Consider the following 69,899-nt stretch of genomic DNA (forward strand, 5'->3'; position numbering starts at 1 on the left):
AGCGGTTGTATTCTCTTCCCTTGTTATTTCCCTTATCATTATTATTATTGGTGGTAGCAGCAGTGGTTTCTGTTATACCTTAGTTACCGGACTGCTCTTATCTCAGACCGTGGGAGTTACACTCTTTTGATTCTCCTCCCCATCCCTCTGGGAGTGGGGGGCGAGGAAGGGGGGGGGGGAACGAATGAGCGAGCTGCGTGGCTGACTGATCTTAAACCATGACGGTCAGTTTGAGCATTTCATGCCCTCTTTAGTACCTTTCCTTAGGAAGATATGAATCCAGCTTACAAACACTGCCCTAGGTGAGCTTCATCCAGGATTTGGGTGAGCACAGAGGATGCATAACCTCTTGAGAGCCCTTACCATCCTTTGCTGGAGTTTGTGTAGTGCGCCATATTTGCTGGACCAGATAGGAGGGAATAGAAGGGGGAAAGCAGCTGATGTGCTATGGCAATAAACTAGCTGACCTGCTGGGGATTTTTCCTCCCTTTTTGTTCTTCTCCACTGTTGCTTAAATACATTAGCAGAGAGTCTGAGTTGGAGATGAAGAACAAATAGCTTTCCCCTTCCCTACCTCCTGTGTTCCATCACATGTTGTGAAGCAGCAGCCTTTGTGTCCAGGATCCTCCAGTGTGCTCATGGTTGGGCGCAGTCCTCTATCCACAGGCAGCTGGCACAGGGGATAGATATAGCCTTTGGTAGGAGCACAGCTGCGGTTTCCCTCCTCCTTGTTGTCCTTGGCTACTGTGAAGGAGCTATTGGCAACTTGCATAACTTGCAGCAGCTTTCCTAATAGCTCTGGTGATGTTGTTTTAGAGTAGTCTCCAAGATAACAGGCAGATTTTGTCCAGAGCAGCAGGATCAGCTGGAGATGGATGGAGGGAGTCTCTGCAAACAGAAGCTGCATCACAGCTTGGGACACAAACCAGCATCCTGCATGTTTTCTGCTTTGAGAGAGGAGCCATTTTCATGGGAGAGGGGAGGAAAAAAGTTTTTTTTTCCAAACTTTTGAAAACTTCATCTCTGCACTGACTTAGCCACATTGTGCCCTTGTCACTGCTTCCTCAGCAAGATGCTTCCCTGTCCTCTCTCTCTCATAAGGTGTTTTCAGAGCAACCTTCTGAATTAAGCTGTGCCAGTGTTGGAACAGGGTCCCTGAGCTGGACCCTCCTGGGGGAAAGAAGAGCCTGGGGCAGGTAACCGGGGCATGGCCCTGAGCCCATCCCTTGCTCTCTTAGGGAGTTGTGTGGTGGTTGTGTTAGGAAAGGGATTAGTGCTGGAGACTTCTTCTTCCAGCAGCTGGTTTCTTCATGCTGGGAATCCAGACTAGGGGCTAGATTTACTTGGGATTTAATTATGCATTTAATGGCAAAGCTGCCAAGAGCTGTCAGGTGGTTCTCCTTTTTTGTGTTTTTTTTTTCTTTATTATATTTCTCATGAATCTGAATAATATTTGCAAGAAATACTTCCAGAGTAATTTTATCAAACAACTTCATTATTGCCATAGGAATTTCAATGCAATTTGAATCTGGGACCAGTTCCACTTTGCAGTCTAGCTAGACAATGAGTTTTAGAGGTAGACACTGTATATCGTGTCCATGGCATGTATGTTGTGATGGTCTACTGAGCCTACTACTGTGACTCTGCCCATACTACCCAAGTGCCTATGCCGATGTCTTGTGTTTGCAGTTAATTAGGTAAGAGTTGATGATAATGAATAAAATCCCCTCTTTGCTGTGCTACACTATTAAAAGCGAGGCAGGCAGCGCATGCAGGTGAGCAACACAATGACAGCAGCTGATGTGGATGAGCTACATGAGAGCTGCAGCTATGTCAACCCCCCCTTATGAAATGAACTTCAGTGTTTATTTTAGCAGTGAGTTGCTCACCACTCAGCATCCTGAGAGAGCAAATGAAGTGTGCACGTAGCAGGCCTGCGTGGCAGTCCTTGAAGCCCATTGTCAGATTGATTACTTGAAGTGCCTTTGAAATCAAGTGCTGTGCAGTCAGCTCTAGATCATCTCACAATCATTTTTCATCTGCCAGTAAGTAAAACCATGGTCAATAATACAACTGGTTGAAAATGGGGAATCTATTCCGTTTTGTAAATCTAAACAGACCCCACCACCATCTTTTCCCTCTGCCCTGGAGTGCAATGCAGTCCTCATGGCATAAATAACAACTGCACCGATCTAATGGAATTGTACAAGAGCTGCTGTTGTGAATGCTGTAGAAACAAGGCTGGTGATACGTGGAGGAGCTAAGATCAGGAATAGAGCACAGGTTGAACCGACTGCCTTTTCTTTATCTGTCAGTGAAAATAATGCCCCACTATGTTTGTGGAAGCTTCCAGAAGTTTGTGACTGTTTGCACAGTGCTGAAGTGGCAGGTATCCACCTCTGGGCTTCTTCTGAGGCTTTTGCTTCCATCCCTTCCCAAGGCAGCTGTGGTGCTTGGTGAGCAATATGCTGGTGGCTAGGAGGTCTGCATGACCTGCGGCAGTCAGCTCTTGAGGGCACCCAGGGCATGCACTCAGCCACCCTTACTGTGGGATGGGACAGTGGCATGAGATCATGGAATCATACAATCTGGTTTGGGTTGGAAGGGACCTTAAAGCTCATCCAGCTCCAGCCCCTGCCACGGGCAGGGACCCCTTCCACTGGAGCAGCTTGCTCCAAGCCCCTGTGTCCAACCTGGCCTTGAACACTGCCAGGGATGGGGCAGCCACAGCTTCTCTGGGCACCCTGTGCCAGCGCCTCGGCACCCTCACAGGGAAGAGCTTCTGCCTAAGAGCTCATCTCAGTCTCCCCTCCGGCAGGTTAAAGCCATTCCCCCGTGTCCATTTTGCTTTCTGAAGTTTTCTCTATTGTTACGAATTGCTGGATAGCAGCACAAGGACAGGAGACCCAGAGAAGGAAGTTGCTTTGTGTTATCCCTTCTACAATCAGAATGGTTTCACATACTCCTGCAACACCTTATCTTTCTGCAGAGGACCTTGGGGTGTTATTTCCTCAAGGAAAGCTTACCAGGAGGGTGCGCTTCTGTGTGGGGCTCAACGAAGAACATGGGAGTCAAAAGCCCTTTCCAGAACTCTTGTAGGCTTGGAGAAATGGAGGCATCAAATGGCTCTCCCAGCACTGGGCTGTTCAGGTCAATGAGCAGCTTTCAATTCTCCACTTACGTTTCTCATGGTGGACATTTCAGATTTGCTTTACGTTATCTCTGCTTGATTGCTTTGGCTGGAAATCCACCTGGGCATGGCTCGGTTTAGGAAAAACCTGGGACCAAGGTAGTGACCTTGTCTTTAACCAGCACATGCTGTGGTGGCTGGTGTTGGATGCACACCAGACTTTCTGAGGCTGACATAGCAATAAACATTTGGGAAGTCCCTTTCATCTTCTTCCCAGCTGCAGCCTCTTGGGCCATCTCCCACTGCAGCAGAGCATGAGCTCAAGGATCATCTCGGGGGTTTTGGACAGGATTTAGGAAGGAAATTGGTTTGAGTCTCACTCCTCTGGCTTTGCACAGGGTGGCAAACCTGCTCAGGAGAAAATTGTCCGCTGTTGGATGAGTGTCTTGGGTCAGCCTGAGTGGGCAGAGCTCCCCTTACAGTTTGCATACAGCAGCCTGGGAGTTCTGCTCTAGGACAGTATCAGATTGGTGGGGTTGGGATTAGCAAATGCAGAATAATAAGGAATGCCATCCAGAGGGACTTCGACACGCTTGTGAGGTGGGCTGATGCCAACCTCATGGAGTTTAACCATGCCAAGTGCAAGGTCCTACACCTGGGTCAGAGCAATCCCAGGCACAGCTACAGGTTGGGCAGAGAAGAGATTCAGAGCAGCCCTGTGGAGAAGGACTTGGGGGTGTTGGTCGATGAGAAAATGAACATGAGCCGGCTTCAGTGTGCGCTCACAGCCCAGAAAGCAACCATATCCTGGGCTGCATCAAAAAGAGCGTGACCAGCAGGTCGAAGGAGGTGATCCTGCCCCTCCACTCTGCTCTTGTGAGACCTCACCTGGAGTACTGTGTGCAGTTCTGGTGTCCTCAACATAAAAAGGACATGGAACTGTTGGAACAAGTCCAGAGGAGGCCTCGAGGATGATCAGGGGACTGGAGCACCTCCCGTATGAAGACAGGCTGAGGAAGTTGGGGCTGTTCAGCCTGGAGAAGAGAAGGCTGCGTGGAGACCTCATAGCAGCCTTCCAGTGTCCCCCAGGGATGCTGGGGAGGGACTCTTCATTAGAGACTGTAGTGACAGGACAAGGGGTAACAGGTTAAAACTTAAACAGGGGAAGTTTAGATTGGATATAAGGAGGAAATTCTTTCCTGTGAGGGTGGTGAGGCACTGGAATGGGTTGCCCAGGGAGGTTGTGAATGCTCCATCCCTGGTGATGTTCAAGGCCAGGTTGGACAGAGCCTTGGGTGAGATGGTTTAGTGTGAGGTGTCCCTGCCCATGGCAGGGGGGGTGGAACTGGATGATCTTAAGGTCCTTTCCAACCCTAACTATTCTATGATTCTATAATAGCACTTGTCCCATATGCCGGGACATGTGGCTGGATGCTGCCCAGAGATAAAGACCACAGCAATTCCATTCCGCTCTGTCGTGGTTTAAAACCAGTCAGACAGCTTGTTCACTCACTCCCCCCCCCTTCTTGCCCTCCCCCCACTCCCGGAGGGACAGAGAGGAGAGTCAAAAAGAATGCAGCTCCCAGGGGTTGAGATAAGAACAGTTTAGTAACTAAGGTATAACACAAATCACTACTGCTACCACCAATAATAATAATGATAAAGGAAATAACAAGGGAAGAGAATACAACACCTCAGCACCAGCTGACCAATAACTCGCACCCCCCCACCCCGACCAAGCTCTGACCGATACCTCCTCCAACCCCGCAGTCTCCCCAGCCCTTCCGGCTAACTCCCAGTTACATCCTGGGCATGACGTGCTGTGGGATGGAATACCTCTTTGGTCAGTTTGGGTCAGGTGTCCTGTCTCTGCTTCCTCCCGGCTTCCCCTCCTCCCTGGCAGACCATGAGGCTCACAAAGTCCTTGGCCAAACCAAAACATCATTGTTATTAGCTCTGTTCCCAGGCCAAAAGTCAAAACACTGCACTGCACCAGTTACCAAGAAGGAGAAAAATGACTGCTACTGCTGAACCCAGGACACGCTCCAACAGATCTTACTTCAAAATAACATCAGGTGTTACAGATGTATCTTCAGACACAGAGAATAAAAATCTTAGATAATGTAGCTCAGGGTGAAATTCAGATTTTTTCCAGTGATTTGCAGTCAGTTCTCTGCCGTCTAAATATGGAAATGCTTTAGGATTGCTACAAAAAAAAATAAATGCTGAAGCTGTATCAGTTCTGCTGTGGTGCATTTTGGTGCTTCCTGCCCATAAACTACTGTGTTTTAATGATGCTTAGCAGTCAGGGTGGGAAAATATTCCTCAAATTCCTTATACTTTACTTTTTTAAAGCAATAAACTTGGGCCAAAAAGCACGGATGGAACTATGGAGCTGAAGCTGATTGTAATTCTTCCAAGTCAGCGTTACTTCCCCACTGCACCCTCCTCTTGTGCCACAGCAAAGTCTTTTTCCATGGCACTTGTGGAGCTTTCTTCGCACCAAAGCAGTGGGAAGCATTGACCCCTCTCCCCAGGCACCAGTGGCAGCGGGTTCTGCCTTCCTCCCTTGCCTCGCAGCTCCTCGTGCTTTCCTGACAAGGTCTGAGCAGGGCAGAGACCCCCTGGGACCTGCCCGTCCTGCGCATCCTGACCTCGCTATGCATGCGGCCAAGACGGGGATGGCGGCAGCGGCCGCTGTGCAGCTGCCCCTGGAAAGCCGGGCAGCAGCGAAGCTCCGCTGGATGAAATGGGTCCTCCTGATGGAGGCTCCGGCCACAAGCCCCGGGCCGCGGGCTCCTCCGCACGCAGCGCGGAAAGCGCCCCGGCCGCGGTGGCGGCGAGCGCGGCGGCTCCTCCCGCGCCAACCGGTCCCGAGCGGAACATCCGCGCCGCTGCTCCCCTCCCTGCTCCGAGGTGCCCGCTGCGCGCCGCGGGGCGGTGCGTGCCTCAGCGCGGGGTCAGCTGCTCGGCCTGCCGGGCCGTTCCCTGGGCCTTGGTTTGGGTTTCCTGGCTGATGCGCTTCACAGCGCACGGTGCCGCCGCCTTAACCAGTCTCTGGACAGCTCATAGGAACTTTAAGACTTCTTGTTTGTGTTTAATACTTGCTCCCTGGAAGAGCAAGAATCCCCTTTCCTTCCAGAGGGCTCCATGAACAACTACCACGCATGTTTTGAATTAGTCCAAATAGCCACTTTCTTTGCTTCACTCAGTTCTAATGCTCTCAATCAAGGCCATCAGTTCTGCCTTTCGAGCTGAAGTGGTGCAAGGTAAAGAATTTGCTTCTGTAATAGAATCCTCAGTAGGCACCGCATATCCTGCATATCGAATTCCATCTTCCACAAAACTGCTGCCATCCGTGTATAATTCCCAATCAGAATCATCTGGTGGTCTATCCTTTAAGTCTTCTCGACTGGAATAGACATGTTCAGGGGTCACCGAACAGCCACGTTCTAATTGTCCTTCTTCCTGCATGGAGTTCAAAAAGACTGCAGGCTTACTCAAGGTAGTTGTTTTCAAAATGACATCATCTTGTTCTGTCACAATCACTTGGTATTTCATCATGCTGCTAGGGGGTAACCAGTGACCCCCCTTTTGTTCTAAACCAGTAATTACCACGTGTGGAACATACACTGTTATTGCCATTCCCAAAGTTAATTTCGAGCTTCTTGCGTTAGCATCACTGTAGCAGCAACTGCTCGGAGACAAGTAGGCCATCCTCTGCTCACAGTGCCACAGTGCCTCGTTGTGTGGAGAACTACCCAACCGGTCTTTTCCAACTTCCTATTTTCTGAGTCAGCACCACTGATGCAAGATGTTGTCTTTCATGAACCAATAACTGAAAATCTTTGGTTACATCTGGACGTCCCAGTGCTGGTGCAGTCATTAAAGCCTGTTATTAAGTACAGAAATGCTTTCTGCTGTTCTGGGCCACACACAAAACCTTTTGGGCTCCATAGGGCAGCTTTGCTATCAGACAGTAAGTAATACACTATCCAGAGGCGACACCATCCGGCCATTCCCAGAAATGCTTGTAATTCACGGACATTTCCAGGCTCGGGAATGCTGCAGATCGCCTCTTCACGGTCTGTTCCCAGTTGTCGCTGCCCGTTTGAAATCTCAAAGCCCAGCTATATTGCAGTTTGGCTTGCTGTCTGAGCCTTGTTTCTAGACGCTTTGTAGCCATTTAGTCCAAGAAAGTTTGAAAGGTCTACTGTTACCTTGATACACGTTGGTCCCTCTTCTGCAGCAATCAAGATACCATCCATGTACTGTAGAAGCAGATGTCCAAGTTTAGGTTTTGTATCACTTTGCTTGCACTGTTCCAGCTGTTTTGCCAGCTGGTTACCGAAGATGATCGGACTATTCATGAACCCTGATGGCAATGCTGTCCATGGTAACTGTGGGTTTCGTCCTGTTTGCGGATTCTCCCACTTGAAAGCAAATAGTTTTCAGCTTTCCTCCTCTGCAGTGTACAAAAGAAAGCACCCTTTAAATCAAGCACTGTAAAGCACTGATGGTCCTCTCTTGATGCTGTGGAAAGCGTGTATGGATTTGCAGCTACAGGGTGTATGTCTAACTATTTGATATATAGCCCATAAATCTATATTTACCTGAAGGTTTCCTTACTGGTAAAACCAGAGTATTATATTCTGACCCACACTCTTCTAGAATCCCAACCTTTAAGAATTTACCAGTCAATTTCCCGATTCCTGGTCTAACCTCTGGCTTGATTGGATATCACTTGATCCTGTTTTTTCCCTGTTCTTTCAACTCTATTTTCACAGGTTGGGCTGTCTTTGGCTGACCAGGTGTGTCTGTACTTGACCATTGGTATAACAGCCTGATCTACTTCCTGTGGTATCTGTTCCTTAACTTTCTTCTGTTTCATCAGTATTTCCCCTGCCTTTGATTCTGGTACTTTTAAAAGAATCTCTCCTTTTTCGAACACTATTTGCACCTTTAATTTGGACAATAAATATCGCCCCAACAAAGGTATTGCAGTCTGGCTCATATAAAAATTAGTGTGCAAGTACCTTATTTCCAAATGTCAAGTCTAGGCTTGGCCTATTTTCTTGCTTCCCAATCGCTCCAATTGTACCGGCCATTTTATTTCCAGATTTCCCTTTGCAGGTGTTCAGAACAGAATATGTTGCACCTGTATCTACTAAAACTTCAACCTTATCATCTCCAGGCTTAATTATAACCAGAGGCTCAGCTGGGTTCCCCTCTGGGCTCTTCAGATGTCTGGCGTCATCATCTTTGCACCTTCTTGCCGACTTGTCTGTAGTTTAGGGCAGTCATTTTTCCAATGTCCCTTTTCCCTGCAACATCCATCCCTAGGGATGCATTAGGTTCTTGGTTCCAAAGTTTCTAAACCCTCCTGTTCCTCTAGCTCGCTCTCTTCCCTTTCCTACATTCCCTGTTAAAAGAGCTGTTAGTCTGCTCTCTCTACCTTTTCTTTTCTTTCTTTGCTCTTCTTCCTTTTCTTGATCATCCTAGAAGGCCACCAAGTTGGTCAGGCAGGATTTGCCCATAGTGAAGTCATGCTGGCTGTCACCAACCACCTCGTTTTTCACGTGCGTGCTTTCCAGGAGAATCTGCTCCAAGATTTTGCCAGGCACAGAGGTGAGACTGACTCGTCTGTAATTCCCCTTCTTGAAAATGGGGGTTATATTTCCCTTTTTCCAGTCATCGGGAACTTCTCCTGACTGCCATGATTTCTCAAATACGATGGCCAGCGGCTTCGCAACTTCATTCACCAGCTCCTTCATGACCCGCGGGTGGATCTCATCAGGACCCATGGACTTGTGCACATTCAGATTTTTAAGATGGTCTCGAACCAGATCCTCTCCTACAGTGGGCACAAGGTCTTCAGTCTCACAGTCCCTGCATCTGCCTTCCAAGACGTGGGTGGTTTGGTCATAGCCTTTGCCAGGGAAGACCGAGGCAAAGAAGTCATTCAGAACCTCAGCCTTCTCCAAATCCTGTGTAGCCAGTTCTTCTGAGAGCTTCTGGAGAGGGCCCACATTGTCCTTTGTCTGTCTTTTGTTAGCTACGTACCTATAGAAGCCTTTCCTGTTATCTTTCACATCCCTTGCCAGATTTAATTCTAACTGGGCCTTAGCTTTCCTGATCTGGTCCCTAGCTTCCTGGGCAACATCCCTGTATTCTTCCCAGGCTGCCTGTCCTCACTTCCATCTTTTCTAAGGTTTTTATATCATATATAAGGATTTTTTATAATCAGTGAGCTGCAGTCCCTGGGATCTCTCTTTTGGCAGCCTGGCCCCAGTCCCATCTGCTGCACTGCAGTGAGGAGCAGCCCTGTGGCTGCTAGAGCCGCCACTGCCCTGTGCAGGTCCTGGGCAGCCAGGGGCTCTGTGCCTCCCTCTCCTACCCCTGCCCTGGCAGTGGGGCTCAGTGGCACCTTGCTGAGTGCCACCTCCCCTCAGGTCCTGTCCTTCCCTGGGGTCACCCTGCTGAGTGGAGAGGGCTGCAGCCAAACCGGCAGCGCCGGGGCCGTGCTGCCGGCAGTGTGCTGGGCAGCAGCAGGTCGTGCGGAGCTCTCTGCACAAGGCTGGCTGCAGCGTACCTGAATGACACACTGCAGGAGATCAGTGACGGTGAGTAGGGGCAGTGCTGTGTGTGCTGGGGCTGGTGGGGCAGGGGACAGAGCCTGGGCAGCGTGCTGCCGTGCCCTGTCCTGCTCCAGGGAATATCTCAGGGGCATTTGTTGTAATCCTGAGCGGCAGCTTCCAGGTGATCTGTTTGTCCCACCTGGCCAGGGGAAGGGATGGCTGGGGCTGGCATGGTCTGGAAGGGATGCCTGCAGGTCTCTGCACATCAGCAGGTTCCAGCTCTTCTCTCTTTCCTTCTGTTGCAGACCAACAGCTTTTGGAAGAAGACAACAAACTCCAGGTCTTGCCCCTGGCAGTTCAGACCATGCACATCCTGAGCTGTACAATGGTGTGGCCAAGATGGGCATCGTGGTTACGGGCGCTGTGCAGCTGGCTCTGGAAAGCCAGGCAGCAGCGAAGCTCTGCTTAAGAAAATGGCTGGTGGAAAATGTTGCCTAAATGCTTTCTTAGGTCCCCAGTAGGACAGATGCATTAAAGCATTGTTACTGTCCCCTGTTCCTCCAAACAAAGTCAACCTGAACAAGAGCAAGCAGGGAGATCCTCACCAACACTCTGAAACACTCTGTCCTCAATACCATCATGAGTGCGGTTCTCAGCCCCTTGCAAGGCAGTCCTCCCAGCAGGAGTTGAGAAGCTGCTCAGTGCTTCTCAGCAGAGGCTGCCAAGGGCTGCAGCAGCAAACATACCCTAGTAGAATGATAACACATCCTCAAGGGGTCTGGGAAGCAGCAGTGTCATGGCGTGACATGACCCAGTTCCTCATCTCTGGCATCTGCAACAAGGACAGAGACACCACAGCAATACTTCCTTGTTAGTAACCCAGGAGCAATGATTGAGATGCTTCTGTGTCAAATGAACATGGCCCAAGCCTTTATTCACACAACCAATTTAACATTTCCTTGTTTGTCAAGTTCCGCAATAGCCAGTTCTTTCAAGATTTGTATTCTTGAGTCATTGGCTTTCATATTCATCTTGTTCATCTCCAAAACACTCAGTGCTCCTCTATAAGAGAAAAGCAATTATTTAGCAATACAGGGTATCAAACATCAGCTCTGGCAGAAAAAGGCTGAAAAGAGCATTCTATTTCCTGAACTACTTTTGCAAGTACTCTGTAAATCTCAGTTTATTCACATTTTCTGTCCTACATCAAACTGAGAAGTCATTTGCTAATCCAACCCCTGGGCTAAAGACACAATTCCTGAGTTTAAATTTCCTTCATTTTAACATCACCCTGCAAGAAACCTGCAGCGCACATGCCAGAGAGGACTCGGGCTCAGAAGGTGGGAGGGGAAGTGCACAGGTGACTTAAATCAAATTATGAAGTTATAATATAGCCATGAGGGGTTAACTTAGCTGCTTTTGTTTAATTTGAAAGGGCTGAATTTCTTTACAGCTTATGAAATTCTTACTAATGGCTTTAAGTCTTATCTGTTCTTGTTTACAATGAAGTGGTTCAATAACTCCCTGTACAAAAATAACTCCCTGTACAAATTGTTCAAGTCTGATAGTTTAACAGTACTTCTGATAGTTCTTGGTACAGTCAGAAGTATTTCCTCAATGGTTTGAATTGTGATTCTAAAAATAGGGTTTCTTCAGAAATCAGACTTTCGTTGCTTTTTAAGAAACCCCTAAAATGAGTCTAAGGGCAGATTATTCAGCAAAAGGAAGGAGAAAAGGATGATACTCCCCCCAAACCATCACTGTACCTGCAGACTCAACAAAAAATCATATATTTTGAGATTTGATGTGGAGTAACAAATTTGGTTTGTCAATGACTAGTTGGTTGTTCTGTTTTTTTTTTTTCATTTGTTCCTTTTTAAAGCATTAGGAAAATTCAATTCTATAGGAAGGGATGAGCTATCTCTGTAGTAACTGCTATTTCTGCAGTAAGACTGGTACACCCTTTCTTCCAGACCATAAACACAACAGTAACTACTTCAATCCCATCAAAAGCAAGGAAAACTCCCAGAGACATGGGAACTGTATGTGGAATGTAACTAAGGGGTCAGTTTTTTTATATTAAAGTCTAAATTCTTCATGTAAAAGCAGTAGCTACTAGTGCTTGAGAGTGAAAATGTTCAGTGAATTTACTGAACATCACAGGCTGTATGTTTCATAAATAACAGAGAAACTGTATGGAGGTCTCAACCTGTTCCTCCTTACTATGAGATTTGCCCCTCTGGTACTCAGGGTTAATACAGCTTTTATTTGTCAGCTGAAGTTATTTACAGTATCTGCCTTTTCCAAAGGTAAAACAGTTGAATTCATTACTCCCTGATTCTAGATGGTAACTTGGTATGTTTAAATAGTACAGAACTATAGGAGTTCAATATTAGAGATGGAGGTCTTTAGAGAGTGATATTATCATAAAGCTTACCTCCTGGGGCTGGGGTGTGGGGAGATTAGTAAAGGGGGGGAAAAAACAACAGGAAGATTATTCCTTCAGCACTTACCTTCAGTTGAGGCAGTGCTTGTAGATCTTGAATAAGATGGCTAAAACCAAACAAGATAATATCATGATTGTTGGAATTTTGTTTAGAGATTATTTTTTACAAGTTCATTTCTGCAGAAGTAATTACATTTTACCACTGGATAAACAAGGATCTTGCAGCCACTGAAGTCAGCAGTAAAATCTCAGGCATTAAAGAAACCCTGCCTTCAAATAAAAGGTAAGCTTAAACTGGATACAGAAGGATTTATATGCAAGTCAGATGAGCCTCTTCAGCTTTCTCCTTTGCATTCCAGTATGGATCTAGCTGAAAGCCCGGCACATGCAGCAAAGGAAAAAGATGGCTTTCCTATTCTCAAGCAGCCTTCAGAGGCTGACAGCTCTGATGAGCTGAAGGTAGCTGTATCTAACTCCCCATAGCCAGAAATACAACACAGATGAAAAAATACCAGAGTCCCTTTGCGACATTTTGCCATTCTTTCTGCCTTTCAGAGAGCATCTTCAAAACATAATGATGACATAGGGACTGACATCAATTAAACAGGCCTCAATAGATGCAGAATACAGCTACATTTTGCACTGGTTTAAGACATCTGTATGTGTGCGTGAGCATTAAGTAAAAGACAGACATTGAGAGATTGTATCAACATAAGAGAAGATATTTACAAACAGATAGTGAATGAAGTTGTGAGATGCTGGACAGCTTTCCTGTCAGCCAACTGTGGCAATAAAGAGACAGAAAGCAAGGAATCCTGTGACAGAGGAGTAGTGGGCAGTGAAAAGACATGTAGAAAAAGCTAAGGTCGATAATTATACTCTATTAACCTTCTTAAAATTTTGCTTTTAATAGGAGTCACAGACCAAACCTTTGCAGATAATTATATCAGAAGTTTGTGCTTTGAGTAGCTTTGGGAGAATATCTGACATTTTAACAAGCATTATTTTCTATGTTCTGCTTCATTACAGTTAGAATATATTTATTGTTCCTCATATTCCAAAATGTATTTAGTATTTTACATGAAATTAGATTTCTCTACATTTTGATATATGTTGGTTTGAATTAATTAAATTCTTTACTCCCACCCAAAGGCTTCTTATATAACGCATTAACAGAACAATAGGATCAAGAAGAGCAATCAACTACCTCTCTGAAAAGAAATGTAAACGTATCCCAGTTAAAAGGTAAGGGGAACAAAGCCTTCCATCAAAGCCAATTTTTTCTTTGTGGATAATTTAATTGTAACAAATAATAAAATTAATCAACATCGAATAAAAATGAAAAGGTTTGTTAGAAACTTTAGTCCCATTTCTGGAAAAGAAAAAAAAAGTCCATTCATTGGAGAGGTATTAATACAATACCCTTCCAACTTCAGATGGGCTACACTCAGGTTTAATGGTTTCTGGAATATAGACATGCTTGGCCTCATTACCTCTTCCACTAGCAATTCAACAGTTTGGGAGGTTAACTGCAGTGCTGCAGCCTGTTCTTCTGCTGACAGGGGTAAGCACTAGGAAAAACAAACAAACAAACACAGAGAACTCTGAAACTTTCAGTTCCTAGGGTGATAATATTTACAGAAGAACTCAATGTTTGTGTAGCCCTTTCCTTAAGGAAACTAACAGTAGATTCCTACTTGCCTTCAAATGAAACAAAATCTACAAGCAAAGTATTTCTGAAAAATCCAACCATAATATTCCTTTAACATCAGTACTATACATGATTCAACAGAAAGAAGAAAAATTATTCAGTAAGAACTAGTATTTCACTTAAAGACCTGAGTTTCTCCATCACAGTTTAATCCATCTTTGGTTTAGGATATATACAAAGTTCACGAAAATCTTTATCTAAAAAGTCTAAATAAAACTCAAGAGACAAAAAGTCTTCCACTTTAACAAAGTCCAAATATGAAATTATTCTTGGCAGCGTAACCTTGGAACCCAGGCAGAGAAAATATCTTTCCTTTCTGTGGCATAACTACTGTCTTTTAAATCATTATAGAGTACATTTTATCTATAGAATTTACCAGTAACCTCTTGAGCTTTTGGCAGATTAAACACAACCTTGAGGTACTGTCATTAGAACATTTTAGCGAGAGCTGAGATCTGGGAATACATTTCAGTCACACCAGTTTTGTCTTTGCCACTAGACTATCAATTAGCTTTTTTGATCTAAATCCCCATATTTGTAAAGGGATGGAATTAATGCTTTCACAACCTCTTCGAACCTGTGATGAACCAGTGCCTGGAGACCACTTACACAAATGTTCTGTTTGTTATTGCCTTTTTTTTAATAGGCATTATACTGAGAAAAACATACTTTGTACTAGAAGCAGTTCCACTGCAAATGTTACAGTGTGTTGCCTTTAACTTACTTTAGACAGCACAAATGCATTTGCCACTTAAAAGCTTCTTTGCCTTTTGAAATTGTTTTCTCTGTCCAATTTCTTTAAGGTGGCTACTTAAAACTATGTCAGTATAGAACGGGGACGCAGATGTGCACAGAGGCATGAGTTGCTTTGAAACTAATTCAAACGTGTGTCACACCATTATCATGGAATCATTCTGGTTGGAGAAGACCGTTAAGGTCATCAAGTCCCAGCGTTAACCCAGCACTGCTAAATCCACCACAATATAAGCCAATGCCTTAACTGCAAAAGGTATTATAACAAAAAGTCTGAAGAATGATGGTATTACTTCACCTCCAAACTGCATACCACTAGCTTAACTGTCGAGTGATGAATCAGGCTTGTGTTTTATCAAAAAAAAGCTCCAGTCTTGCAAACATTTCTTCTGGTAAGCTTACTTTCTAAAAGCCTTCTAAGAGTCTTCACATGTAACAGTTTCCAATGCAACTACTTAGGTCTATGTAAGGGTTACACAGACACATGTTCATTTACATGAGTGAGACACAAGGGATTAAAATGAAAATACTACCTCAAGACCAGCATGTTGCTTTAACACCCGAACTATCTTCATTGTGTTCACTAGAGCAGCACAGATGCTCCTGATGGATTCTCTCTGCTCTGTGAAAACTTTTTTCATCTGCATAGACAACGTTTTGTAACGAGATTTCACCACGGCAATTTCTTCCAAGAGAGCAACTGGATTTTCCTATGTAGAAATTAAAAGTATATTTAAACTATGTAAGAAGAGAAAATTAAGGTGGCCCATACAAATTAAAAATGTAGGCATTAGGCCACTAAAATATAACATTAAATGACCCTTTACAATAAAAAGTGTAGCTGAGAGGATGTTTCATCTATACATTTAATCTTTCATAAGGAGAAATGACAGTGTTAATAAAACAGGATAAGTCTGTGGTTCCACAACAAATACAGGAGGATGAGTTTACTGTGTTGGTGAATTTTAATGGTTTGTCTGGAATAAATCTGGGACTTCTAACTAAAAAGATTATTTTCCACTACATGTAACAATATACACTGATACAAGGACTTACTTATAAAATCCTTTATAGGATGCCACTTATTTTCTTCCTATCATCTCTCCCTCAAATCTGAATTTAGTCATTGCTCATAAGGAAGATTATCTTTGATCTCAAAGCAAGGGTGTGTTTTAGCTCAGACTGGAATCTGTCTCTCAAATTTAGGTGTTAACTCTGCTACTCATTTCTCAAAGCAGAACATGGGAGAATTTCATGATACCAAGAAATCAAAGGGGTTTTGTTGGTTTCTGCACTGAATTCATATTGTCAGTTATCTTGATATACAAAACAGGAAAGATCTTATAACAAGAGCCTAACAACTAGATAAAAGAACAGCCATGTATATTTTAGGATTAAAGAAAATTACCCATTTATTACCAACTTCATACAAAATGCAATAAAATCTATAAATTTAGTCTGAAAATACTACCTCTGGTGCCAGATCATCAGGAAGACCTTTCAATATTTCAAACTCCAGTCTGTGTCGAATATAATCCAGGTCAGATTCTGCCTTCTGGAACTAAAATATTTCAGATCAGCCACAGTATGTTAAAAAACAAAAATTGCAGACAACCCCCAAATGTTTGCCTTTCCAGTATTTCAGGAAAGCAGAAGCCAGATGCCTCTGTTTTAAAGGCTTGTGCACTATACAAGTAAGTTTCTATTCCTCCAATCCATTCCATTAGCTAATGTCTGCCAATTATACTGACACACTTCTAGCTTAAAAAATAGAAAGCAATAAACTTTCAGGCTTGACAAAACCTCTCACATGTAAGAATTACATGTGCACACACGCACTTCTATGAATTTTACCCTCTTTCTAACCTAAATGTCCCAATTGTTCTCTTTGCATCAGTACCTTTTTTCTGCAGCTCCCCAAAACACATGAAAACATTTCCACCTCCTCCTAATTTACATGCCTTTGTAATGCCAAATGTCTCAGGATGAAGTTTTTAGGTACTAGACCAAAGGGCCAAGTTCTATCAATAGAAAGAATTTGATCTTCATTGAATGCAGGAGGTGTTTGATTTTTTTTTTTCCCTCCTGAGATATTAACATATTTTCCATCCTTTTTTAGAGCTTTGTCTTGGCTAGTTGCTTTTCTTTCCAAACCCTAAAAGTCCTGTTAGCAAAACTTCAATACTCAGTTACTTAGCAGAGATTATGTACATGTGTTCAGGATCCAAGCATATCAACAGAGATATTATTAATTATACCAGGAATGCATTCTCTCAGATGATTATAATACATTTCATTATTCCCCAATAAATTAGATTGACAAATAGATAATAAAATTGGTAACATCACATTTCTTTCCATGGGATAAACAAGCCACCAGAGAATTATCTAGTTGCCTTGTAAAACAGTCTGCTGATAGCATTATTGCTTAATTAATTTTAGTCTGCAGTTTTAATATTAAGGACTTCTGCTTTAAAGAAAGGCAGTTTTCCCAGTTCACAAACAACTCATGAATTTTTTAGCATCACAATTTAGTGATTGTACAATCACAGAAGAGACACTGATGAAAGCAAGTTAAAAACAGTTGTAATTTACTTCACTTAGTTTTCACTAGTTATCTTGCGGTTAACCCTGAAGTCATCATTACAACTCTCTTAAGGATCACAGTAGGGCTGTATTTATTGAGTGTATCCCAAAGTACTGACTGGCAGAGCTGTAGAGGCAGCTAAAGTGCCAAGTTTCAGTAGTGTTTGGATGTAGCCTCTAGTCAGACCAAAAGGATGTTTATGTTTTAAACATCAGCCTTTGGATCCACCTTCAGGAACTGCCACTAATACCTTTGAGAATCTGGAACTTGAGATAGCCTGAAGGAATAGTGCTCGATCCAAGGTACTGTACAAGTAAAACCCCCTTTCTGATGTAGTGAAAAATGTATGATTTTCCCTAAACATATGCACCTTCAGTACATTGTCAAATAATAGTTTAAGAAAAGGCAAATAAATCTAGTAAAGACCCTGAGTACCTCTAACTGAAAGGGAAAGCTGTCCCTGCTATGCCCATAACTTACCATCTGCCTAACAGAATTCCTTCCCATCTATGCCCCCAAACCCAGTTATGATAAAATGCAAGAATAAAACACTTTTTATTACACTATGTATTTTTAAAGAGTCATGAGGGATTTTTTTCCTAACTGCTCAATCATTTATGTTCTCCTCCACTAGCAAACATTTTTAGGTTTTCATTTCTAGAGGCAGGTACCCCCAAAAGATATTTTGCTTTTCTCCAACTTCTCCATTTGATTACTCTTTGGAAAAGCAGTTAATTATTTTAGGCGAAAGCAGACAATGAAGATGGGCGCCTTTCAAATTTATCCATAAGATTCTATTCCTGAAATGCTCAGTGTTGGTAATTTGAGATTTACAGAAAGACAGTAAGGCACTAATATCCTGCTACTACAATTCAAGGCACTGAAAATGGAATGTGAAGCTGAATGCTTATCCACCACATGGCTGTAATTTTAACATTTGTGCTTAATGGAAACACTAACACAGTTCAGTATCACTGCTTTCTCCCAAAAGTATATTCTAAAAGAAACAATATTTATTAACAGCAATTTCAAAACATGCTTAAAAGGACTACCACATGCAGTTTTAGGGAACATACCCCTGCAAAAACATCACCTTAATGTTGTAGGGTAGGACCATTCCTATGATGAGTACTGTACAGCAATCACACAGAAAAAGCAGGTTTTGAAATGTAAATTTGTAATTTACTCACAGGCTTAGGAAAAAAAGTGTCAGAAACCGTGAGGTGAGACTCTGCTTTCAGATGCTTTGACAATACTATTGCACTGCTAGCTGTGAAGTACAGTAGTGCAATAAAGTCAGAGCATTCGTTAGCAGCAAGAATTCTGTACGAGTCATCAGTAGACTCAAAATATGTACCTGAAAAAACAGGTTGAGTCAGATAGTGGTTTCTGTGGATCAGGGAGAATTGGATAAGGTTAATGTTCACCAAATACTAAGACACACAAAAACTCACATATTTCAGGGCATTATTATTATTCATAATCCCCCTCATGCCACTGACCAACAGGAGGGGAAAACTACCCAACAGATCTATCAAAAACTCCATTTCAAACCATCTGGTGCTCTTTTAACTGGAAACTACAATTCTGAGTTTATTTATTAAATCTGTCTCACAGAAAACAAAGATTCTAAACTGCTCTCAGACAGATGTTATTAAACTGCATTAGAGGGAACACTTTCTGGATACCAGAGTTTATTCTTTGCATTTGCAAGTGTTGAATCACTTTAAAATGCACAGACACACACTCATTTCCCAACACTGTGGATGTACTTTACCACTGAGGCTACCAGATGGATGTCAGAGCACCATGGGGGGGGGGGGGGGGGGGGGGGGGGGGGGGGTGTGTGTGTTTCATAAATCTCAATAAAGGTGTTTCTTTTTAACCAAACAGTAACTTTACATAAAAAGTTGGAGAACTCTTAGGGTTTCGAGGTGCAAAGACTGTTAACAACAAAATGCAAAAAAGCAGTGGGATGGAGCGGAGAGAGATGGATGGTTGCTGATGCACATAGAGCAACAACTTGTGCCAACTCCACACCTGCAACATTTCTCCAGAAACCACCACAGGAAATAAGAATGCTACACAGTGTTCTTTCCTCTTTGTAGGGCACTTACTTCCAAGGAAAAACACACACAGGAATGATGGTATTTGTAATTAAAAGACCAGTTAATGCTTCCCCTTGGCAAATAACTAGAAGACAATGAGTGCAAAAACAAAACAAAAGAAAACAAAACAAAAACCTGGCAATCCCATTCTACAGTTGTTTTGAGCACCACCTTCTGGACTCAGACAGTGGCTTCTGACTTCTAACTATAATAACAGTAATAATGAGTAACGTAGATAGCATTGCTGGCCAATGCCCTTTTAACATTGCACTGCTTTTTGTGCATGATCACTAGTAGTACAACATAAAAAGGGCACTGGACAGACACCACTCGAAGAAAAAAGTAGGTCCACTATACCAAAACCACAGGGACAGAAAGTAACTGAGTTGCTCTGAATGAAGCACTCCCAGCTCATCTGACGCTTTATCCATTTGCTGTCACGTTTTACTAAATGGGTGTCCACAAAATTTCTCTCAGTGCAGACTGCCAAAGTGCATACTGGAAGTCACCAGCTCAGGGTATGAAGTCCTGAGCATTAAAGGTTAATGGAATGCTTGTACACAAGGATACATTTGTCAGCAGTAACTACCATCTACTGTATTTTCAGGGGAGGCCTGACTGTGTCTGTTGAAGCTGTTGGAAAGGTCTCCAATCTCAGCTGCCTTCAAGGAACACTTGTGCAGCACAGTCTCCGGTGCCTAAGTCCCAGTATTCTTAGTTAAAGTGTTAATAAGTCAGCTTTACAATATTTTGCATAATGAAACTCTGTAGACGTCATGGTTCATTCCACTCTGGTTATTGTACTTTGAGGAACAGTCTCAAATAACCATTGATTACCTAGTGTTTTCATATACATTGTCCTTTATAAGCTCCTACACATTATTTTATCCCTAAACTGAACAAAAAGACTAAACCAAAGACTAAAAGAAAGCTTCCCATGACATGCATGTCAAAACCTCCAGGGAAATAAGAAGTGCTATTTTATCACACTTCTGTGGAGATAGCTGACTTTCACAGGAAATCCAGGAAGAGGAAACAATAAGCAGAAGGAAAAGCAAGCGACACAAAGCTGTGATGTGAGACATAGCTGCCAATGTACATATTCTGATTAAGTTAAACAATGATGAAGGGGAATATTACACTTTGGGATGAGGTTTGTATATAGGAAATTAGTAAGTGAAACTGTTTGAGATGTATTTAAGGAAACACACTTTTTTTGAAAACAAACCAAACTAAACCAGATGCAGACACAACTGCCTTGTGCCACCCGCAGTTTCAGTGGAAGAAGGCAGCCAGGGATACCATCTTCCACCATCTGAATGAAGAATTAACACAAGAATCAAACAGAAAAATATCAGACTAACGGAGTGAAATCAAAATCAATTTCTTTTTCAAATGGATTACCCAAAGATCTGGGGTAGTCAGAAGAGGGTGAAAGACCAAGCTGTAGTCTCCACGCTTTTGGAAATCGCTGTGTGCCATCTGTGTGGATAATAGACCCAAACAAGCTCTCCACCTTGAAGTAATCTGTGCAATAATCATATTGGTCTACTCATAAAGTAGATCATTAAGACAATGTCCCACTACAGTCTTCTTCCACTATTATATATAAAAAAACCCTGCTAACTTTATGTGAGCACAAATACCTCCCTGACTATTTACATGACCTAAAATGAGAATTGCTTGAAAGTAAGACTTTCAATAACACACATAAATAAACTATAATGTTAAATAAATAAATACCAACATCTACCTAGGTATCTCTAAGTAGATTTCTAAATTATTCTTGCTAAACTAGGCTTTTAAATAAATAATACTAATAAAAGATATGGGGAGATCGAGTTTACACTATGGGCAAGGCTGAGGTTTTGAATTTGAAATTAGAATAACTTCAGAGCTCTGACAGGAATACAGTATGTCCCTGAATTAAAATACTGTCTACTATTACCACTCTACATACTCAGTGTGATGACTGCAGCTGAGTAGCCAAAGAGGAAGAAAAATAACCCCCACCTCCTCAAAAGCATGGCTTCTTAAAGCAAAAGCAAGACAAGACACACCACCTTGTTTTTAAGGTGCGGTAAAACTGAGAATTAGGCAGGACAGTTTGAAATCTCTGCTCTTTCAAATAATGCAGGTATTCTGGTGTTTATTCAATTGTTACTTTTTATTTCTTAACAGAAATAGAATCACAGAATAATTTAGGTTGGAAAAGACCTTTAAGATCATTGTGTCTTATGTTGCAGAGATGTGCAGGTCACCCTGTGAGTGACAAAGGCAGAACTAGCTCATGTTTAGACAACTTTCAGCCAATTGCTTCTTTGCAGGCAACAAACACTTCCCTGGCTCCCAACTGAGCTTTAATACTCACACTGTGCTGGAGAAGTGACACTAAACTAAGTATGTTTAAACACAGGAGCACTGAGCTGCACAGCAGTTTTGTGTATTAAGGTCTAGTGCCCATTAGGTTAAGGGATAATGTGGATATAAGATATTCCCCGCCGTGTTTTCCCAGCATTCCTCCTATTATTTTCTCTTGAATAGTCTGCTTTGGTTACGTTACTGTGTACAGGTAACAATTAGGAATCTATTAACCTCATTTTGACTTACTTCTTAATGAGAATGTGAAACCAAGATTGCCAGAGGATAAAAGAAAAAAACAACACAAAAATCTCTATTGTGCTGTTTGTGTTTGTATTTAATAACGCACCTTTTTCTCCATGAGGACACTTGTAGTTTATCAATTAAGTCTATCAATTAATTAAACTTATCAACTACATAACACTGCTGCTACTACAAATGACAAAACTTTTGTTAAGTTTTCAAGCAAAAACAAAAGGAGCACCATAGTTTGGAGAACTATGGCAGTACCAGCATTTTAATTTATATAGGGTTTAGGAACAGAAAATACCTTATCAGTTAAGGACTGGATGCATAAAACATCCCTGAAGCTTTTTAACTAAAACAAGAGTGTAAACTAATTACATTACACGGAAGGAAAAACGAAGATCAGGATTTGGAGGAGGCCACAAGGAACTTAGCTGTTTGAAGGGACGGCTTTCCAGTGCCTCCCAACATGCGAAAGCACAGCAGAGTTTGTGGGGCTTTTTTACTATTATTTCGCTTGTCCATGAGCGGCACAGGCAGAAAGGCGGTTATTACACCACGCAGCTCAGTCTTGCCCCCAGGGGCTGGCTCCGAGGAAGCTGAGCGCTGGAGCCGCCCTCTCCCCGGGACCGTCCGCGGCCCGCTCCTCACACGCCCCTCTCCTCAAGGTGCCGCAGCGCGGCCATGGGGGAGGCTCCCCGGCTTCGCTCCTGCCGCCGGCCCCGCGGACCTGCCCTGCTCTACCTGCCCCGCTCTACCTGCCCCGTCCTCCAGGACGGAGGTAGAAGCGGAGCCCCAGGCACCGCCGCCCCCGGCGGGCAGCTATCCCGGCGGTAAGCCATCCCACCGCCCCGCTTCCCCCCCTCCCAACCGGGTACGAATGAAACAGCCCAGAAGCCTCTCCTCCCCCGACACCCCCGCGGGGAAAATGGTCCAGCCCAGGTGAGAGCTCCACCCTCACCCCCCGCTGAGACAAAATGGATTCGTCCGGCAGCGCTCAGCTCCACACCGCCCCCCCCACCCCGCCGCGACGGGGAAATGAAGCAAACGGGACGGGACCGGACCGGACCGGCCGGCGGTAAACGCGCCCGGGACTGCGCGGAACCCGCCCCGCTCCAGGTGAGCGGGAAATGGCCAGGCCCTGCCCCCGCGCCGAGGGGGTGAATGGAGCGGCACAATCAAGCCCCGCCCCGCTCGGGGAGGGCCGGGGTGGGGGTGGGGGTGGCGGTGGTGAGCAGAATGGACCGGCCCGGCCGAACTTGCCCGACCCGAGCTGCGGGCGGCGGGCGCCCCGTCGAGGGCGGCGCGGGCTCCGCTCAGGCCCGGATGGGGCGCGGGCGCGGCTGGGGGCAGAGCGGAGGGCGGCCGCACTGCCCTCGTGCCTCCGGCCGCGCCCGCGCTCCGCTTTCCCACCTCCATCAGGCGGCAACCCGGTGCCTTCCGAGGCGCTCCCGCCGCTGCCCCGCCGGCCCCCGGCCCGGCCGCCCCTCATCCCGGCCGCCGCCCGCACTCACCATGGTCTCGAGCCTGGTAACCGCCGTCTCCATGTTGAATAGTTGACATTCCTCAGGCGGCGGCGGGGAGATCCCCACCCCCCGCTCCTCAGGGTGGGAGAGCCGGCGGCCCCCATTGGGCAGCTGTCACTCGCCGCTCGTCTGTCATTGGCCTCCCATTGGCTGGGCTCTGCGCGGGTTGCAGTTTGAATCGGCGGCGCCGAGCGGTAGGTGAGCGGTGGTGGGTCAGAGGGGGCGCCCGCGGTGGGGAGCGATATGGCGGCCTCATGTCCCCGGGCACCCGTCATACAACCGGGGCTCGGTGTGTGAGCAACTGGCCGCTCCTTGGCGCAGGCCGCGGACAGGGGCAGGGCCTGCCGGTCAGGCAGCGGGTCAGGCGCCGGGTCAGGCACCGGGTCAGGCACCGGGTCAGGCACCGCCCGGACCCCGTGTGCGGATCCTTCGCGTCTTTTGCCAGCGTTCTCCGCAAGCGCCATTTCCGCAAAGGGCAGTGTTTGTCACCTCGGGTTAAAGCACAACTGCCAACAAAAAGCCATAGAAAATGGGACTTTACATAGTTAGCGCCGTGTACAAATATATCCTTGTGGATCATAGGAACTTAAGGATGTATTTTCCCTCAGCTGTGTATGATGCTTCTAGGAAGACAACAGTGATTAAATTCTGGGTGGATTTTCTGAAATGTGGCTCATGTTCTTGCCTCTTTGGTGTAGCTCTGTGCCCGTGTGACAGCTTCAGTACATTCATTGTAAATGTGTCTTTTTAAACAGTAATGGCCAAGTATAAGAAACGCAGACGAAAACACAGAGCTCGAGCAGAATTTCTACAGGAAAAAGAAAGAGATGCTGCAAACTCCCAGGGCTCAGGTTGTTCTCCACGGTAGGAGGCCCAGCTTGAGCTTTTTAACTCAATTTTGGGTCCACTGTTTGGTCCCCGTGTGGAACTGACATCATAAATTGTACCTGAAGCTTGTCTATGTCCTGGCATGGATGCTGTGGAATTGTTTCACAGACTGGTTTGTGTTGGAAGGGACCTTAAAGCTCATCCAGTTCCAACCCCTGCCACGGGCAGGGACACCTTCCACTAGAGCAACTTGCTCCAAGCCCCTGTGTCCAACCTGGCCTTGAACACTGCCAGGGATGGGGCAGCCACAGTTTCTCTGGGCACCCTGTGCCAGCGCCTCAGCACCCTCACTGGGAAGAGCTTCTGCCTAAGAGCTCATCTCAGTCTCCCTTCTGGCAGGTTAAAGCCATTCCCCTTGGCCTGCCCCTACAGGCCCTTGTCCAAAGCCCTCTCCAGTTTTCTTGAAGGCGCCATTAAAGTATTGGAAGGCAGATATCTTTTGTATATTTTCTGGTACTCTATCATAAACTTTATAAGCAGGAAAAGCAATTTGGATAAAAATATATTGTATATGACACTCCCCTTTATCAAAATGCATTTTGATCTTTCCTGGTTTCTGTGGTCATGTTTGCTCTGTTGACACCTGCTGTTGCTGGTACTTGTCATTTCCAGATGATTGGTCACATTTAGCTTCTTTTAAAAGGCTGAAATGAGAAATACAGTTATGGCCTCATTCTGAAACATTCTGTTCCAGGTCAGCAGGTAATCTTCCTCTGAACACATCATCTGTCCCAAGCCATCTGTCCTCACTCTGGTCAGTAGCCTTGCCCAGTGTGAAAAACATGGTAAAACCCTTCACAACAACAGTGTCATTTTTGTACTGTTGGTGCCAGAACATGGTTGCACAGGTATGTTTTCTACTTCTCTACTTTTGACAGCGTGTGAGGTTGTTCTTAGCGCTCAGGTACAGGATATACAGTCAGATTTGAGAACTAAGTTGTAAATTTACTTATGTGTATTGAAGCATCTAAAACATAGCTAGTGCTTACTAACTAGTGTTGAAGAAATAAATATGAGAAGAGTGTCAAGGCAGCTGTGGACATTAAATGCATACGTGCAATTGTGGTTTTTTATTGGAATATTAGGAGAATTTGCAGTGACAGGGTGCAGTCTTCATAGCAGAAATGATTGTATGAGCTTTTCAGTCGTGTGAATTACAGTTCAGAATTTCTAGATGAAATTCATTTTTTTTTTGAGAGAAAGTTATTCCCTGTGCCCCTGCCAAGGAACTATTTGGTGAAATTTTGTATCTTTGTGTTGTGCCTTTCTGTTGACTACAGTAACATTTGTGATGGAACTTCCAGTAATAATCATAGCCCTGTATCTGGAAACATAACTTGATAGTGAAAATGCTAATCTGGTTTCTCTTTGTGCTTAGAGTTTTAAAGTGGTTAAAGACACCATATTTCCGTCACAAATCTACTTAAGGGAGCTAAATACATTCAGAGAGCAGCTGAAAAAGTTGGAAACTGAATTTTCCAGACTACAAGGAGCACTCCAGGTCAGTCTCACTCGTGGTGGGGCAGGGTAACATTTGCATAACACATAAGGCGCTGTGGTCAGTGCCAATAAACCTGGATCTGAAGAGCTTCTCTTTGGTCATTCTCTGCATTCAGCATTACCTCATAGCTAGAGGGAAGTGGTTTGCTGGTGAGCCTTGCAAGAGGCTTTCTATGTCTTTCTTAGAAATTTTGCTGTCTAAAATTCCATCTACTTCTGCCAATGGATTTAATATTCTCTTATTTATTTGTTTTCAGATGAATGGAACCACAGCCTCATCTTCAGAAAATTCTCTTTGTCAAAGGTGTAATAAACCACTTGTGGGTGCTCCTGTACCAATGCAGATGGGTCTGCCATCACCAGTATCCAGGCCTTCTGCAATACAGCTGCAGCCTGCATTTGCACCCCCTCCACCTCTTCCTCCTCCTCCACCACCACCACCACCACCTCCACTGCCCCCACCAAAACTGCCTCCAGCACCACTCCTCCTCAAAAGGGGCAATGGCTCCAAAGCAGTTCTGGTAGGGGGTGAGAAGGTTCCTCTGTTTATTTAATTTTTTTTTTTCTCGGGGCCGGGTTCCTTGGACCTGGTTCCATCAGGAATGTGCATCTTTGTGAACCTTCAGTCACTTGCCAATTCTAATTTCCCTTCCAACTGCCTTTGTACTCAGATTGCACCAGTGAAAAAAGATGGGCCAATGCAGATCACCCTCAGAGACCTCCTGAATGTTAAACTGAGGAAGGCAGATGGCAGAAGCAGGATGGACAAGGTAAACCAGGAGACATATGGTTAAACAGACAATGGTGTATCAAGGCAAACTCCACCTTGAACCAGAGTATTTTCTGCCTGTCAGTCCCTCATAGAACTTTCTCAGGTAATTAATTCTTCTCTTCAAAACCCCAGTGATCAGCTTTAAGTGATGATTCTGATCTTACACCCAGCACTTGAAGTGAAGAAAGTAAGTGACCCAAACTCGCCTGGCATGCAGGACAGTTCTGGTTTTATCTTAAGAGCATGTAGCATCATGTCTGTATGTTATTAACAGATTTGGAGGTTTTGTTTGCCCAGCTGAAATCTTGTTTGCAACAGTTTGGGGGTCTTAAAATAAATATTTTTAGCTAAGACACGCTCAAATTTTGATGACCGAAAGAAGTGTAACAGCCATAAACCCCAGGTTGGACAGAGCCTTGGGTGATATGGTCACCCATCCCTGAGGCATCCCTGCCCATGGCAGGGGAGATGGAACTAAGTGAAAAGAAGGTCCTTTCCAACTAACCATTTTATGATTCTGTGAAATATTTCAGAGTATAAATATTAAATAGATTTAAGGTCAGTGAAACACTTGGAAGTTTCATTTTGCTATGTCTTTTATCCCTTCAGGCAGACTCGCCAATGAAGACATGCAGGGCCTTAATTACAGTTTCAGATTTACAGAGTGTTAGTTTAAGACCTAAAACCAAGCCATCTGCTCACGTTACAAACTCCTTAATGTAAGATACTTTCTTCTTTTCTTTAGATTTTTTTTCTGTTCTAAACACTGATTAACACTGTTCAGAGAATGGAAAACATTTTAACAATTTGTTTTGTTCTTCTAGTACCCCTCCTAAAAATCACTTAGATCTTCGAAAACATCTGAAGAAAGTCAATATCCAGAGGTAAGTTCCTTCCTATTCTCTTGTTTTGTTTCTCTGAAGAGAAAAAAACAACAGAGAACTAATCAGAGTTCCTCCTGTTTCTGATCTGTTCAGGAGTCCTGGAGGCACTCCACTAAATGGCAAAGAAAACACAGAATGTGGGTCTGGGTTGACGCCACTAATGACACAGGCACTACGACGCAAATTTCAGGCAAGTCGCGGAGTCTCTCTTTTGGGAATGGTAAACTGACTTTAAAATCCACAGAATTCCATGCAGATTTACCCTGCAGCCCAGCACCACTGGTGTGTATTACACACGCTGCAGTGTCTCCATAATTCCCATCCAAAAGTGCTCCTTAACACAACCAAGGGTGCTCATTTTAACAGTAAAGAAACAACAGAACGGGAATGCTGTTGCCTGTTCCAGCAGGTTATTTGGCAATACCATGAGGAAAAATTGAGAGGTTTTCTTGATGGCCATTCCAGCTCCTCAACACCATCTCTATAGTTCCAGTTTACAAGAGAACAAAGTCGGAAGGTTAATAATGTCCTTTATTTTAAGGATTTGCCATGTCTGGTTCCTTTTATGGTATCATTTAAGAATTGTGCAGTAGTTTATCTCAGTCATAATTAGAACTGAGTTCGGATGTTCCAAGGCTGACCGTGTCCTTATTTTGACAGATGGCACATCCACAGAGCCCCTCACCTGCCCGGCTGAGTGCTGCAAACAGCTTTGACGAATAGAAGTAGTTTATGGAACACTGCGTTTGTCACCTCTGGTTAGGAAGGCCCTCGAATGCTGTTTTTCTCTTGCTCAGACTTATATATTTGCAAGTAAATCTTGCGTGCACAAGAACAGGACTTTATAAACTCCCTTTGGCAGATTTCTGCTTTTTAAAGGCAATGTCTTTCTAACATGTTTCGGTTTGGTTGCATCTTAATGGTGAAAAAATTAAGAAACTTCCTGAGCCTCTTGATACCTGAGGCAGGGACTGTTGGTGTGCTCAGCACCAGTGCTGCTTGTGATATAAATATGTGCCTGTGTAGCGTATTAAGGCAGGGACTGCAGCTGTGGTGCAGCCAGAGACCTTTATTGAGTGACCATACAAGCTTTTATAGCAGTCTGTCTAGAGGCTGGTTCCATCTGTATTTTCCATCACAAAACAATGCTCCTTCTCCACGTGCTTCACCATGCACTTCTCCAGCCAATGGCCTTACTGATCATATGCTGTTGCATTTCCCCCTTCTTTGTTAAGCTTTGCAGAGTGAGCACAGTATGTGTTTTGAAAGCATTACTTGATTTATGCTTTGATTTATAAGTCATTGGATACAAGAAAAACATGGCAGACATAATCATCAATAACGCTATAAGCCCTATCACAACAAAGCCAGCTATATGTCTAAGCCAAGGACCAAAATTTCCCAGCTAAGAGAACAGTCCAAACGGGTCCCCCCCTTGGTTTTGTTGCAACTCTCCAGATAATTCCTTCAAGTCCTGAATGCTTTTGTGAATTGAGTGATCACTCAGATTCATGCAGCACATTCTGTTGAAATCTTCACAGCCATGCCCCTGGGCTAATAACAAAAAGTCTATCGCTGCCCAATTCTGCAGTGTTGCATGACACACAGAATCAGCATCTGTTAACAACCCTGTCAGGGCATTGCTAGTGGCATTACTCTGTCACTAGCCAACAGCCCAATTTATTGAGTATGGTTAAAGCATGGGCAGTAGCAATAGAAGGAATTAAAGAACCAAAAAACCTTTGCTCGCAATTCCAAAAGTCAATGTGGGAGTTACAGGCTAAGCTGAATTGTTCGGCGGTGCATCTGCTTCTTTGGTGCTGTAGGGTCCAATTAACACAGGCTTGATTACTGGGATGAAACATGGTTAAACGACTAAAGGTGCAGGGGTTTACCTGGAATTCCTTTCCATGCTCTATCACCACAGATTGGAAAAATATTATCAGGAAGACCTCCTGCATTGGCCCCTGGTGTAACTGATAAGGGAGTAGTGAAATTACACCAGGCAGAATTACTGAGATAAATGCCAGCACCACTTACATCAATTCCTGTCTTGTTTATGTTCAGGCCACTACTGTATTAAGAGAAAAACATACAGTAGCTTGTATGGAGCCCAGTATTTCAAGTTCCTGAGGATGTAGTGGGAGAGCAGGAAAGTCACCTACTTTGTTCATGCCATTTCCTGAGTCATTGCTCTGATACTATCCTGCAGGCTGACTAGCATTGGATCACCGTGTTCCTAGGCACCACCATAATGCCTCACACCTACCTGGATCTGTACAGTTGCGTGTAATCGTTTGGTTATATAGCTGGTCCCATTCATGTTCTGTCAGAGGAATGCCAACCAGACAGGTTCAGAATGGATCACTGGGGCTGGTCATGGCAACACAAAGGGTGGACTGATTAGTGGCATTGGCTAGAGTAAGCCAAACATTAGGTTTTGGTTTTGAGATCCATGCGCAGCTCACAATCCTTGAGAGTCTACTGAGGATGACAAGGGCTGCACACATCATGCTGGCACCCATTATAACTGATTTCCTGCATGGAGCCCTGGGTCGCAACTGATGTGTCAGTGTTCCAGGTGCCTGCTACAGGGTCCCTCCACGCCATACCTGCTTCTTTACTTTTCCCAGAACCATCGGTGAAGATGGTAAGACCAACTACAGGCGCTGAGTGGCACCACTGTTTCACATATAAAGGCAGATGGCAAATATCAGTCCAAAGGTTGTGTTTTGGATAACGAATTGAGAGTCGTCCCTGATAGTCTGCTAAGGCCATTTGCACAATGCTGCCTTCTGCTAATAACCAGTCAAGGTTTTCCTTTGTGGCTGGGACATAGATTATGTCAGGAAGCAGGCTCTCTTGTGGGCCAATTAGGGGGCTACTCAGAACTTTATATGATTAAAACATCCGCTCCAGTGTCCACTAATCTGTGAAACCTTGTATATAGCATGTCATCAAGGGTTGCAAGTCCTTTAGAGCCTTGGCCCAAGATATTTGGGGGGTTCCTGTGCTACTGAATCCAGAACCACCTCTGGCCACTTGACCCCCTGTCACCCCTCCAACAAACAGAACAAGCTGAGCAATACACTGCCCCTCTGGGATATAACAAGGGGGCACAGGGGTCCAAGCCATAATCAATATTTCTCAGTATAGTCAGCATCTGTAACACCCGGTAATACAAAGAGGCCTAATTTAGTAGTAGAAGAACACCCGATGAATAAAGCATGCATGCCATTGCTGATCGGCCCATAGGCTCCCATCAGCAGCAGGGATACTTGCGTGTCATTCAGGGTGACCGGGCATCGGACAGCCAGGTCCAAGCCAGCACTTCCCGAGGTTCCTGGCCGCAGCTCGCCGGCCGAATGCCAGGATGCGGATTTCTTTGGTTGTTCGGGATGTGCGGTCTCGCCCCCCAGCTCCTGTTTCCTGAAATGGAAGGAACCACATAACCATTAGCATGGTATTTTGAGTGACACTCATTGGCCCAGTGTTTTCCTTTTCCACATCGAGGGCAATTGTGAGGGGCTATAGCCTTTTTGCTGCCCGTTTTTGGACACTCTGGCTTTAAATGCTCAGGGGCACTGCACTGATAGCAACTTATACCCCCTTTTCCTGTTTCCCTCATTTTGAGCTGAGCCGTTGGGGCACTCACTAAAGCTGCGGTGTGATTACTGGTAGGTCCAATATTTTGACAACCCTGCACCATATCTGCTAAGATTGGGTTGCGATTACGGGTTGGTTGCAAGGCAGGCTTGCAGTGTTCATTTGTGTTTTCATAAGCTAATTGTCTAAGGAGCAACTCCCTAGCTTCATCATGTTCAATCTGCTGCTCTAGGGTGGCCTGTAACCAGTCTATAAAAAGAGGATACGATTCTGTCAGGCCTTGCAATATTTTAGCAAATGACTCAGCTGCACCCTGTCCAGACTCAGGAATTTTCTGAACAGCCCAGAGGGCAGCAGCCTGAATTTGGACATACACCTCCTGGGGATAATTCACTTGTGCAGGAGGAGGACAAGTGCATTTTCCCCTGCCAACTGATCATAGTCAGCTCCATGACCTTGATTTATATTTTCCATTGAGGTGATCACACAAAATCATTCTGCCACATCATAAATTGCTTAGGGGTTAACACCATATGCAATAAAGCTTTCCAGTCATACAGAGTTAGGATATATGATTCTGCAGTTGCTTCTAGCAGAGACACGGCAAAAGGTGAATGGATACCTCTCTGCTTAATTGCCTTACAAATGTCTTTAACTGCTTCATAAGGAAGCTCTTGCCATTCAGGTGGCCTATTGGGTTGATAAATCATATGGCATGCCAAAGCAACTTGCCAGTCACCCTGCTTTATTGCCTCCTTTCTACAGACTTACCAGTTACATGCTGTGGTTTCTACTGTTGCTGGAGCATTCACATCAGGAGACAGAAGGAATAAATCAGGCTCCTTTTCACAGTCTGTTGGTCCTGGATCAAAAGGATCACTGCCTTCCTCAGAGTTTGGCTCAGGACCCTCTTCATTTTGCAACAAAAACATGTTGGTCAATGGGAATGGTTTAGGGTTCGCTGGAGGGTGACCTGCTGACTCTAGAGGTGCCAATGGTGCGACAGGGGAGGAGGACTGCTGTTGATTAGTCTTTAGTGTGGCTAGAATCTGCTACCAAGTCCCAAGGTGCGGTCCTGTACACACATCTGCAGCAACAGCGGCTCGTAACTGTGTCCCTACCGCTTGCCAGCATGCTATTTGAAGAGCACCTTCTGACAGAAAATCTGGCACATTCTTTTGAATCCATTCTAGCAAAGTCAGTAATTGAGGCCCCATCACAGCCCTTTCTTGAGCATCTAACCATTTACACAAAGTCTCTATACTGCACTTCTGTGCCTGGAATAGCTTCCCTCCCATGGCTCCCAGCTGCTCACCTATCCAGTAGGTGATGTGTGCGCAATCCCTCTGTAGTCCTTGGTTCAGTCGGGCTATCCCACCAGTCCGGACTCTGTGAGTCTCCTATTCAAGTCCCTGTTCGGGCACCATTTGTAGCGTATTAAGGCACAGACTCCAGCCATGGCGCAATCAGAGACCTTTACTGAGCGAGCATACCGGCTGTTACAGCAGTCTGCCCAGAGGCTGGTGCCAGCTGTGTTTTCCATCACGACACAGTGTGCACACACTTCTCCGGCCAATGGCCTTACCGATCACACGCCTTTCAGCCAATCATATTACTGTTCACACGCTATTGCTTAAGCAACTATTCCATATTAGGCAAGTGCTTGCTTTAAGCATAAACATTGTTTTCGCTGCTACTTCCTGCTACCCGTATGAACATTGTTACTGCCCGTTCGCCTTGGCCGCGCATTGTCCCCTTGGCCCACGTGCCTGTGCTGAAACTGCGTAGTTTTCACTCTGTTGTTTTACAGACCCGATCCCGATGGTAACTGCAGGTTAAAGGGTTCAAAGGAGAGCGGCAGCTCCGCGCTCTGCTGTTGGCTCCGCTATCGCCGGGCTCACCAGGAGCTGCGCTGCCGGACGGGCCTTGCCCGGCTCTGCCCCAGGCCCCGCTGCCGCGCACCGAGCTCCACTAAGGACCGCGCCAGACCCGCGGCACCGGCTGAGTCCCACCCCCGGGGCGGGTCGCGCATGCGCGGGCGGGGGGGCCGCCGCTTCCGGACGGGTGCTGCGGGAGCGGGGCCATGCCGCTGGCGGGCGGGCTACCTGGGGGGGCGGGAGCCATGGCGGCGGCACCGGCGGTGGGGCCCATGAGCCTGCGGGACCTGCTGCTGACCGCCACGGCCGCCGCCGAGGGGAGCGGCGGCGATGAGGAGGTGTGCGTGGTGGGCGTCTTCGGGAAGACGGCGCTGCAGCTGTGCTCGGAGAAGGAGGCCCTGGTGAACACCGTGTGCGACCGGCAGGTCTTCCCCCTCTTCGATGAGGAGGATGACCCCGACCTGGAGGACGGTGCCCTAGGGGAGGAGGTCGACCCGGCCACCAAGGACTACAACCAGCTGCAGGCCTACTACAGCCAGGAGAACCGGGTGCTGTTCCTGGTGCTCACCAGCATCTGTGACACGCGGCAGCTGCTGCGGGCATGCGGGGACCTGGCGGCGGCCGAAAGCAGGGAGACGGGGCCCGGCCATCCCTCCGGTGGCCCTTCCCCACTGTCCCACGCTGAGGCCCACGAGTTCTGGAAGCACCAGGAGAAGCTGCACTGCCTGAGCCTCCTCTACCTCTTCTCTGTCTGCCACATCTTGCTGCTGGTGCACCCCACCTGCTCCTTCGACATCACCTACGACCGCGTCTTCAGGGCGCTGGATGGGCTGCGGCAGAAGGTCCTGCCCTCCATGAAGGCTGCCATCAAAGACTGCCCGATTGGCAAGGAATGGAAGCTCAACTGCAGGCCCTGCCCTCCACGCCTCCTCTTCCTCTTCCAGCTCAACGGAGCCCTCAAGGTGGATCCCCTCCCAAGCAGGGGCCAGGACCCCTGTGGTCACCTGGAAAAGCCACCCCCCAAGAAGCACTCCCCTAAGAGGAGGCTGCAGCATGCTCTGGAGGATCAGATCTACCGCATCTTCCGCAAGAGCAGGGTGTTAACCAACCAGAGCATCAACTGCCTGTTCACTGTGCCTGCTAACCAGGCGTTTGTGTACATTGTGGCTGGTGGGGTCCTGGATGGAGATGATCCAGTGGCCATGCTTCTTGACCAACTCAGGAACAACTGCACCATGAGAGAGACTGACTCGCTGCTGGCTCCCACCCTGTCGGGACCCAGGAGGTATCAGATGATGCGGCACGGCAGGCAGCAGCTCTCCTTCCATGCAGAGAGCAGCAGCTCCAGCTCCTCTGGGCAGCTTGTGGACTGCACCCTTAAGGAGTTCTTGTGGCAGCACGTGGAGCTGGTGCTCAGCAAGAAAGGCTTCGATGACAGCGTGGGAAGGAACCCACAGCCCTCTCACTTCGAGCTCCCAACCTACCAGAAGTGGGCTGCTGCAGCTTTAAAACTGTATGAAGTGACCATTGAAGGCAAAGATGATGACCCGACCACTGGGGAACTGAGCTCAAAAATCATGGGTAGCATCAAAGTCTTGGAAGGCTATTTAGATATAGACACCAAATTCTCTGAAAACCGTTGCCAGAAAGCTCTTCCCATGGCCCACAGTGCCTACCAGTCCAATCTGCCCCACAACTACACCATGACAGTCCACAAGAACCAGCTGGCACAGGCCTTGCGTGTGTACAGCCAGCACGCCCGTGGGCCGGCCTTTCATAAGTACGCCATGCAGCTGAATGAGGACTGCTACAAGTTCTGGAGCAACGGGCATCAGCTCTGCGAAGAGCGAAGTTTAACTGACCAACACTGTGTGCATAAGTTTCATCTGCTCCCAAAAGCAGGTAAAGAAGCTCCCTTGGGTTTCATGGTTTAATTTTATATCTGCTTTAGAATATTTTAGGCTGAAAATGCCAACTCTTTGCATGTTTGTGGAAGCTAAAAGCTTGGCAGCTTTAAAGTGTCATCTTCTTACAGGGGGATTAATTACAGCAAAGCTGTTGTACAGGTTTCTTTTACATTGAGTGATATTTAGGAGTGAGTCCACTGGCAGTAGTAATTTGGATTTTAGTAGTAACTCTGTTTCCGTTTTGCTAATTAGAAGCATTACACTATAGTCCTCCTAACAGCAGATGTGTAAGAGAACAGAAGTTCCCTAGGAAGTATAAGTGCTCCCCCTTCAATAGATTGACTGATACCAGTCAAGGAGTAGAAACTGTCTGATACATATTCATTGCAGGCAGGAGTATTTATGCCTTTTATGAAAAGACTGTAAAACCAAAGAAAGTTCAGTTTAATGGTATAACCTACACTGGAACTTTAAGTGAGAAAGGAATGTGTTGCTTGACAAACTGGCATTGCTGGCAAATAATTATATATATAGCAAGGAGGAAGCAGTGGATGAAGGGAACTAAAGAATCTCTAGAAATTGGGAGCAATTCACCTGGGGTTTGATTGATTTTGCTTTTAGGGGAAAAGCCAGAAGCAGACAGAAACCCTCCAGTTCTGTACCACAACAGCCGGGCTCGTTCCACTGGTGCCTGTAACTGTGGAAGGAAACAAGCTCCACGGGATGATCCCTTTGATATCAAAGCAGCTAATTATGACTTTTACCAGGTAACTATTGGATCCCTATTTTTGCATCAAGCAGTGTTTTTGCTTCATTGACAAAGTCTGTATTCTGAAGTGAAGTTTCTCTTCACCTTATAAACTTACAGATGTTGCCTGGGGAAGATATTTCTGGGAGAAGGAGTTTTTTGCATGGTGGGCTGACCAGAGCAGGCAGTGCAAGTCTTCACCAGTGCATGTACACAGGAGCATCTATTTACACTTCAAGTGTGTTGGTTCATGTGAATTTGAAATTCATTGTGTCTGTGGGCTGCATTCCCATCACTGCTTTGGTTATCACATAGTGCAAATCTCTTGAATCTTAATTGTAGCTGCTGCATGTTATGACTGAACTCTCACATCTCGGAAGTGGAAGATGGAAAGTTAACCACGTTTTCTTTCTCATAGCTGCTGGAAGAAAAATGCTGTGGGAAACTGGAGCACATCAATTTTCCTGTATTCCAGCCAAGCACACCTGATCCGGCGCCTGCTCGGGATGAGTCGTCACCTGCCCCTCCAGAAGGCGAGATTGAGAAACTAAAGGAAAAAGAACCTCAGACTCAGGGGGAAAGCACAGGCCTGAGCTTAGCCCTCAGCCTGGGACAGTCAACGGGCAGCTTGGGCACTTACCCGCCTGATGCCCAGGGTGGAGGGGACAACACAGAAAATCATGGGCAGAGCGGGGACTGCAAAAGTGAGAAAAGGCCGAGTCTGGTCGATCGCCAGGCCTCCACTGTTGAGTACCTCCCTGGGATGCTCCACTCCAATTGCCCCAAAGGCCTTTTGCCCAAGTTCTCCAGCTGGTCACTGGTTAAGCTGGGGCCTGCTAAGGCTTATAACTTCCACACAGGCTTAGATCAACAAGGCTTTATCCCAGGAACAAACTATTTAATGCCTTGGGACATTGTCATCAGGACAAGAACTGAAGATGAAGGGGACTTAGATACCAATTCCTGGCCTGCACCTAACAAGGCTGTTCCTGGAAAAAGAAGCGCGGTTGTGATGGGAAGAGGAAGACGGAGAGATGACATAGCTCGAGCTTTTGTAGGATTTGAATATGAAGATGCACGTGGAAGGAGGTTCATGTGTTCAGGGCCTGATAAGGTCATGAAAGTGATGGGAGGGGGGCCAAAGGAATCTGCCATCAAAGCCCTCAATTCTGACATGCCACTATATATCCTGTCCTCGACGCAGGGACGGGGACTGAAGCCACATTATGCTCAGTTCATGAGGCTCTTTGTGGTGGTTCCTGATGCTCCACTGCAGATTACACTAACGCCTCAGGTAAGAAATTAAAGGGAATCTGGTGAGTGCAGACAGGGTTGATTCATGCAGCATTAGTTGCAGGACTAAAAAGCACTAGCATGGTAGGCAAAGGGTGTCAGTGGGGTGCTACAGGAGACTCCTGACTCAAAACCTACTTCAAATGAGTTCTCTAAGGCACTAGTCACCAAATGTAGCAGTTTCATAAACAGTGTGGTTCTTTTTAAACTTCAGGATTGGTTTATGGCAGCTTTATACTTTGTGTAAAGTAAGCTTTAAAAAATACTTTATCAAGGATGAATAAATGGCATTCCATACTGTAATAATTGCTTCTTTTAAAAAAGGGAACAAGTGGCTAATAAGAAGAATGAATAATCATTTTAAATGTCAGAGAAAAGAAGCCACTCATTGCTGAGTTTGATTACTCTTAGTAACCCTTTGAATTTAGGAGGTGAAATGATGTTTAGTTTTTAGTTGGATTTTGTTTTTAAATATGTATTAAAAAAAATGGAGAAAAAGCTCCATAAGAACCTGTTTTGCTGTGGAAGTTAAAGGCAGAACCAGCATTTAAATGCCATTTGCAATTTATCATGTTATTGTTTGAAACTGAGGCAAACATTGAAGGTTCAGTTTGTGCTGATACTTACTTTGCTCTTCGTTCCCAACTTAGGTCTGTAGGACAGCTTTTGACTTCTAAGGGAGTGTTTTTATTATGAATATCTATGATGCTATATGGTGTGGCTTTCACACATCAGTTTCTCATGTGAATAAGACTTTCTGAAGCTTCTAATGTGAATTATACAAAGGCCCTATTAAATGCTGCTGAAATCCTTGAAAATTCCCATTGATTTAGAGGGAGGTAACAGCTTGGGGATGGATAACTGCAGTGCAGTATTGAAATCCAGTGTTAATGCCCTAAGGCACGAATGGCTTGTGTTTGTATTGGGGATCTCTTTGGTAGGATGTAATCTGCAGCCTTAAATTTGACATCTTCGCTCTGGTAAAACTGGAAATGGAGTCTCACAATAACGGCACAGTGGTTTCCTGAAGTATTTTTTGTTATTTTGTTTGCTTTTTTTGTTCTAATTCTAATGATGTTTCACTATCTGCTCATGCTTCCTTTTCATTTCAGGTTCAGCCAGGGCCACCACCTTGCCCCGTGTTTTACCCTGAGAAGCAGGAGATAACGCTCCCCTCTGACGGACTATGGGTTTTGAGGTTTCCTTATGCATATGTTACAGAACGTGGCCCCTGCTTTCCTCCCAAAGAAAGCCAACAACTAATGAGTTACAAAGTCCTCCGAGGGATACTGAAAGCGGTTACACAATAGCAATTATTCTGGTGGATTGGGTTTTGTTTGAAAAGACTGTCTTCAACCCAAATGGATTTTAATTCATGTCTGTTACCTAACAGCTATCGATGCAGTCTTGTGAGGGCTGCTGTATTTTGCTGGAACACAGTCGGTTGGAAAGAAGGTCTGGTATCAAAGCAGAGGAAGGAATCAGACACATGGGAATTTTCCATTTATTAAATTTTTGTATGTAAAAAAATAAAAGCTGGTTGGCAGCGTGCTGAGCCTGTACTACCACGTTTTGAGAATTGTGCTTTTCTCCATCCTATCCTTCTAGACACACAGTTAGGAATATTTAAGAATTAGTATTGCCTGAAATCAAGTTTCTTTTGTCATACTGAGCCAATAATGAGCTGAATCTTTCATCTTTTCCTAAACAAGCTATTTCTGTGTAAACAATAGATGCTTTTAATGTGGGTTGCCTTTTTTCTTATCTTAAATTACAGGGATTTCAGTTCTGATTTGTATTAATACCAAAGTCAGAATCTGGGCTTACCCATATCAAGGTGAGATATTTTACTGTATTTGTATTCACAGGTCAGATTTTGTTAAAAGGCCAACTTAATATTTTGGAATGTCAGATCTCTTTGGAAACTAAACCTGCTGGTATGGAATTATGGAAAACGTAGAGCTTGTTCCTTGTAAGCAACTTGTCAGTGTAGCTTGTCTTGCAGTGATTAAACAGACTTCTTGTGAAAGGACAGCTTTGGCCTGGTTTGAATCTCAGATTGAGGGAGTTTGGTTCCCAGATGTGCTGCAGGATGGGCTAAGAGGCGGCTGAAACCCCCCGAGCTTTGCACGTGACTGCCGGTGCCAAAACGTTAATCATGGTCAATGAACTCCTAACTTTTACTTGAGGTAAGATGCATCAGTGCCAGTGGCTGCAGGTGGAGGCCTAACTGAATTTCTAGAATCTCTGTTTTTAATTAGCATGCATACAGAATTTAATTTGCTGTAATACAGTAATTACACTGCCTGACCAGAGCTGAGACCTGCTCTGTGTTCAGTACATCTCCAATCAGCTGGGTGTTAACCAGTGAAGCCAACGGTACCTCATGATCCTCCTCACGAGTAACCTCCGGGGTTACCAAGCACTGAGCGGTGCTCAAGCGCCAAGATGAGCAGCGCTGCAGAGAACGGTTATCTCTGAGGGACGCGGCCATGCCCCGGGGAAAGCGAGACGAGGAATTAACGCGTGCAGCCGGGAACGGCCGGCGGCGTTTGCTGACCGCTTCCACCGGCGCAGGGCGTGAGGGCGGCCGAGGGCCCTGCCCCGCTCCACCCGCCTCAGCCCGGCGCCGAGCCGCCGGCGGGTAGGGCAGGGTTCCCTGCGCCTGCGCACTGGGGGTGGCGGTGCGGCTGCGCGGCGGTGGCGCCTCGCTGAGAGCCGGGAGCGGGGTGGGACGGGACGGGACGAGCCGGGCGGGCAGCGGGACACAGCCGGCGAGAGGCGCAGGATGTCGGCGGCGCTGTACGTGCTCTCCACGCTGGGCGGATACGTCCTCACCTCGGCGCTGCTCCTCAAGTGTCCGGGGCTGCTCCACCGGCCCAAGCGGCAGCGCTTCCGTTGCCGGCACATCTCCCACCGCGGCGGTGAGTGACGGGATGCGGGGGGGGGGGGGTCTGCCCGCTGCGGCCCCGGGGCGCCGCTTCCCGCCCTCCCCTCAGGTGGGCTGGGGGCTGAGGGGCTCCCGCGGCTCCCCGCTGCCTCAGGGCGGCCGCTCCGGAGCCGTGCGGAGGGTGCTGAAGGGCCCCTGGGCGCTGCCCGCCGCTCGCAGCGGGCTCCCTTCAGACCTTCCTCCCGCAGCCTAATTTTAGGAGCCACCTGCTGACCGGTGCTTGATTTCAGAGCTGAATCAATCTGCGAACCCGGAACGCGTCAGCCGAAAACTGCAGGTGTTACGTGGGTCTCAAACGTACATATTATTTGCTTTAATGATTCCGAACTATGGCATTTCTCCTAATGAGAGAGGTGACTGACTGTTGCTTAAACCAGGTCCAAAGGTGAATATTCTTGCCTCTAAACGCCTATTTGCTTTGCTTTCTGATTTCAGAAGAAACGCGGTTTGCCGTGACTTTGTTCTTGCGCCCCTTGCAGTTGGAGACTGTTTAAATGGTTCAGTGCTGTGGTGAAACCGATCCCATTTTGAGAGTTTTGTCTCCCCCGCACACCTTGTGCCAAGGCCTTGTGGGTGGGCTGCTTGAATCTGTCTAAAACGGAAAGATGGTTTTAAAGTTTCTTCTACCTTTTCGTAAGTATTGGGAGGAAAAAAATACAGGAAATTGTATTTTCCTGTCCTGTGAAGATCAGTTCCGCGCTTTCCCCTTCTGCCTCATTTAGTTCATGAAAAGTCACTTTTCTAGTAAGCATGGGAGATATGTCAGGTGCCGAGTTTAACCAGCTTTCGGTGTCACATCTCAATGCTGTGTTTGATCACGTTTGTAGCCAATGGTCCTTAACTACTGCCTTATCAAAATACAAAAGCTAGAGCTTATCTCTTACAGATTTTATTCCTCGCATTTATTTTGTTTATACATCAGATTAAGTTTTGTCGTCACTCTAGTTTTAAGTATCGCGTGAAAGGCACCTTTTGCTTTGGGGTGCATATATTAGCTGTTTCCTGGTGTTTTTTCATTCCATGAGCAAAGGTTCTCAGTTTTGATTGTTACCTGTTTGTTTGTTAATTTGCTAGCTATTTAAAAACTTGCAGATGACTTTGGAGCTTGCTTTTGTTTTCACTTCTTTGCAGTGACCTTAGTTAAGATAATACAGCCCTGAGCCTGGAGAGGAGGTGTTTTGACTAGTTGCACTAAGCACCATTGGAACAACAGGAAAGCCTTACTCAATAGGAGGATTATTCATTATGTGTTCAGAGACAAAGTCCACAGCCTTTGAGTTGTTCTGTGCCTGTGTAGTGTGAAATACACCTGTGGTGGAGGTACAGCCCTTAGCATTTGGGCAGCTTGCTGGCTGTTGGGTACTGTGAGACTGAAGATCACTTACTCTCTACTCTCTGTAGTGTTTACCTTGTAACTTAGATTCCTGTGGGGCTTAAGTTCTCATCGAGCTTTAGTCATGCTGTAGCTTTAGACGCATTGTGAGTTTGCCTATTGCATTACTCCTGTTAACTTAATAGATCAAGGTAACGCTTAACTTGTTTGGCTTTTTCTGTTCTGAAGTTTAAGTCTGTGGGTTTTGATTTCGCTTCTTTCTTCACACAGGAATGTTCTTATGTTTGTTTATAGCTCATCAATGCAAGCATCCCTGAATTATTTCTTCACTTCTCTATAATTTTAAAATTAGTCACTTCTGAGAACAGTAATGAGGTCTTGATGTTCTGTGTTAAGAGTCCTCTGCCAGTGCCGGCTTCATGGATTAGGTTACAGGGCCTTTGAGGCAAGGTAGCATGATGATTTTTACAGAATCACAGAAGAGTTGATATTAGAAGGGACCTCTGGGGATCATCTCATCTGACCAGACCAGACCAAGGGTGACTACAGCAGGTTGTTCACAACCTTGTCAAGTTAGGTTTTGAATACATCCAAGGACAGAAGCTTCACAGCCTCTCTGGGCAGCCTATTCCAGAGTTTGATAACTCTTGCAATAAGAAAGGTTTTTTCTTATGTTTATAAACCGTGTTTCCTGTATTTCAATTTGTTCCTGTTGCCCTTTCCCTGGGCACCACGGAGGAAAGTCTGGCGCAGTCTTCTTTACTTCCTCCCATCTGGTATTTTTACATGTGGGTAATATCCTCCAAAGCTTCTCTTCTCCAGGCTAAACATTCCAGTGCTCTCAGCCTCTCACTGTATGCAAGAATCTTTTATTCCTTAATTTTCACAGCATCCTTTATTTTCTATGGACTTGTATGAGTAGATCCGTGTCTGTCTTGTACTTTGGAGCCCAGAACTGGGCATGTCATTCTAGATGTGATTTCACTGGTGCTGAGTAGAGGACGACAGTCACCTCCTTTGACCTGCTGGCAGTATTCTTCCTAACAGCCTGTTTTGCTTACATCAAGGGGAAGAACCCTCCTTGAGTCGGTGCCTGACATTGACTCCATCTTGTCCCATGGTAGTGCTTTCAAAGTTAGAATATATAATCGCAATTTTTTGACATCACATTTTGGCTCATAGGATGCTGAAGTTTGCTGGGGAAGGTGATTTCTGTGTGGGAAATGCAATAACATAAGTGGATGAGACATGGATCCGGAGGTGCATTTAAGTACCTGTCAGAAGCCCTTTGGTCAGCCCAGCATTTTCATTTTTAAGGAGGAAAAATGATTTAACACATCAAAATCACTCGCTTGTCTTAGTTCCCTTTTCTGAGTGTGGTTTGTGGAAGCCATGTTGCTAACCTAGAATTCCTGTTTCAGCTGATCTCTCAATTTTTTTCCTCATTTTCAAAGAACTCTACAAGTCAGGCTTTTTGTTACCAACTGGTTTGACTTGCCATACCTACCTCCCTAACACGTGACTTGTCAAATGAGTCACTTTTAAGTTGTATTTTTGGGACTTTCTGCCCAGGAATGTTAGGATACTGTTGGTTTGTTCACAAATTGAAGGCTGACTCAGGATTTTTTCCCCTCTCTTACATGCAGGATGCATGGGCTGAGTTGTCACAATTGATAAGTTATCTAAAAACTTAATTTTATTGCAGTTAACTTGTAACTGACCATCCAAGTCCTGTGCGGGTTTTCCCCATCTATTAGGCAATCATCAAAGTATACAACAAGATTCTCATGCTCTACTCTATCCCCCAGTCACTTTTGCCACTTGGCTTATTCCTAGTTCTGCCCTCAAATTCCATAAAATATTAGTGAATGCCTGACCACAGAAGCTGCTGTGGATTTACTGTATCGGTTCATGATAAACAACACAGATTGTGTCATTGTAAGTCAGTTAAGTCTTTTGTTGTCTGAGCTTCCAATGCAAGCTCACCTGATAACAATATTAAATTGCTAGTTGTGTCTACATAGAATTGCATCGCTTTCATTAAGTAACTAAGCACAGACTTGTGTAAGGATGTACTGATGAGGCCTCATTAATAGGCAAAGCCTTAATTGGAGCTTTTATAATTGTTGTTTACAAAGTCTGTCATTCATCACTGTCAATGGGTACTTAAAATTTGCATTGATATCCTCGTTGGTACGTGGATCTTCCTGAAGTTGGAATTCAGTCTATAATACTGCCAGTTTTTTGAGGGAGGAAGAATGCACAAACAAGCTTTTGCACTCCCTAACCAGGCTGACTTTCAAAGATTTTTATGGTGAGAATGATGGCTTAAAGAGTTTACTCCTGCCTGAGAGAAAATGCTTGTGCCTTCATTTCTTAACTGGAGTTGATGTGTGTTTCATTTCTTGTGTACAAGGCCTCCTTTTGCCAGCAGTACAAGCCGTCACTGACAGATTTGTGCTGTTTCAAGATGTATTCTTGCACTGAGAAAGGAGGTTGTTGCCTCTTTGAGCATCAACTGGGTCACACGTTTAGGGAATATCAGCTTTAAAGACTCTTGGGCACTTTTTTCTTTCCCTTTTGTTTTGGGTTGGTATTTCTTTCTTTCTTTCCTCTTGTCACCTTTCCTTGTGTTACTTCAGAGTTAGTGGGAGTAGACATTTTGCATATACTGTTGCTATGCTTGTGGAGCATATTGTTACAGCCAGATACAGTGCCTTTAAGGAAAAACGATATCCAACCTCTGGTAAAACAAGCCAAGACACATTTTGTTACACAAAATCCAAGATAAGTGTTCTCCCCCTTCCCTTCCAGAAGTTCTGTCTCTTGGGTCTCCCCAGTAAGTTAGTGGCAACAAGGATTTCTGACTCTAGCTTCATACTACCTCCAAATATTTCCTCAAAATATACATATTTTATTTATTATTTTTTTTAAATTACGTATTTGCACTGGGATTGAGGGGAGGAAAAGGAATTTTCACATGTTTTAGTTTTTGTTACTTTTGTAGGTGCTGGAGAAAACCTGGAAAACACGATGGCAGCCTTTCACCAGTGAGTACAAATGGAACTAATAATGTCTAAGTCAGCGGTGTTGTCCCTATTTCCCATGAGTGAAGCAATCAATGAAGATATGACTTCATCAGTTGTTTGGGGCGCAGTGTCCTCTTTCTGAAAGTCATCTCCCCTTTGGGTGACTTCTGTGGATTGCTAAACCGGAAGGAATTGGGATATTGCAAACTATGAGTTGTACCTGATAACGTGGTAGACTGGCCGTTTGAAATAAAATCCCTGAGGCCTGATTCCTCCTGTGTTAAATAAAACATGAAGCAATACTGCTTCCATGTTTAATGGTGATTACTTCTATTAATTTATGTATCATTATAAAGTTATTTTTTGTAACCAATAGCTGTTTTTTCTAGATGCATTGATATTTCACAAAAGGTATTTCAGATCATATCCTAGACCAGTTAGCATATTAGCTAATTAGCATGCAAGGCTGGATTTCAGCAAGTCTGAATCTGTTGACTGGTGTTATGGCTGTAAGAAGTCCTCTGTAAATCTATTAAAAATGTTTGTGTTGCGTTTTTTTCCCTTTATACATATGTGAAGTGAAAGCCTTTTATCTAAGGGTTTAAAATGGAGCTTGTGCCTTTTAGGTCCCCAGAGTAGTGAATTCTAACAAGGTTCTCAAAGGCATTTCAAAAGGAAGCCTATCTAAAACTCTAGCTGCCAGTGAGAAGTGACCAAATTACTTAGGCTTCTTTTTGTTTTGATTGGTTTGGGCTTTTTTTAAATCTGCTTTTTGCTAAGTAGCCTCATCAGTTTGCACATTTCCTTGCAGGCTGAGGAGTGCCAGCTTTCCCTGAGCAGTGCTATTGAAAGCACTGCAGTATTTTCTATCTCCATGGAGGCTTAGCATACTTTTGTGTTTTGGTTTGTTGGGGTATTTTTCCTGCCGATCTGCCTTTTCTCAAGTCTGCTACTATGTTTTCTGAAAGTGTGTTTTTTCTGTTTCTGCTTTTTAACCATTTCTTAGTTTTCATTTAGTATTATACTGGTTTTAAATGTATGGGGCTCTTGCAAAGTGAGTTACACCATAACTTATTTTTATCTGATTCCCAGAAGTGAGTTGTAGTATTTGGAGTAAGGACTGTGCCAGGAGTCAGATAATGTTTTGTGGTAACACAGACATTTGTCTGACTCTCCTCTGACCAATCTAATTATTTATAATTATTACAGTGGTAACAAATGTGTTGAGGTCTGCTTTTTGAACTCATCACAGCTGCTGATGTCAAAGTTCAGTTACTTTGAGATTGATTGTATAAAGGCATTGTACTCCTGCAGAAAGCAGAGTCAGAGCAATTACTGCATTAGGCAGTAGAAAGTCTTCTGGCTTCCTCTGTCAAGGGGTAAAGGCTTTGTCCTTCTTATCTGTTCATTCCTATCTCCACTGGTAAGCTACCAAAAGGAACTGGGGAGAAAATTGGTGATCTGCGTGGTGAAAAATTAACGTAGATTGGCTCAGAGATCTCGTATGAGCTAATCCATCATTTTTATGCATCAGATTTTGCGTGAAGCCTGCAAGAGCTGTCTCTGCAGGTTTGGACACACAGCCATGTTTGACTAGTGATGTAGTTGAATCCAAAAGAGGATGCTTGTCTGCAGCATAAGACCTACCCCCTTGGATTTGCCTTATTAACAGTAACCCAAGTATTGACAAGCAGATAGCTTTATTTATGCTATTAGCTCTTTAACAGCAATTGGAGAATATTTAATACTGTTGCATGAAAAAATTATTATAGTAGTACATAAAGCATATGAAAGGAGAGGCCTTAGTGGTAATTTCAGCCTCTAACTAGCTTAATTTATAAATATTCTGGAAAGCAATTATAAGATTTTTGTACCAAAGATAGTACTTCTTTGTTTTTGCATGGTAAAATGACTAATAGATGTTTTCTGGGGGGCTGTAATCATGTTATAGTGCATTTAATTGCTGCTGTGGTGGGTTTAGATTTTAAAATAACTGATCTTAAGCTAAGAGAGACACTTTGTGTCTTAAAGTATTTGAGGATCTGGCATAAAAGATGTCGTAAGGATTTAATTACTAGTTTAGTAGTCCCTAACAGAGGCATGTACTTCAGCATTGTCTTGACAGGAAGCTGCTAAGCAAACTCTCCAGGTATTTTCTTGTTGTATTTCCTTTTCTTTTATGTACGTACTTTAGAGAGAAAGCTTTAAACACTGTAGATACAGGAATAAAAGCATGAGATCAACTTAGTATTTATAAATTCTATACATTGTGCTACATTAGGTGTTGCCTAGTGGAATTTAATTTGCAAAGTAAGGCTTTTCTTAGATAGTTTCTGGTATGTCATTTTACTTGAAAACAGTTGGAGTTAAACACGGGTGCAAAGAGCTCAATCATCTTAATTTGCAAATGGGAGTCTGCTTCACAACTTTTGTTCTGGAGCAGTTGGATCTGAATCCAACACATTCTTCTGAATCTGGAGAGATCTGAAGTCTTCTCTGGAGTCCTGTACATTGATGTGTTATTACAGAGCTGCAGAACAAACTGATTTCCAGCTGAAAAGACTCGGCACTTTAAGGGAGCTTATTTAGCAGCAAGCTGCTAGTAAGAGCCTGGCAAATTCCCAGATTTGTTAACAAGGAAAGTTGTTGTTCTCATTTTTCCATGTAACATCACTCCTGAATTTCTTAAGCAGTAATATTTCTAGTAAATTTGGCTGGTTAATTAATAATACATGGTACTAGCTGGGAACATCTACAAATTTGGCAGATCTCCTGCAGTGTGTTTGGAGATGCTGTTCCTCAGGAGACAAAATTACATGGAACAGGCTGTGTATCTTTCATATGTAATAGGATTTTGTTCCTCTCCTGATTCTTAATTAGTGGCACTGGGAAACAGTTAATAAATTGGTTTTAATTTGACAACTGTCTTCTTGGTCATTATCCCAGCTGGACCAGAAATTGTGTTAAACACTTAAAGGAGTATATTCAATTTTATTATGGTTTTTTGTTTTGCTTTGTTACTGCATTTGTAAATGTTTGCGGTGCATCTGTACTTAAGAAAAGGCTGCTAGTGAAGTCACAGAGCTTTGGGTCTTGTATAAACTGTATTCTCAGATGTTACAGGTTTGTTCATAGGTGGTTAAAAAGGAATACCCTGGTGTTTTGAGGGAAGTGTTAATGCCTCAGGGCAGGACTTTCAGCTGTCTGCTGGGACCTTCTGAGTATCTTTTCTAAGGAAATGAGCAATTCACTTCTTGTTAGTTCTTCTCTAGTGTGAGGTTTCCTGTACTTATTTTTCATCGATATTATTACTGCTTTCTGCTTTCTTTATGCTTATGAGCTAAGCTTTGATAGAGTGGATTTGGAATTGGATTAGAACTCTTCAGAGCAGCAGATTGGAACAGGAATAGATCTTTTTTTCCTTTGAAAAATATGACTGGCTTCTAGTGGTTTGTATTTTTTTTTAATTTAATACTTTAATGAAAAATTTGCAATATTAAATTTTCTTAAATGTCATTTTGCCAGCCAAAATCCCCATTGCTAATTTCCTGATTAACTTAAATCAAGTAAAAAAGGGCTTTCACATCCCTGTCACTTGTTGTCTATGCTTCCCACAAAATTGTTTTTTTTAAGAGCTGTCTTCTTCCAGTGGTCCTAATAAGCATCACTGAAAATTACTTTAGAAGTCAGTTTCTGAATCCTGAGGTGGTAAGCTGCACTTGACAGCTACTTGATTTCAATGGAAGATGAAGCCAAAGCTTAAATTGTGTCTCTGATTCATGATACCTTGTTTGTTCTTGAATCAGCTTTCTCACTGCAGCAGTTACTTGCTTCTCACTTTGTAGCAAGATGGTGAGGAATCATTGCATCATAAAGCATCCAAAGTAATTCCAGTGGGATTAGTTTAGTTGAATAACATGTATGTGGTAGTTTTGGATCTTTACCAAATACATGTATGATTCAAGGCAGGCTTCTTTGCTTCCAGTGCGGTTAATATAGGAACAGACATGTTGGAGCTGGATTGTCACCTGACAAAAGATGAGCAAGTGGTGGTGTCCCATGATGAGAACTTGAAGCGATCAACAGGAATTGATGTCAACATATCTGACCTCAAATACTCTGTAAGTTGAAGGAAAAAATAGTAGTGCTAGATGATGTTTAAAAATGTGTGGAGTGACTGGGGTGGCAGGGAGCTCATGTGCATGTATGTCTAATATCCAAAATCTGAGAGGATTCATCTCGTCTTACTGAAAGAACAACTTAACTTGGCTCCATGTGTAGTCAGAGGATCACACCCAGCACATTTCCAGAGGGTAACTCCTTCCAGGAGCAGGCTGAAGACCTGTCTGGTGGTAGGCCTGCTTTACCATACTGATGGCAAAGGCAGCTTAATCAACAAGCTCCTTTTCGTGTGACCAGCTTTTTAGTGGGACGATGGGCAGGTGAATCCCACCTGCATTTACTATTTTAAAAGTCTGTTTTACAGAACTGTCTTTCCATCTGATATTGAAATGGAATTATCAGAATTTTCAGACAAGTATCTGGAAATCATAGAATCATAGAATCGTTAGGGTTGGAAAGGACCTTAAGATCATCCAGTTCCAACCCCCCTGCCGTGGGCAGGGACACCTTACGCTAAATCATATCACCCAAGGCCTCGTCCAGCCTGGCCTTGAACACCGCCAGGGATGGAGCATTCACAGCCTCCCTGGGCAACCTATTCCAGTGCCTCACCACCCTAACAGGAAAGAATTTCCTCCTTATATCCAACCTAAACTTCCCCTGTTTAAGTTTTAACCCATTGCCCCTTGTCCTGTCACTACAGTAAAATGTTTTGACTTATTCAGCTACAGGTAGCACAAGTCTAAGAATGCCAAATAGTTCAAGTAAGAATAAACACAGTCATAAAATAAATTACTTTGTGGGCAAGAAGATTTTAAAAAAAGTTTTGTCTTTAAAGTTAACTTACATGGCTTATGAATATTTTATTTTGTCTTTTTCAAAAAAATGGATGATTACATTCCCACATTTGAATTAGTGTTCCATTTCCCTTTATTTTTAAGGAACTGCCACCATATCTCTGCAAGCTGGATGTCACCTTTCAGAAAGGTAAGTTTTTGTCTCCTGCTCTTTCAGTTTACAGTAAGTAAGTTTCCATTATTGTATTATGGCAATTTCAGATTGGCAAAGGGAAAAGAGGATTTGCTTCTCTCAGTATCTTGATAAGAGAAGTTTTAAAGGGAAAATACAGTCCTAGGTTTAGAAACAAAAATAGATTTTTTTTTCCACATCACTTGGCAGTGATGAAGTTTAAGATGTTGTATATCTCTTCCAAGTAAACATTTCAGTTGTTTGCTTGTCTACTTCTTGCAACTGCTTTCTATTTCCCTTGTGAGTTCTCCAGAAGGTGCTGATTGAAAATTTGTTGTCCTGAAAAACAAAGAGAAGGTAGAAGAAAGTTTCTTTTCCATATAAGTGTCATTGTGCTGGTGCACTCTGAGCCTGAAGTACTGCAAGATGTCAGATAATACAGATGTCTTCAGAAGATAAATGAAAAGAGCAGTAGTAGTTACTATATGTATGACAAAGTTCGGTACCAGTATTGCTGCAAGAGAAGAAGACGTATTAAAAAACATAACCTCTTTTCTTCTGAAAACTGATTTGTGGGACTGTAATTTGAATAAAGCACACAGGCTAAAATTGAGAACATTGCCATCTAGGAAAGGCTATGGAGATGATAGCAAGTGTGTTTGCTTGAGGGAGTTTGTGACTGTCTTGTACAACCTTTCCAGATTTCAGTTGACCAGCAAGCAAATTTAGTGTTAAACTTTTCTGTTCAAAATTGCAAAATACTTAAAATACGAAGAAGTGGCAAGAGCCTTCAGGTAATTCATTAGAGCCATAAGCAGTTTCATACAATAAAGTTTGGGGGTTTTGCCTTCTCTGCCCTTTACTCATGATGCTTATCCAGTAATTTTCCCAGCAGAAGAAGTTTTTGTCATTTTGTCACATTCCATAGTCATCTCATTGCATTTGGTATGTGTTAACTGAGCCCATGTTTGCTATTTCAGGATTTTTAACGATGCCTGCACACCTACTGTTGCTAAATAATGGATTTCATGAAGTTAAAACCTAAATGTACAGTATGCTCAGGGCATTTTCATTATGAGCTTGTCATAATGAATTACAGCCAAGTGAAATAAATTCCTATTTTTTAATAGTTTAAAAACATGGTACATCTAGGAACTATATACTTTTTCAAATGTTAAGATAACAAGTGCTCTGACATCTCAGCTTTTATCTGTGGTATATTAAAAATGGCCACAGCAGTGACAACCTTCTTGTTTTCCCAGAATGTCACTGTGAGGGAAAAGATAACCGTATTCCACTCCTGAAAGAGGTGTTTGAGGCATTTCCACAGACTCCTGTCAACATTGACATCAAAGTGAACAACAATGTGTTGATCAAAAAGGTACATGACAATCCATGCTGAACTGAGACTGAATGTCACGTAATGATGTTGAAATTCCAAAGAAGTTTCTTGGTTTCTTGGATTAATGGCAGTCTGTGCTCTTGGGCTGCTTCATCCTTCATGTGTGAGATCTTGCTCCATGTATGAAGTGATCTCGTGCAAAATATCCAGCAAGCAGCTCTTTACTGACCCTTTATATTGACGTGAAACTGATGCTACACTGCTAGAGACACATTTGGTTTGTACTTCATGTGAAGGGTCTTGCTTGCCGCAGGAGCATAAAACCAAAGTGTCAATGTAAAGATAAAAGCTCATCACAGAAAAGGAGATCTGCTTTCCGTCAGATACTATTTTGCCATTGAGTTTCCTTAAGTTCTCTAGGGGGCTTTTTGTAGTGCCCTGGTTGCATTTGAGGTAGAGTTAGTTTTCTTCCTGCTACAGTGCTGTGTTTTAGCTTTAGTATGAGAATAGTGTTGATAACACACCAATGATTTAGTTGTTGCTAAGAAGTGCTTACCTGAAGTCAAGAACTTTGTCATTTCTCATGCTCTGTCAGTGAGTAGGGGCACAAGAAGCCAGGAGAGAACACAGCCAGGACACCTGACCTGAATTAGCCAAAGGGGTATTCCATACCACAGCATGTCATGCCCAGTATTGAAACTTAGGGGGGGGATTGGGTGGGAGCCAGTGATCACTGTTTGGGGACATGCTGGGCATTGGTCAGCAGGTGGTGAGCAGCTGTAGTATGTATCACTCATTTTGTCTTGGGGTTTATTCCCCTCTCTTTATTTGTTATGTTTTACATCAAATACCGAACTGTTCTCTCAACCCAGATTCTTTTGCCTTTTATTCTGGTTCTCCTCCCCATCCCACTGGGGTACTGAGGGGAGGGAGTGAGCAGCTGCGTGGTACTTAGCTGCTGGCAGGGGTTAAACCATGACATTTAGGTATAATGGTCTTTCCTTTTATCCGCTGACCTGATCATTTGTATCTTTCCAGTCAAAGCAGCACAATCCTCTTAAGATGGGAAAAGGTATAGAAGAGCTATCGTTAATGACTTGCATAGTTGGAAAGTAGGAAGTAGAGTTTCCATTAGGTAATGCTGCACATAATTTCAGTGAATACATCTGAGGGTTCTGCTTTTTTATGTTGCAGGTTTCTGAGCTGGTGAGTCAGTATAAGCGAGAGCATTTGACAGTATGGGGGAATGTCAATTACGAGGTTGTATCAAAGTGTCTTAAGGAGGTAAGACCGGGTCCAGCTAAGCTTCATTCTTGCTTGCTTGTTACTGTGTGGTGACAAAATGTACAGCAAAGCACCCTGTAAATCAATATTTAGTCAGCTATGCCCGACTTTCTAGATGTGATGGGAAATTTTGTGCTTAGATATATTCTGCTTACTGTGCTGTTAGGATAAATCAAACACAGTTAACATCCATATTAAGCTTAATCATGTTTTATTCTTGTTCTGTAAGATTTAGGGAGGCATGATTTTATGCCAGGAACTGTTACAGGCTGGTTTGCACATTGTTCATCTGCTACAAAAGCAATTTTTCTAAGGATTGCTTATTGTCTGTCTCTTTTTATGAAAATAATGGATGTGGCCACTAGCTGACGCACAGTTACATTGGTATAAAGCTGGTTTACAGCTGTAGATGTTATTTCTGGTTTATTTATTTTTTGAGGAATAGTACCATTTAGAATTAAATTAAAACTTTGTTTAGTCCAAAGGAGTTCTGCACCTGAGTGAAACTGATCTAGTTGAGGGTATGGATATTGTTCTAATTTATCTATTCAGGACAACACCATTTCTTACCTGAAAAGCACTTAAATTTGTTCGTTTTTGTGACATCAATACCCAGATATTTTAGTTCATAAACCAGCATCTTCAACTTGTATCACAACACATTTTAATGTGATATCAAGCTGTAACAAGTCCTGTGCTAAAGCACATCCTCTTCTTTGTGATAATACTTGTCTGACAGAGAACGTGTAGTCTGGAAAGATGGTGAAGGCAGGTAACAAACACATTACTGCAGCCAGTGAAACTTTGCCTTTTCAGGTCCTTGTTGCTCCTTCAAACTGCATAAAACTGTTGCTTGGATTACAGGTTACAAGGAAGAGTAATTTAAATTCAGTGCAAGCATGTCATAAACAGTTGGCAGCTTAATCTTTAGGCGCAAGTGCTAAACTTTAAATATGTACTGATGAATAAACTTAATTGCAACAGACTCAACTATCTACCAAGGTAATGTAGAATCTTGCTTTCGTGGTTCCTGCAGAATGCTGATATTCCCATCATCTTCTGTTTGCAACGTGTCCTCCTGCTTCTTGGCCTGTTCTACACCGGTCTGCTGCCATTCATTCCTTTCAAGGAAGAATTCTTGGAGATTCCCATGCCTTCAATCATCCTCAAGTGAGTTTGAGTCCATATGTGGGTGCTGCACTGAAATGATAATAAAGCAAGTGAATGATGATGCCACCTTGAACACTGGTTTAGTCAGCATCCTTGGACTGAGGAGACTCTTGTTAATTTAGGCACTTCTGTATATTCCTCAGAGAAAACTGTGGAACCCTCCTCCTCTGTAGTTAACCTGTTGCTGTCCAGCTCCAGGTTACTCACTTGTTCATGTGGGGTGCCTGTGTATACCAGTGTTGTGTGTTTACAGCATTTCCTATTCCTACAGATACCTTTACAACTTGCCATCTAGATAGTAATATGGAGCAGTTCCATACAAATAACTAATTCTTGCACTTTTCTTCCTCTTTGTTGAGAACAAATTAATCTGATTAAGGCCAAGAGGCAAGTCATTAGTAGGGTAAATACAAGTTTTCACATGCTCTTTTTTTATCATACTGCACTCAAAATGCTGCTGAATACCCGTCTCTGCCGCTTCTCTTAAATGCAGCGCATTCTCTTGTGTAACCCAATTCTAAGTCACTGTCGTAGTGAAATTGCTGTTCTAATTTGAGAAACTGCAAGATTAATTCTTCATGTTCCTTTTGCAGGAACATCTTAATATTTTAAACTGTGCCCTGGTAATCTTTCGTTTTCTCTTCCTCAACAGGCTGAAAGAACCACAGAAGGTGACAAGAAGCCAAAAATTTATTATCTGGCTAGCTGACACGTAAGATTGTGTCTGATTGCATTTTCATTTCTATTTGCCTATATTTTAACAGTTGGCTCAAGCAACCAAGACTATTGCTATAGCTACTTGTGTTGGAGTTTAATTATTTATTTTCTCAGTTTCCTCTAGCTTTTTTGTCAGTACAGGATAAATCATACCTAAATCTTATGTAGGCGTTCCTGTATGCTTTTGTTTTTCATAAACTGAAACATACTGAGGTGCAGTAAGTGGTCATTATTCCAATTTAGTCTATTTCGTTTGCCATTAACTGTGGTCAGCTAATTAGCATGCAAGTAGATTCAGAATGCAGCTTTCATGTTTCATGGGATTGTGACTGTTTCATAATGTTGTTAGAGGAGATGCTGTTTGGCTCACATGGAACACTTTGCATTTGAAGAATATCCATGCTTCAGAGGCAACTTAGTAACGCACTTTGAATGTGGTTGCAGTTAGTTTCTTCTGGCTCTTCTGTGTCTGACATCTGTCAGCTTGATTTCGTAAGTGGCCAGTAGAGTTAAAATCTCTTCTGAAAGCAAAGGGATTAATTCATCAGACATGGTGTGGGGTACATGTACAATGAAGGAGTCTGCTGGATTTGATCTGCAGAAGAGTTGATACAGATATCCATAGCTAATGCAGATTTCTGGGTACTGTGTTAATCAGTCTTGAGTTGCTTGAGCTAAAGGTTTTCTATAATTAGGTTTCTAATCTCTTTCGGAAAACGTTAAATGTAAATGCTATATGAAAAAAATCATTACAGAGCATCAACATGCATTGAAAATTTCATATATACTTCAAGTTCTTAAATAAAATCATGCTCCTTTCTGCAGACTGCTGATGAGGAAAGCACTTTTTGACCACCTCACTGCTCGAGGCATTCAGGTACAGTGTGGCAAAGAGAAAGGAAATGTGCTTTAAACATAGTGAGAATTTGAACCAGCTGCATGTGGCCTTAAGATGGGTTTGTGTTCTCCCCAGCATGTTCTGTGTGTTGCTAGGTTATGTGTTGCTTTTTGGTTTCTGAGCAATAGCTTATGCTCTTATATTTGCAGTTCTGTTGCTGCAAAGCAAGAATTGCATGTTTGGAAAAAAACTCTTTAAATTTCTTTAAGATCCACACACAAACACTTCAAACTTAAATGTACAAAATCTGCTAAACTGCTTACCTGTTCTGGGGTTTAACAAAATAATTGAATGCAAATACCTGAAGTCTATGAAAGTAATGAAATGGAGTTGGAATCAGCACTAGAAAATACCTCCATTTGGAGGGCAAGGGAGAAGTTGGATGTGTTTGTGTGTCTGTCTTTGGCATCTGAATGTAATAATTTATTGTTTTAAATATATGTGTTGTCATCTCTCACATGAAATAATTTAAGTCAAAAGTCACCTTTTTTATTTCTTTGAGTATTTCCTGGAATAATTTGTCTTTCTATCCCATTTTACAGGTGTATATTTGGGTACTGAATGAAGAACAAGAATACAAGAGAGCATTTGATCTAGGAGCAACTGGAGTGATGACAGACTATCCAACAAAACTTAAGGAGTTTTTACATAATTATCCAGCATAAATGAAGAAATCCAAGGAAGTTCTTGCAGATTGTGAGCCAAGGATTTTCTCCATTAAAAACAAAAAAGAGTAGCATACACAGATCACCTTGAAGGATGTAACTGGATGATCTGTTACCTTGTCATCAGGTTGCTACCTAATGTAAAGGCTGTCTATTTATTTTAAAACTTTAATTACATAGTTTACATTTGTAAATAGCTCATTTAGCAATAGCACACTTCACATATAGTGATGACTAGGAAGAAACTTGCTGGATTGGATACCTGTAGATAATAAACGTTATTTTACCTGTCACAAGTGTTCCTAAGCAGATGTCAAGACATGTCAGTTATCCCAGTTATATTCTAGTGGGCAGAAACTAAGGAATTTCTGAAAGTACTCTCTGTGTATGCATTTCTTGTCTTGCTTTTAATTTTCAGATAACCTGTAGGGCAAAAAAGAAAACGCACAGGAGAAGCAGAGAGTGGAATCTGTGGCTAGCCGAACAGTGTAGCATGTGAAGTGTAGTCCATAAAGGTGGTCACTTTTTTACCAAAATGAACTCATTTGGTCAGTGTAGATTTACTCTTTTATTCTTACTGCTAAGAATGTTGAACCTGAGTTGCAGCTGTACATAGACCCCTTTCTGCTGTGATGGCAATGCTGTGACTCACTGGTCAAGTTCCAAGTGTGGTATTTAAGCCAGGTTCTGGGTTTGACGCTGACTTCTACTGCAAGAGTCTAGGTTTGCTGCTGGTTCTGACCTGCCTGTCAGGCTACTGTGGCATGGCAAAACCTGGCTTTCCAGGAAGGAAGATTGCACTTTCTGGAGATTACACTTATTTTGTAATAAGTAGTCTTTTAATGGAGGAAACCAATATTCTAGGAGTCTTTTGCACATTTGTAGTTCTAACATCTGTGGTCTTGATGATGGAAAGTTGGATTTAGGGTGAGGGACCAAAGAAGACTGTTTGGTCAGGAGTTTCAGGAACAAATTTAAATGTTCCTATTAAATGAATTCACCCAAAGCAGATTTATATGCGTACTTATAAAAAGAGCAAGTGTCAATCTAAGAGTGTGTAGATTTTAGTCTTTTCTCTCCACAAAAGGGCCTGTCTTTTCTAAAGAGCCTGTAACCTTCCATCCCAACACTCCAGTTGTAGGAGCCATCCCACCATGTTTCTGGGATGCCTATTATATCATACCCCCGTAGACGTGCACACATCTCTAATTCCTCTTGTTTGTTCTGCATGCATTGGGCATTTGTATAGAGGCATCTGGGCCGAGCTCCAACTGAAGCCGGCTCATTGGCTGGAGCGGCTGGGATATCTCTACAGTGCTCCGAGCTTTTATTATAGGTTCTGGCAACTGACTGGGTGTGTTGGGATGGAACGATGCCCCCCTCCCCCGACACATCTAGTTTAAAGCCTCCTTGACCAGTCTGGCAAGCCTCCTACCAAAACCGAGCAGCTCCACCAGCCCCCACTAGACCTGGCCTACAAACTTGAGTGCCGTGTTCAAGACACCCAAACCCCTGACTATGACACCACTCTTCTAACCATTTATTAACCTGGCCAGTCCTCCTAGCTTTTGTAAGGTCACCCCTGTATCCTGGAGAATTGATGAAAAGACAATCTGAGCTCCAGAGCCCCTAACCACCTCTCCCAGGGCTCTGTAGTCCTTTATGTTTGCTAGTCACACACTAGTTAGAGTAGGCTCCATATGCAGCTCAGTAGGTAAAAAAACAAAACAAACCATCAACTTTCCACCCTTTCTGTCTTAATTTGGTTTACTAGCCAGTGTGTAGCTCCAGTTAGTTCTTATGCAGTGTGGTTTTCTTCAGCTCAATTTTATTGCTGTTGAATTTCTAGACGCACACCTCTGTTTATAATTCTGGGTTTAGAGAATACTGTGAAATAGCAATTACACGTTAAAACTTTATCTTATGCTAGGAAAAGATAAATTTTAAGGTACTGGTCTTGATTTCTGGACTTGATCTCTCAGGGGGCAGGTCATAATTTAGTTTCTCTCTCAACTTTCCCTCATCACTGCATAAATAAACTGTTTTGCTTTATTCTGTATTGAATGACAAAACACAGTTACTGAAATGACTAACCTGTTTCTTTCATTTTAATATTTTTCCTCTTTCTCCGTAGCAGTGGTGGTGTAAACTTCTGCCTTCAAAAACGCTTAATGTGTTTTCTGCCACTGGTCTTCCTAAATCTGATAACAGCTTTTGACTGTGCTGTTTATGCAGGACCTCTCTTTGATAAGCCTGCTATTTAATATTTGAAATTTGAATGAGTCTTGTTGCATAGCAGGGAAGGGGCTCAGTGCTGGAAAGCTGCTGAATTTATTCAGTCACCCATTTGGGCTTTACTACAAGAGCTAAGTTTAATCTCTTGAGACAGGTGATGTTGCATTGATGAGGCCATGAATCCGAGCACCAGTACAGAGGGCTTAGGCCACGATAACTGTAACAAAATAACATGGAATTGAGGTTACTGTAGAATGCTTGTTCTGTCAAATCATTGTTTTGACTATTCCAGAATTTACTGTGTGATTTTTAAACCACTTGTACAGAAAAGTGTGTGTTGAGAACTTGCACAGCTGTCCAGGAGGATGTTCCGTGAATCTCTCTCCAAGGGGAGAGTCTTTTCAGGTACTTTTAAGTATTGTTTAACACTTACTGTGTTCTGAACCCTATTGCAAAATATTTTATGTATGAAGGATTATGCGTGTATTTCATGCAGTTTTAATTTGCAGAAAGTCTTGTGGACCTCTCTAGCTCCAAAACTATGAAGTGACTTTTCTTGTAAAGAAAGATTGATGCTTTTGAAATGTGACACATTAAAACATCTTTGCTCATAAAATATCTAAAGCTGAATACTTATTGTGACATCTTTGCCTGAAAGTCTAATTTCTGAGATTATGATATTTATAGTGTAGTAAACATTGAGCTTTTGATAGTGGACTTGTTATGTGGGTAGGGTTGCTGAAAAGAAGGGGATATATTATAAACTCTAAACTTTTAAGAAATTTTTGGCAATGACATTGGTGGTCTCATACAGTAATCATAGTATCTGCAACTGTGTGTAGCTAAACAAAACCTGCAGGGGACTTAAGCCTGCCTTCTCCATGTGCAAAAGAACTTGTGAGTAAACTTTTGAAGTCAATTCCAATTTGATTTATCTATAATTTATTTTAAGACAGAAACAGGAGTAGATAAACTTGACCAGAAGTGGTCTCCATATGCAATACTAAAAAATAGGGTAGAGAATTCTGCTGGTTCAGCAATGCAGTCTGTGCTGTTGCTTCGTTGCTTCCAGACAAAGGCCTGTCTGCAGAACAGGCATTGCATGCTTCAAAGCAAGCAGCCTGCCTGGACACACAAAAATTCAAATAATCAGGATTTAAGATTGGAGAAGAGTGGGAAGGTATACAAATTGGGTACTAAACTTCTGAAACTTTACTGTATGCTACTCAGTTTGAAGTAGGCGAGCCTTATGTAATAATGGTAGAGGGAGGGACAAGGATGAAGATCCCAGGCACGCCAGGAGAACTGATTCTCTGCATGTTTTTTGCTATCAGCATCTTTCAGTGTAAAGAGCTGGCAAATTGTTTGTCTTAGATTGCAGCACCTTTAATATAAAATGGAGTGTGTAGTTCTGTATGGATGGAAACAGAAAGGTGAAATGAGACAACAAATGTTTCTTATTTAATAATATTTTGAGAAGTGTTACATATGTTAGTGTTTCGGATAGCTGTGCTGAAAAGGAATTGTGTGACAGCACTGGCCTTTGCTTTGCACTTCAGGGTAAAAATGGCTGGCTGTATCGGAGCTGCTTTCTAATTATTTGGTTTTTTGCAATGGTGATGCTTAATTCTTAAGCACAATAATGCATCTTTTCTGCGTGGGGAATGTTGTCTTATTTGAAGTCTACTCTTTGGTGTTTATCCATTTGATTCTGGCAGTGTTACAAGATTCTGTGTGCACATTTATAACATTACAAGTCAGGTTTTGAAAGCACTGACAAAATGATCTTACGTAGCCTGGTTCTAGCCATCAGCTCTGACCTATAATCAGGCTCATTAGTTTAATTACAGAATGTAGCAGTTCACAGATGTGGAGGATATTGTATCCTATCTGTGTATGTACATCATACCTGAATTGAATGGGGGAAATGAAAACATTCAGTTATCTCTGCACGTAAGATATGGTAGCAGAGGAACTTGTTTTATTTAAATCTAGATTCAATTTAAAAAATATTTTACTGTGGCCTTTAAATTATCCTGAAACACTTCTGTAATGTCCTAAGGACACTCGCTCTAATTCACCGTCTTCCACACACAGTGTTATCTTATACCTGCTCACTCTTGCTAGAAGATTTATGCAAAAGACTGTAGATGATCAGTGAAAGATTAGCAGATTATTGCATGTAAAAAGCCTTTGCTAGTTGACAGGTATCTGCTGCTGAACTGGGGACACAGACTAGCTGGTTTTGAGTATGTTCATGTTAACAGGGATTCCACTTGTAGGAGGTTTCTGTGCAGTGCTGTGTTATCCTGTGTTGGGTGATAGTTTGCTATAGATACAGAGCTTTCTTATGATGATAATAAGCAGGTTAATGTTCCCTCTACTCCTACAAGTAAATTTCCAGCTTTCCTACTGGATTTCCATCAAATTATATTAAATATTAGGTTTTAAGGTCAAGTGTAATTTTAAAGCCTTGAGGCTTCACATTAGGTAAGAGAGGTGAAGTGGGGGTTTTGTACATAATAGTATTTAGTATCTTTTAAAGGATCTTAGCAGCCTGATGAGCGGATTCTGTAGATTCCTCTGGGCAGTATTTTATGTCTTACTACACATTCTAAATGGTTAGTAAACCACACTAGGGAATTGGGAAGCATTGATGAATGTTCATGTCTTTTAACATGGAAAGTATTTGTCTGCGATGACTTCAGGTTGTGTAACCCATCATAAATCTGCAGTGCTAAGATTTGGCAATTAGAATATTCAGAAGAACTTACCAGTTTATCAGAAGCAAGAGGGCTTGGGGTGCAGCTATTTTCATTTCAGGATAGACATTTTTCCTTCATTGATGAGTGTCAATAGAATCAGAGAATCACAGACTGGGTTGGAAGGGACCTTAAAGCTCACCCAGCTCCAACCCCTGCCACAGGCAGGGACCCCTTCCACTAGAGCAGCTTGCTCCAAGCCCCTGTGTCCAACCTGGCCTTGAACACTGCCAGGGATGGGGCAGCCACAGCTTCTCTGGGCACCCTGTGCCAGCGCCTCAGCACCCTCACAGGGAAGAGCTTCTGCCTAAGAGCTCATCTCAGTCTCCCCTCTGGCAGGTTAAAGTCATTCCCCTTGGCCTGTCCCTACAGGCCCTTGTCCAAGCCCCTCTCCAGCTTTCCTGCAGCCCCTTTAGGCACTGGAGCTGCTCTAAGGTCTCCCCTTAAGGAGCCTTCTCTCCCCCAGGCTGACCCAGCCCAGCTCTCTCAGCCTGTCAAGACATCTCAGGGTTCCTGGTTTGTCCCTAGGATTTCCTCCGATGGATTGTTTTCCTGGCTGGCAAAGACAAACCAGCAGAACGGCCGCTGGGTCCTGCCTGTTCTCCTGCCCCTTGCCGCGGGAGGCCGCCACCTCTTTGCGATTGCTGCTCTCTGCGCTAGGGCTGTAAGCGGTACATAAGCAGAGTATTCCTATGGGAAGCGAGGCGAGTGGTCATACAGGTAGTGAGGGCTTTACAGCTCCACAGTCATCTCGGTGATCTGGGGGCACAAGATGAAGCACTGGGCAACGTTTGCTGTTTTGTTGTTGGACCAAAAATAGTGATGCTGCAAGTAGGGGAAAAAAAATGTTAATAGATGGAAGCACCTTTCTTTGATCTGGAATTTCCCTGAACATGTACTTGAAGATGTTGTTTCCTGATGTGTCTGATAAAATTTGAAGCATCCCCACTTTGCACCTAAAGAAGAAATGCAATAGTAGGTGAGAGATCTTGAGTTACAAAGACAGTAACATCACCTAGGAATAAAACTTGAGAGGGCTAGTCACCTGAGATTTTTATCATATTGTAAGTACCACTCGTTTCTAATGCAGCGCTAAAAATGCTGAGGTAGTGTCTCAATGAGTGCTTTCTCCCCTCTCAATATTGTGGTGGTAAAAAATAGCCTAACTCAGTGATAAATTGGGCATTTCTGGTCTAAATGGTAATGGAAGTTGAAACTAATGTCAGACACTGAGCAGGGAAACACTAGCTGTGCTGTTCAGGCTCCAGAAAATGGGTGTTTGCAAATAGAGAAGTTAAAAATCCATCTTAGCTGTTCAGTTGAAAGCTGGGCTGTCAAATAGAGCAGAGCCAAAATACAGATTCTTTTTTTTTTAATGAGTAAATTTCCCTAAAGCTTAGCCCAGTAAAAGCATAGATGCTGATCAAGCTGTGCTTGCAAAGTTTGCAGCCAGACTCTAACACAGGATCACATGAGACTTGAAGCTTCAATGAGAAAGTACCTAGGACCTAAGTAGCTTTTTATTTCTCAAAAGTGGGTGAAATGCTTCTAATGAAGCACTCTTACCACTAAAAGCTTCTGGCCAAGAAGAAAGCTGGGCTTTTTTATGGTCTTATTTTTCTATGACTTCAAAGCTGTGTGAACCTCTAGATTTCCATGGTGATGCTGAACTTACATAAATGCCATTCCAATTCACCACCACCCTAAAGCAAGCCTACTACAAGAGTACTTTGCATGTATGTAATGAATCTTGCTGTTCTCCATGTAAATATTAACGTATTTTTATTAACAAACCAAAAAATCTGCATTGCAGCTCACTTTTGGGTGAGAAAAAAAACAAATCCCTGTTACGCAGCAGCTTCTTGTTCATGCATAGATTTATTCTGCTGGTGGCTTCACCTCTGGGTACTTGTGGTAGCTTTTCACAACTCTTGGTGACTTAAAATTCAAGCAAATTTTTTCACCCTTCATGCACATAACTCGTTCTGGATCAGGTAAATGCCCCTTCCTTTAGCACTGGTGAGATGGTCTAAAAACCTGACATGTTCGCTCTTGCTGCTGGGTTTGAGGAGGAAGGAGGTTATCTAAGAAAAGAAGCTTGAAGTAAGCCTCCAACATAGGCTCCTGGTGCTCTTGTAGCTTGTCTAAAGGTAATACAGCAAGTTCCTTCTTCATTTGAGTGTATTTAGTAGCTAGGAACTACCATGGTGCTTGAATCTCTGTTAACAGTGTATTTCAGTTGTATTTGGGAGTACCACTAACTTCTGGGGGGAAAAAGTAATGTTGTATTTTAAAATCTGGTCTAATCTAATCTAGAATCCCTTAGCCTAGCTAGCATTTCTTACTCATGCAGTCAGAGTAAGCATTTCTTACTCATGCAGTTCTGTTGTGTGAAATAAAACTGTTTATGTCACAAGGTAGTGGGTCCTTTTCCTACCCACATGTATTAAAAAAAATAAAAAGACCCACAACTAACAGAAATATTGCATTGCCCTTTACTGTGCCTTGGAGTCCAAATACGAAACCTATGGAACAGAGCGGTGCCCTTGCAGTTACCAGTAATGACCGATTCTTAGGGGAATGCTTAAAATATTCTTAATTATTTGCTAAAGCAGTGGAGTGTTGGAACAAGAAGGAACTATTTCACCCAATAAGGTATGTAACTTTTATCCCTTGAGGTAAGAAAAGGGTGGAGAGAGAACATTCACTGCTGTGTAAGGTATGGTTTTAATAATCACTGTTACACATGTGCTGGTGCGAGCTGAAATGGGAGCATGCAGTGAAAAGCCTCCAACCCAGCTTGTTTGGAGCTGTTCTATCTCGTAATTTGAGGTGATTGCATTTAATTTTGCCCTTGCACTTTTCCCCGGCTTAGCTGTGAGCACACTGGTGTGTTCATATGTATGTGCATGTACATACGTGTACATACGTGTACATACGTGTTGACATGGAACCTGCAGGTAACTTGGGGGTAAGACTGCCAGGATCACCCCTGCAAGAAGCCCGTGGTCAGCAGTGGATGCAGCTGATGGAGATTTCCAGGAGAAATGTGCAATATCTTCATTTGTGGTTAAGCATCACGCTAATTACGTGGTCAAGAAGGTGAATTTAATGGGGGGAATGGACACGGACGACATTCTTCGCAACTGGCGAGCCGGGCTCTGCGAGCGGTGGCCTTTGTCTGCGGGGCCGGGCGAGGGGCTGGAGGCGGGGAGGGCAACAGGTCCGAGCCCGGGAGAGTGTCCAAGGGGCAGCGCGCAGGCGAGGCCAGAGGGGTTTGGCTCGTCCCGGAAAGGCATTAACGGGAGGGAGCTGCTGGAGTGGGGCTGGGGGTGGCCGGCGTGCCAGGTAACCGTGAGAGGGGGAGCAGCAGGGATGGTCGTTCCTAATGAACCCTTTCCCGGTAGCAAGTAAACGCATAATAAAAGGCCGAAGCTCCAGGTGAGATCTGTGCGTGAGGCTCAGGCTTGTGACTCCAGGGAGAGACACAGCATCTTACCTGGGCTCTGGGGGCACCTCCCGAGCTGCTTCCAGCACGGCCCAAAGGGCTGCTACCAGCGACAAGCGCCCTGCCATGCTCCGTTTATTTTTACTAACACTGCTGCTGGAGTCCCTGGAGACCGGGCCTTTTCCAGCGCAGGCTGAGCTACCCGGGTGACATCATGCCTGGTGTGGCAAAGGAGAGATCACAGAGTACCTGGGTCAGCCGTGGAGAGGGCATCCTCAGCCCTACGCAGTGCTTGACGTTAAAGGCAGGCACTTTCTGCATGTGGTGCGTTGGAACCGGGCACCGTCAGGGAGCAGGGGTAATTCTGCTGCAGCCTTTGGTTAAGGGTGCAGCAGCTTTCTCTTTGTGGAGCGCTGTGCTGAGGTCCAGGGCCTCAAGGTGAAATGTCAAGGGTCCTTTGTCTTGTGCTTCTCCATAGAAACTTCTGGGTTTTATGCAGAGAAGCTTGGGGTGACAGAGGCAGCCATGGAGTGAGCTATGGGTCCGTAGCTTCAGATTTTAATGCTGATTTTTGAAGGCGAAAGAATTTGAAATGTTCCAGTTTAAAATGTCCTTTTAATGGTGTAGTAAAAGAAGTTTAATCCTGCCCGCTTTGCCCCCACTTTTTTCGGCTGTCTGTCTTAAAATACAGGAAGAGGAAAGCCCATCCGGCTGATGTTTTTAGCTTGCAGACAGCAGTTAAGCAAGGGCCAGGACAGTACACCTGCCTTCCTGATATGGCCTTCCTCAGGGCTGCTGCATGCTCCAAACAAACGTTTTCTGCTGATGCATTTACAGTTACTTAAAGCTTCTGCTGGGTAGTGCAGAGCGGCCTTTGCTGGGTTAGGTGGTTGTAAACAAGCAGATACTGAGAGAGCTCGACTTCAGTCCATGAGCGGATTCTGCCTGGAGAGGATGTATTTTGTGACTTCATTCTTGCAGAGCACTCCCACTGATCTGAAGATCTCATCGCGTTGGGATCCACGCCTCTGGTTTCTTGTAAACATTGTGTGCTGTCTAACGGCTGCGCTTGAATAGGGAATTAGAATGGTCTCCTTTTCCCACTGGATTTCTAGTTCTTGTTTCCTGCTGAAATACCATTTTAACATGAGCCTTAAGCTGTGAAGCTGAAGCTGGAAATGCTGTAGGGAGGGCAGAGACATTGCTTTCATCTGACAAAGATGTTGGCTGCTTGTTTGTTTTTTTCCTTTTGGGTTTTGTTTTTTCAAACTTCCTTTGCAGGTGTGTCTTTCATGGAATAACTGGCAAAGCTGTGCTGGGCATTGAGCTCCCCTGTGTCCTCTGGATCCACAGATTTGAATAAGTGATTTCCTTTCTTTGCTGTTTGGTGTGGGTAGTTGAGCCAGGGTTGTATTGAAGAAGACAGCGTCACTACCTGTAAATCCACATTCCCTCAAAGGCTCCTTGACTCACGGATTGAATACCTGTTGCTGAGAGAGAATTTAATTAAGGAACTGGTCACTCTGGTGTAGGTCCTGGCTGGCAGTTTATAAAGCGGGAGCTCCTTCATCTAGCGTGGTACTACACGAGCATTGCAAGGATTGCAGAGGAGTAAAAAACCCATTATTTCTTATTCTTGCATCACAGCCTTGCCTTTGACCATGTGCGTGGAAGCCTCTTAAAGAAATACCAGTAAAGTATTTCTTTCACTGGGCTTTGGTCATTAACTGCCAGACCTTTGCTTGCTTGAGCTTAAGCTGTGAAATGCTAGAGCAGTGGGCTGCAAGAGGGATCACGAAGTGGAATCTGGAATGGAGAAAGGGAAACATCAGTTCTTCTAGCTGCTTTGAAGCTGATCAGTAATGTTGGAGGCAGAATGATGTAGCACTGTGTATTTATTGCTTTAAACCATAAATACAAAGTTTCCTTTTCTCATCTCCTTGACAGAGGCCTGTATGGCCTGAGGACAGGGGTCCTTCAGGATGTTCCCTCTTTTTCTGTGTTTGTTACTTCAGAGGTCTTGTCTTCTACATCTAATCACAGTAACTAAGACAGATTTCCTTTCCCTTCCAGAAGCCAGGGTGACTCCATAGAAGAGATGGACTATTCTGACTCAAGGGTTTTGTTGTTTTTTTAGTTCTTTAGGACAGATCTTTAGCTGGTAAATCAGCATGTCTGTTGGTGCTGTGATGCTGACTGAAGATCTGGATCTCTTCTTCCCAAAACAAAGTCACTTTATAGTTTGTCTTACCTGGGGAGAAGTGCTCCAGGTGGGCTGCTGCTCAGGAGTGCTGGGTCCTGGGCCTTAATCACACTCCCTGTTGTCCTTATCAGTCCCTGCTCTTCATCCTCATCAAAGTTTGTCATTCACTTCTCTCTTCAAGTCTGCTTTTTGCCGTGGCTTACTTGCCTTTTTGTTCCTTGTTTGTCAGGGCAGGTAGTTGCTGTGCTATAAGCTGATTGTTCTGTTCTGGCTTTGTGACCCTGTACTCGATAGCCATGTCTGCCAGGACTGTCTGAGGGTGTTTTCACCTGCTGATCCGGGATGTGTTGGATGTCGGGAGTACCTTTGTCTCCAGAAGCGTCACTGGACTGGCCAAGCCACTTAAGGCTGCAGGAAGTAACATAATTAATGAGACTTAGTTCGCCCACATCTTGTACCTGACAATCTCAAGTCACTTGACAATGCCAATTAAAGCTAATCACACTCCTCTGTTTTTAGTAAATAGCTATTATCCCTGCTTCACTCTTGCTTTAACGAATGATAGTGCCAGGCAGTGTGAGTCATTGGAAGTTAGGGGCATGCAACCCGTAAGAGCTGCCTTCCGGCCTCTGCGCAGGCTTACACATCCAACTAGAGATGGGTTCTTCTACACCTGTTCAGGTGTTGGTTTAGCCTGTTAAAAGGTGTAATGTTTTGCTGACTTAGAAAAATATGCAGTTTTTTTGCCTTTTTACTGCTGTCATGACTTGTACAGAACTAACCAGGTCAAGCAAAGTTTCAAAAGCTGAGGATGCTTTGAATTTGCCCTTCAGAGAAATTTAGATCTACAGAGATGGAAGGCAGAGTGGTGTCAAAGCTGCACTCTCACTTCTCCTGTTTCACATTGGCAGTGACTTCATTCCGAGGCCAGAAGTGTGGCGTGGTATGACCTAGGCATTACATAGCTCAGCCGCAGAACTGTGGAAGATTGAAGTTTCACTGATGAAATATTGCTAAAGGATGGCTGGAATAGTGTGTTATTAAAAACAGATTGTCCAGCATCACAAAAAAAAAGATGGAGTTAATAATTAACTGGAGAGGGGGATCTTAATGAGAATCCCAGGAACTCCCAGCTCAAGCATGCGTCAGTAGGCACGGAACTGCAAGAGGCGAGTCAGCTCACATACCTTGGCAGTAACACGGTAGTGAGGATATGCAAGAGGAACTAATAACTGGCAAGGCAGCAGCTGACTTGACCATCTTAAACTAGATTCGGTTATAAAGTATCTGTCATGTGAAGATTCAAGTTATAAATTTTCACCTGACTTTGCCCCCTTGACATATGGGTTGCTAAGTGAAAGCTAGAAGGATGATGACTGAACTGCCATGGAAAGTATGTACCTCGTTAATATAGTAACTGTTGCATAAAAAGTGTTAGTGGCAGAGATCGATCAGAATCCAGCATCTTATCCTTGGCTTTACTTGGAAAAGAGACACATATCAGAACAGAAAATAAAGCCACTGTCTCTCCCATGCCAGATGTGCTCTGGGCAGTGCAAGGCTAGTTAAGAGATGCTCCTGGGAAGATCTCTCTGAGCAGATGGGTTTTGTGAGCAGATAAAAACGTGCAGCATTTGCAAGCTCGCAAATAGTAAGTTATGACAGGCAGCTATGGCAGATCCTTCTTTCAGCTATAGATGACTTTGAGGATATTGGAAGGATGCTCGCAGTAGATAAATGTTCTCTCTGTGTTCTCTGAGAGTACCCAGCCTTTATCAGGGAAACAGATGATCCATCCAGCAGACCAGATTAATTGAATCCTAGTCATGCTTATACTTGCCAAAAAGGAAGATAACAGAGCAATATAAGGAGCACAAAAAAATGGAATAAGAGATGATTTGGATAGCTAGATTGTTCCACAATTAAAACAAATGAGGAAGAAAAGTTGGGAAGTGTTTCCATTTTGTCAGTAACTGGTCAGTTGGATGGGAAGAGCTTTTCCATGATGTCTGTAGTTCAGGTTGGTACTACAACAGCAAGGCAGGGTGGTCTTTCACTTTGTAGAACACTTTATATGTGTCTTGCTGGCAAAGTGTGATGTCCTTGATCTGTGGCTCCTAATGTGATCATCCCATTGAACGTGTAGCTGTCTTCAGCAGGAGGATGGGTATGAATTGAAAAGCTACATCTTAGTGTGCTTGAACCGTTGCTGTTAGCTCACTCAGGTGCATCATGTTTACTTGGCCAGTGCGGGTGAAGGACTGTTACCCTGTTGTGGGAGATGCTGACATGAGTCTTTGCAAATTGTAAAGGAGGAAATGAAGTCACTGATGTTTTAAATTAGTTCAGCTTGCAGTTTTTGTTTATTTGTGCCACAAGTGGGATATGCTGGTAGGAGCAAAATTAAGTACTGGCTTGTTTCAAATTTGTCCTGGCCAACGGTGAAGCTTTTCTGCATGTATGTTTCCTTCTGCATTTGGTAACACACGCTGGCATCTCTGGTAACTAGTTAGTAAATTTGGCTGTGATGGATTGTACCTGCAAAGCAAAGGTGGGCAGCTGGTAGCTCTAATGCTTGTGTGCTGCTTGTTATCAGCAGTGCAGGCTCTTCTGCATTGCAAAGATACTGCTGCCAGGCAACTCGGAGGAAAGTGGGAAGAGAATTCAGCCAGAGGTGTCAGTCATTCCTTGGCAGAGGCTGAATCTTGCAGTCCATGTTCATGTCATTTTGTAGACAGGCCCGGGAAAGTTAACAAATTTTGAAGCCAGCCTTGTGAGATGTCATCTGTCTGAGCTGTCCTGAGCCTTTTGAGATGAAATTGTATGGGGAAGAATTTGATTAAAATGTCCATAATAATTTCCCTTCCCTGCATCCCAGTGGTGTCTGTGGTGTGTCTGAATGGATTGTTTAGAGCAGTGTGCTTGTTCTGAATAGTGAGGAGAGATGAGTTTGCAGTTCTGACACTGAATGGTCTGAATCCAGCCTTAGGTCTGTAAATATTCTCATGATCATCTGGTCTCAGTAGTCTGCAGCCCGGACAGAAGCACCTCTGCACCATCTAAGCTGAGATACTTTAAGCTATTCCTTCACTTTCCAGGCAGTTGTGCACTGTGGTTCAGTGCAGGAAAGCTTTTGGTTTGAATGCAGGAGTCCTCTGGAATTGCTTCTCACCACACTGTTGCACTTGAGAACCTGAAAATGCACTGCTGTGGTGAAACTGCTAAATTTGGTTTAATCTCCAAACTGGCAGAAGGTAACAGAACTGTGTAAAGAACATTAAAAAAAAACTTTTAAAAATTTCTTTGTTTTTAATAAGTTATGGATTAATAGTTTGTAAAGTGACAACGCAGGACAGACTGACAAAATTCTGTTTTAAAATGTTAAAGGTTTGCTGTTTGTTCCTGTGAAGTTTCAACCCAATGCACCTTCCACGTCACCTTCATAGAAAGCCTCTCCATCAGCAAGAGACCAGGAAGCTGGTTGTAGAGGGGTGTGGAGTCTGTTTCTTGATGAGGAGAGCTGTGACAGCCCACAGACTGACATGCTGCCAGCTTGTACAAAAGGAAAAAAACCCCAAACCAACCACCCCGAAACCCCAACCTTTAAACTGCAATTAATATAATTGCTCTGACACTTTCGGGAGGTTTAATACTGATAGCTCTTCAGCAGAGCAATACCTCTGACGTGTGTGCTGACGGGCTGTGCTGGTATGTGGAGCACGGCAGGTGCAGCATGGTTGGCGTCCTGCCTGTCCCTGATTCACCACGGCCAGGTAGTCGTTAATTGCTTCTTGCTTCATCTCTTTTTGATGCCCTCTGGTGGTTACCTGGCAATTGTCTGCAGCACTGTT

At 43.8% G+C, this 69,899-nt stretch overlaps 4 protein-coding genes across 5 annotated transcripts; 3 read left to right on the forward strand and 1 right to left on the reverse strand.

Moving 5' to 3' along the window:
- Positions 1-10,609: 10,609 nt before the first annotated feature.
- SKA2 (spindle and kinetochore associated complex subunit 2) lies at positions 10,610-23,578 on the reverse strand. 2 transcript variants are annotated; one of them, XM_057409741.1, is made up of 6 exons: positions 23,435-23,578; positions 16,090-16,179; positions 15,152-15,328; positions 13,648-13,725; positions 12,222-12,261; positions 10,610-10,770 (listed from the first exon to the last, which is right to left on the reverse strand). In XM_057409741.1, the coding sequence occupies exons 1-6, from the start codon at positions 23,465-23,467 to the stop codon at positions 10,760-10,762; spliced, it is 429 nt and encodes a 142-aa protein (XP_057265724.1). In that variant the 5' UTR covers positions 23,468-23,578; the 3' UTR covers positions 10,610-10,759. The 2 variants fall into 2 exon arrangements, with proteins under 2 accessions (XP_057265724.1, XP_057265804.1); XM_057409821.1 differs by lacking the exon at positions 16,090-16,179 and having other exon boundaries at positions 23,435-23,560.
- Positions 23,579-23,592: 14 nt separating this feature from the next.
- PRR11 (proline rich 11) lies at positions 23,593-28,373 on the forward strand. Its single transcript, XM_057409941.1, has 10 exons — positions 23,593-23,644; positions 24,202-24,310; positions 25,029-25,182; positions 25,713-25,835; positions 26,092-26,355; positions 26,506-26,604; positions 27,216-27,325; positions 27,431-27,490; positions 27,584-27,680; positions 28,151-28,373. Exons 2-10 carry the CDS (start codon positions 24,204-24,206, stop codon positions 28,211-28,213), a joined length of 1,077 nt encoding a protein of 358 aa, XP_057265924.1. The 5' UTR covers positions 23,593-23,644; positions 24,202-24,203; the 3' UTR covers positions 28,214-28,373.
- Positions 28,374-32,807: 4,434 nt separating this feature from the next.
- On the forward strand, positions 32,808-38,481 carry SMG8 (SMG8 nonsense mediated mRNA decay factor). Its single transcript, XM_057409619.1, has 5 exons — positions 32,808-32,880; positions 33,103-34,875; positions 35,502-35,647; positions 36,047-36,922; positions 38,034-38,481. Exons 1-5 carry the CDS (start codon positions 32,808-32,810, stop codon positions 38,229-38,231), a joined length of 3,066 nt encoding a protein of 1,021 aa, XP_057265602.1. The 3' UTR covers positions 38,232-38,481.
- A 1,189-nt stretch (positions 38,482-39,670) lies between these two features.
- GDPD1 (glycerophosphodiester phosphodiesterase domain containing 1) lies at positions 39,671-56,451 on the forward strand. The gene is made up of 10 exons (XM_057410059.1): positions 39,671-39,845; positions 44,212-44,254; positions 48,219-48,354; positions 49,297-49,342; positions 50,587-50,705; positions 51,861-51,950; positions 52,987-53,120; positions 53,773-53,832; positions 54,663-54,714; positions 55,278-56,451. The coding sequence occupies exons 1-10, from the start codon at positions 39,710-39,712 to the stop codon at positions 55,398-55,400; spliced, it is 939 nt and encodes a 312-aa protein (XP_057266042.1). The 5' UTR covers positions 39,671-39,709; the 3' UTR covers positions 55,401-56,451.
- The last annotated feature ends 13,448 nt before the right edge of the window (positions 56,452-69,899 follow it).

Source organism: Pezoporus wallicus, unplaced genomic scaffold (genome assembly GCF_028554395.1).
Source record: "Pezoporus wallicus isolate ANWC-B61680 ecotype Strahan unplaced genomic scaffold, APGP_CSIRO_Pwel_v1 contig_8269, whole genome shotgun sequence".
Lineage (NCBI taxonomy): Eukaryota > Metazoa > Chordata > Aves > Psittaciformes > Psittacidae > Pezoporus > Pezoporus wallicus.

Coding starts and splice junctions, on each gene's coding strand:
- PRR11 (XM_057409941.1), top strand. CDS start 24,204: ATGGCCAAGTATAAGAAACGCAGACGAAAACACAGAGCTCGAGCAGAA. Junction 26,605..27,215: donor GCAGAAGCAGGATGGACAAG/GTAAACCAGGAG, acceptor TTATCCCTTCAG/GCAGACTCGCCAATGAAGAC. Junction 27,326..27,430: donor CACGTTACAAACTCCTTAAT/GTAAGATACTTT, acceptor TTGTTCTTCTAG/TACCCCTCCTAAAAATCACT.
- SMG8 (XM_057409619.1), top strand. CDS start 32,808: ATGAACATTGTTACTGCCCGTTCGCCTTGGCCGCGCATTGTCCCCTTG. Junction 32,881..33,102: donor CGTGCCTGTGCTGAAACTGC/GTAGTTTTCACT, acceptor GCACCGGCTGAG/TCCCACCCCCGGGGCGGGTC. Junction 34,876..35,501: donor TCATCTGCTCCCAAAAGCAG/GTAAAGAAGCTC, acceptor TTTTGCTTTTAG/GGGAAAAGCCAGAAGCAGAC.
- GDPD1 (XM_057410059.1), top strand. CDS start 39,710: ATGTCGGCGGCGCTGTACGTGCTCTCCACGCTGGGCGGATACGTCCTC. Junction 49,343..50,586: donor GGATGTCACCTTTCAGAAAG/GTAAGTTTTTGT, acceptor TTGTTTTCCCAG/AATGTCACTGTGAGGGAAAA. Junction 51,951..52,986: donor TATCAAAGTGTCTTAAGGAG/GTAAGACCGGGT, acceptor TGGTTCCTGCAG/AATGCTGATATTCCCATCAT.
- SKA2 (XM_057409741.1), bottom strand. CDS start 23,467: ATGGAGACGGCGGTTACCAGGCTCGAGACCATG. Junction 13,726..15,151: donor AGCAACATGCTGGTCTTGAG/GTAGTATTTTCA, acceptor TGTTTTTCCTAG/TGCTTACCCCTGTCAGCAGA. Junction 12,262..13,647: donor TTGAATTGCTAGTGGAAGAG/GTAATGAGGCCA, acceptor GTTTGGTTTTAG/CCATCTTATTCAAGATCTAC.